Source organism: Rhamphochromis sp. 'chilingali' (genome assembly GCF_963969265.1).
Source record: "Rhamphochromis sp. 'chilingali' genome assembly, chromosome: 2".
NCBI lineage: Eukaryota > Metazoa > Chordata > Actinopteri > Cichliformes > Cichlidae > Rhamphochromis > Rhamphochromis sp. 'chilingali'.
In genome coordinates this window covers 56,688,161-56,760,249 of record NC_137930.1, presented here as the reverse complement: position 1 = coordinate 56,760,249, position 72,089 = coordinate 56,688,161, and the positions used below count along the sequence as shown (strand labels likewise).

The following is a 72,089-nucleotide window of genomic DNA, read 5'->3' as shown; positions in this document are numbered from 1 at the left end:
CATCCTACAGTTAATTATAAATAATTAACATGAATTTTTTGATCAATATTTAACTATTGAGGAAACATAAACACAATACTGCTTGTATTTGTCTTAATGAATTAAAGATATAGCCATTTAAACAGGGGATATAGAACAGCCATGTCAGTTGTCAAATGCCGTTATAGGAATATCAGGTAATTAAAGAATCAATTACAGCTTCCTCCATTACATTACGACACTTAGAAATTAGCCATTAAGAATGTGTTAAAGTCTATGCGCTGGCTGTTAAACAGCAAAGCAAAGATTTTATTACATTTCTCATTATGCGAATGATTAGTGAGAAGGCTTTTTAAATATGTAGCTGTGGAAGCATACTTCAGGGGTTACTTTGGACAATGCCATGGTGGATTTGAGCATTTAATTCCTTGAACGGTCTTCTTCAACCATTAAGCCAGTGTGATTTAGTTACGTTTAATGTCGGTAATATATTGCTCGTATGAGCTGAAATGGAGTCACAGGAAGCAGGATCTCATTGTCACAACTCCCTGGTGTAGCAGAGTAGCACACATGCATTAGTCACCCATTCAGAGTGCTCTACAGTGTGGTTGAAGAGTCAGGCTGAAATTTCCACACAGAACAAACCTTTAATAGCAGGGGTTGTTTGTGGCTAACACGTGTCCTTGGCCGTGCCCCAGGAGTGAGGTTTGTGTTTTGCTCACCAATAGGAACAGAAAAGCTTCAACTTGCCTTATGTATATTTTTTTTATTATGCTGCTGCTGCAGTAATATAGTTGCATAACATTGTGAGGCCCACATTAGGACTTGTGCTCTTTTGTTTGGATGTCATCCCAACCTTTTAAAGTGGGAAAAAAAAGTACCTGGCATCTCTCCAGTCTTCTTCTTCTGAGGAGGACTAGTGCTGAGATTCAGAGGGCTACAGAGGGGTGTTACACTCCTACTCTCCTCCATCAGCTTCTTTGTAACAGAAACAACAAGATGGCACATTTAAGCAGTGACTGCACCCTATACTTAGCCAAGGGGCACCTGCTGGACCTGCTCTAATGCATGGTCATAAAAGAGTTTGTGTAATGGCTTTCAAATGCCAACAACATAACAGTAAAGTTAGTCTGCATCAAGCTCATGTGCACTCAAAATGTGGAGTATATATGTACAGTACTGTGCAGAAGTCTTGAGTCACCTCCTCATTTGCTTATGTTTTGGTTCTGAGGAGCAAGACTTAAATTTTAAAAGCGGCTTTGAGCAATAGCTCTCTCTATCTGTCAAAGTTTTTCTTTGTACATTTTCTTCTTTTCAACTCATTTTCAGTCCAGTCCTTGTACCTGATCATTTTTAGTGGAATGTATTTTTTAACCACTTAACATTGATCTATGAATCATTGAAGCATGAAAACGTCACCTAACTAAAGGGATGAACCTGTGTTGAGTCTTCCCACAACAGACAATTTAGCAAAGAACCCATTTTAAATTCAATCTTGGGCATTTTTACCAGCAACCTGTCACAAAACTTTTTTTTTCTCATTTTTTAGTTGACTCTGATGGGCATAAAATAGTATTTTTGCACCATCAAGATGATTTCCAAAGAGTGATTAGGTGAGTGTCTTTAAAACAACTGAGGACAAAAGAAGAAGTAACAGGCTCAAAAAATTAAAAAAAAAACCTATATACAGTAGATAACCAGTATCTGAAAGTCATTTACTAAACAAACAGGGAATAAAACAAGCAAATTTAGCTGACAAAAGACTTGAGAAATGCATCTGGCCCCTCAGTTAATCCATCTACTGTTCACTGAAGTCTCATCAGAAATGGTCTCAATATGGTTGACAAAAAGCCAATATTAGGAAATGGAAACAGGGGGAAAAGGCTGAGTTATGCCAAATTACACAAGAACTAGACTGAAGCCAGTGGCAGCAGTTCTTATGGAGATGCAGTTTTAGTTCAAAACATCCACATGTGTGGAGGAAGTCAGGAGAGAGGTACAACAGTGAGCATTTACAGTCAATTGTAAAACACGGTGGAGGCTCTGTCATGGTTTGTGGTTGCATTTCAGTCAGGGGTCCAGAGCTATACTTAGCCAAGAGGTACCTACTGGACCAGTAATGTTGAGTTCCAGAGTCTGGACCTCAACATTATCGAAGCACTGTGGGATCATCTAGACAGAGAACTGAATGAAAGGCAGCCAACATTCAAAGAAGAGCTTTGAATCTCATTCAAGAAGTCTGGACAGCTAAATATAAAGAAATTAGGGAGGACTCCAAACTTTTGCATGGTACTGTAGTATATGTATACATGCAAAGCTGAAGTCATTCTTGTAGCGTCATAGACAAAAATTTATCAGTGGAGTGAAAATAAGCCCGAGTTACAGCAACAAAATGCTTCTGATTCGTGTTAGCAGTTTACACGAGGCAGGAAATTGTCAAGACAGCTAGAGCGCAAATCTTAAAGAGGACAAGGTTAGATAAGGCAAGCAAGAGGAGGGGTGACGAAAGTGTGGACGCTACGAAAACTACATAATAATAATAGATTGCATTTATATAGCGCTTTACAATTCCACTATTCATTCACACACTGGTGGAGGCCAGCTACAGTTGTAGCCACAGCTGCCCTGGGGCAGACTGACAGAAGCGAGGCTGCCATATCGCATCATCGGCCCCTCAGGTCATTATCAGTAGGCGGTAGGTGAAGTGTCTTGCCCAAGGACACAACAACCGAGACTGTCCAAGCCGGGGCTCGAACCGGCAACCTTCTGGTTACAAAACGAACTGCCAACTCTTTGAGCCACGATCACCCATACATGTGGAAGGAGCATGAGGAACCTGAGGGACTGAGGGCCTGACTTGCTGCCGCTGTGTCCAGAGATTACAGCACTCTATGCTTATTCTGGCATACACGTGACACTCTTGCAGTCTCCTGTCCTCAGCTTTCTCTCTCACTCACACATACCTCCTATCGTTCTGTATACAGTTTGTGAATCTTGTTCCAGCCCCCTCACTGCCATTTCTGACACTTTCACACCCCTGTTGTAATTCCTTCAGTGATCTTCCAGCCAGACTTCATCTCAAAGCCCATTTCCTCATCCTGTTTACCCCACAATAGCACACATGCTCAGTAGCATCCTTGTTCCATGTGAAGTTTAACATTGTAGTGCCACACAAACAGTGATGTTTGGCATGTTTCAATTTGTTAACTGCAAATGCAAAAATGCAGAAGTTTGTGAATCTTCTTAAAAATAGACTGCACATGGCTTATTACCAGAAGCGATGATGTAAGCTGCAGTGTGCCACTGTTTTTTTTTTCCTGTTAACACATTATGTGCTTCAGAAAGCAGTAACACTCAAGAAATATACTCAAGAGTGTGCTGAATGAGCCAGATGGCAATTTTTAGCTGCCAGTTGCAGCAGATAGCGAACAGGGTGACATTTTTCTTTAGACTAAATCTCCATGCCCGTGACTCAGTGTTTACTTTAAAAAGTTCTTATGACCCCCAGAACCTTAATTTATCCACATAAGAGTTTGCACTGTATCCATTTGTCAGTCTTTCCTGTCTTCTGTGCCCATACAATGGATTTTAGCTGAAGACTACAGTCTACAGATAATTATTTCTAAATTAAGAGACGCAGTGATGCATTATAACAGAACACAAAAACAGTCGTTGCAGGTAAAGCACAGGTTAAATCAGATCAAATCAGGCATCTGCATTAGTAATGACAGATAGAGAGAGGCAGCGTACACAAGCACATAAGCACAGTCTAAATTTTACAGCTTATAAATTTTTCATCTTGTTATTTGATGCACATAAAATCTCAACTCAGTGCTACTGGATACTAGTATGTATATATTAAAGTGTTTTGTAAGTGTGTATGTTAGATCGTTTTACATTTCACATAAGAAAGTTATTGCTGTGCATCATTTTTAGTGTCCCAGTATTGTTTATGCCGGCTCACTGTGACACCATTATGACTTACTGAGCTATTTGTGTTTTTCCTGCTATTGTATTTAACAATAATAACAACAGCTCAGAACTAGTATAAAAGTAAGCGCTGACATTGTAGCGCTGAGATTAGGACTAGTCACACCAAATCTTGTGCTTTTATTTTATGGGGTGTCTGTAGCCCATTAGGTAGAGCAGATCATCTATTAATCGGAAGGCTAGTAGTTTAATCCTTGGCTGCTCCCATCTGCATGCCAAAGTATTGTTGTGCAAGATACTGAGTCTTAAATTGCTTTCCCATGAGTTTAGCAGAGTGGGAATGTTAGATAGAAAGCACTCGGGCAAAGAAAAATTGCTTGGATGAATGAGGCATGTGATCAAGTAGAAATGCACTATAAAAGAATCAGTCCATTTTAACCCAACACTTAATAAACACCAATTTTCTGACACCGTAGTTGACAGATTTGTGGGAGATAATAAACCCCTTGGTCCCTTTACATTGCAGCTCTTTACTCAGTACACATGTATAGAAGTGCACACAACTTTGAACTACAGTTTGATCTCTGCAACACAATCTATTTTATTCTATGCGAATGTACAGATGCAAAACTATTGTGCTGTTGCAGTGAATATCGTTGAGGTGTCCCTACTGCAGTGGGTGTTACCAGAACCAGATTTTGCCATGAGGACACACAGACTCACAAGTAAAATATTGCCAGCCACGTTATTGGAGTTGCTAAACGTTTGAATTTCCCATAATTCCATGGGCATATCAAAGAGAAGAATGGGCAGTTATCTGGGCGGAACAATTAAACAGCGCTTACTTGATACGGACACGAAAATATAACCCCATCAGACCAGTTTTCATGAAAATGCAAATATTGGGCAGATGTTGGGTGTCATATTTATTTACAGCCAGACCTGCCATCTGCAGGATGCTTTTCGGTGGATAGAAATGATGGCAGTAAACAAAAGAAAACAACTGAAGAAAAGCTGAGATGGCTTTTGCTCTCATTTTATTAGTCATTGTTAATTTGATCAAATTGTTTTACCAGGGAAATCTAGTCTCCAGTTACATTGCACATATTATACACGCGCTCCTTATTTTACCTTGACTTTTCTTTTAAAGAGTTCCCACTAGTGGCATACTCAAATGAAATCTAGCATGCCTGAAGAATAATATGAACCTCAGTTTCACTCTACTGTAGTTTAAAATAATTGAAACCTTAAACATTTTCAAGAGACAATCAAGTAAATATCAAATGCATTTTGAAGGTAATTCAGAAGATGACCTCACTACTACAGGTGACCTAACTACTAGGCTTGGTGTTGTCAATATGTTATCAGGCTGTTACGTGCAGTGCATCACATGCCCAAAATGTTCCTCCCGTGGTCTGGCTTGTGGACTGGGTGTGGAAGAATGGAAAATTCCAGGTTTTCTGGAGTGGAGCATTTGCATGTGTGTTTACTCCTCCATTTCTCCAGAGACATTAACTAGGTCAAGCGCAAATGAATCTGCCAACAGCCTAAAGAGTAGTGGTGACAGGGAGGAGGGAGGCAGTGGTGAGGTGTTGTGTGGACTTTGGGCAGAAAGCTCATTGTCAGGATAAAACACCGTTACAGTTACTAATTTTAGCCTGAGCCCTCTCCTGGTCCATTACCTTTCAAAGGGCGAAATCCACTCAGTATTGTTTGCTCAGCAGATCTCAGTTTAACAGTTTGATGGCCACGCGGGTAATTATGTATAGCCACAAACTAAGCCAGTCAGGGATATTCAGCATTACAACAATTTATCCTGCAATTAATCTTCTTTCCTCTAGGTCTCTGGGATTTTGAATGATATATTTTCGTTTCCCTGAAAGCACTAAATTTCCCCTGTTATAGTTGTTAAATGAGCCTCTGCTTATGATTTCAAACTGTGTTGGGCGGCCAGAGTTAAGCCCATCCTCTCTGTGGTATTTTCATATAGTCAGTGAAACGTGATGCAGTTAGACTGTGTGTTATTTTTCCAGATACACCTTCTCAACTTCCCCTGTGATAAATATCTTTATGCGCACTCCTCTGATTATGCTTCCCTTTTGCAAAGATCAACACCTGGAAACAGCGAAGCGCATTTACAAAGGGCAACAGCACTATGGCATGCATAATGAACATACTGTACGGACCTGGAAGGGAAAGTCATATATTTATCCAATGAGGATAAATAACAATCAATGGAGCGTTTCTCTCAGATGCATTTGTACGGCGGTAAAGGGATTTGAATGGAGGGGAAGTGGCGCCAAAACACAGCTAAGCACAGTGAGTCTGATAACTGATCCTCAGGAGGAAAAGGTTCAGCATTAGTATAATTCAAGGATTTGCTTTTCCACAAGGTCAGTGGGTTCAGAGAGTCACAGATGGCTGAGCCTGGTAGTTGGTATTTCTGAGCAAAGAGAAACAGCAACCGGGGGATGGGCTTTCAGCGGGTCACCGAGTTTGTGTACATTTCTGCATACTGGTGAATGTATGTGAAGCCATCTCACAAGTTATTTTAGAGCTACCAATTAGCGAAGTAGCTTGTATTTATGAATGGAAATGTGGATGAAAACCTTCTCATTTCCACTGATGTGATCTCAAAAACAGATGTACGACAGCGTGGAGGTTTATAGCAACAGAGACGAGTAATGAGCTTCAGCACCTCAGAGGGAAACCTATTAAAAGCCCTGCCAGCAATCAGCAGCTCTACCTGCAATGACGGCGCTGCGTATCTTAACAACGACTCTCTCAGAGCAGATCCGGAAACACTTGTGAAATAACACGGCTGTGCAGTGGCTGGTCCTTAACACATGATGACCTTTCATTGTTCCTGGTCTCAGTGGAGCTTTGCTGCTCATCTCTTAAGAAAACATTAATTCTGGTCTGAGCTGCAGGTGGACTGACTGGCATTTCGTCCTTCTGCTCTTTATAAACTCTGTCTGCATGGCCTCCTATAAAACGTTGGGTCGTTTTTAATCACTGAGTCAATACGACCTATTTTATAATCTTTGAAAAAAAAGGCACTCAAAATATTAATATATTTTGCATAAATGGACTTGGACCTCTTTTCTAACATGTTATGGTGAAGCCTCTATTGCCTATGAAACTATTGATTCCCCTCTGCTTCTGCAGGAAGGTAATGACGAGAAAAGAAAACTGAGCTATTCATACACTCATACACCTGACTTGACGGGTGGCATTGGCTTTTGAGCAGAATGCAACTGGAAACCTGTGTTCTTGTCTGACCTGTCAGAGTTCATTTTCTAAAATGTTCACAGCCAAAATGTCACAGCTCATTGAGAGAGTCACAAAAATTAGGTCAGAGGTCCCAGGATTCCCTATGAAAAGCATCACACTGTTTAACCATGCAGAAGACAGGCTGGTAGCAGCAGTGTGTGTCGCATCTGTTTTTATACATGCCAGATTATTAGCTTTTAATGCATTATTTAGCAAAGCAAGATTATCCTCTACAGAGATTATAGACAGTAACTGGCTTCTTAAAGAGATTTAAAATTGTTTTTATTTAAAATGGGTACATGATACAGTTTTTTACAGATTGCTCTGATTAGCTGATTTGAAAGAAAATTGAAATATTCTTACTGCTCTGTCTGTTTTAATTTTAATCTCAACTTTCAGTTTATTCCCACTTACTAAAGGTCAGTCGGACCACTCACATTTGAAATTCTTTATTACTAAAGTAGAATAGAGTTAGAGTTTGGTGTATAGACTCTGAGCTCATCACATTACATATGGAAGGTGGGGAGTGATGTGCAAACATCATCATGGTGGTGGGAAGACCAAAGATCAGCCAGCAATGCTGGGCAGCAGCAATGAGCTGTCAAAGGGAGAAATGGGAGAATAACGCAGACCACTAAAGAGAAGGGGGAGTGCAGGGTGTTAGGTGGGGAGTGTTTTGGCATATAATGTGAGGAGAGTGAGCATGAAAGTGCAGCTTGCCTGAACAAGCTTGCAGGCTGTGCTCCATTAGTTTAAATGAACTCTACCTTGACCAGCTCCAGAAATAGCAGTCCCATTTCAATGCATTAGTGATAAAAACATTTAAATCCACAGAAAACGTCATTCGGCATATCAAAAAAAGGGTTTGTACAATTTGTACTCCGTCTGCGATGGAATATCCTGAAAGTGAATAGAAGTTTTCTTGCAGTCTTATCCAAAGCTTTTTGTCCAATAAAGTTTTCTCATGAAAGCGGTTTGGATGTTAATGATCTGACAGACAGGTTTATGGCACTCTCATGTTCCATCGCATAGTTTTGGTCAGATCACCCAGAAGAACAGACGATATTGAGGACATGCTCACAGATGAATTCATGCCACAGGCTGCAGCTAGTGTGTATCAGAATATTTTTTATTCTTCAGGTGGAGGTAATTGACCTTGGCTACTAAACCCAAGGAACTGCGAGCTCAAGAGGCTGTTGCTGCATTTCTTTTGTTCTCCAAGGTTAGGAAGCCATTATGGCTCTCTGTGTTTTCAATCCTCTCCATCTATGTTTCCCCTGCAATTTTAGAGCTGACATCAAAAGAGTGAACACATTATGAACTCAAGTTGAAAGCCTGCAATTATAAGTAGCTCGCTCATGTGTGCACGCTGTGACTCACATGCAAGCTTCATTCAGCCGCCCACTCCTATTTGCACATGTCATCTGCTGCTCTGTCCTCTAACGTCAGAGGCGGCTGGCTGTCCTCCTACATTCCCAGTAGAGTGCGACCAGTTGGAGAGGCAGCCTGGTCTGAGGATGAAACCTCTATGTAGAGTCTGTGATCGACAGCAGACACAGAGAGCCCTTCATACTGCCTGTCTAATTATCAGGCCACATGGGGGGGGGGGACAAGGAAACAGCATGCGGTGTGCGATATCGGCTCAGTGTACAGCTTCACATCCTGCGCTGCTTTTAATTCTGTCCTGGCCTCACGCCTGGCCAAAGACCATCATCACCATCTTCACTGTCTTCCCCTTTAGTGCTCCAGTTCCTGCCTCACATGTGCTCCGGCCAGAGCTCGTCAGCCTGTGTAGATGCTCTGACAGACAGAAAGAGAAATAGCTCCTCAAATAGACCCATCGTTTGGCTCACTGGGGAGCACTAGCCCCACTTCTGTGTGCTCTTGCCTCCTATTTCTTTTGTGCCTCAGGCCACAACAAGTTAGAAAGGAACCACAGGGAAATCAAATTTGGAATTATTAGATCACACTGAAAGTATCGAGGGACGAAGAAAAATGTGTGCATAAATACATATTGTTATGAAAATGGGTTGATTTCTGGAGCTTTCATCTCTCTGTCAATAACAGGGTGAAATCTGGAGCAGCTTAGTGGGAAATAACACCGCCTGCATTTACCTCACGTCACCTTTTAAAATGGATCTGCAGTAACCTGCAGGTCTCTTGAAAACTGCATAGTTATAACGTAAGAGTAGAAAGTAAATTCAGAGTATCACTTTTTACAGAGAACGAGCAGTCATTGACCTCCTGGATGCTGTGCGTGTGGTGATTAGATTAAGCAGGACCTCCTTTTTTAGTCAGACATTTTACAGTTGGCGCTACGTGTAATGAGAACAAAGGAGAGCTCACGGAAAGAACATCTGGAGACTGAGTGTGCAAAATGCCAGCCCAATGTAGAAACTGAATTTAATTTAGAGTTATTATCCTGTGTTCATCAGTGAAGGTTTGAAATGTAATATCAGAACTGCGCATTCAGTAAAAACTCGCTCCGAGGAAGGAAGATTGAGTTTTCGCAGCAAAGTCTGCCTATAAAACCGGGATAAAATCTTGATGAGGTTTCACAGCGTGTGAAAGTGGGAGGCGAGAGACTGCCAATGACTGAGTCAAACCTCCATCTGTGTTGCGACTCCCGTTTCTTTTGGTTTTTCTCTTTTTCTTTTTTCTCTTGCTGTCATGTTGTGACAGACGCAAAACCTGTCTCTTGCCCGGACTTCACGTGTCCTTGAGCTGGCTTCCTTTTGCAAAGCTGCTCCACTGCATATCCTCTATTTCACTGTATTTCCCTCTCTGCTATCTCATGTACACAACACCTCACAGCGTCAGAGCAGGAGCGGAGTGAAGAAGCTGTTTCTCAGGTAAGAACTGAATGTGAAACTGGAAGCAGAAAGGTACAACATGGTGGAGAGCAATACCTAGAAATATACACACATAGCTACAGTAGCACAGCTACCTAAATAATTTAGAACTGTGGCCTGTGCTGCTGGGTAGACATGAGAGAGCTACCTCAGGACTGAGACCTCAGGCATGGAGTGTTTGAGTTCCTTCAGGAATTGTGGAGAATAAAGTATCCCAGGACAAGAGAGGGGCTTCAAAGCTTTGCTATATTATTAATATGCGCTCTCCATCAGCACAGTGGGGCCTGAGGACAGACTCACACCTACTGCCAGATACAACATAAAGATACATACAACACTCATGCAACTTGCACTAAAATGCCATTCAAAATTAGACTTATGAGGCAGTAAATTTAATTAAACTCTTAACAGGGAATTCAGACATCTCATTCTCACAGATATATTTGTCTCATGTGTCTCTAACCCTGCTAGTACGTCCAAACACCTTTCTACACAAACTGAAACCAACTATAGCGTCCAAAATTGTAAAAAATTTGTCTGACTAAGGAAATGCAAGTTGGTCTTTTAAATAAGAGTAGCAATTACCCAGTGTATACATCATCTATAAGAAATTAAAGTCCTGCACTTGAAACAATAAAAACGTATGGGAGAAATATAGGGAAATTGTTCTTGCCCCATGTTTGACCAGCATTTTAATATTAGTGTTGCAGTTTAAGCTAACTGTATGTGCTACTTTTTAAATTGCTGTGTGAGAAAATGTCCTAATTTAGTAACTGCATATATTTCCTACACAGTGTTTTCCCCAAAATGTGTTGAATTAAACAACACCAGTTCCTAAAAAGCTGGGGAAAAGCAAATAAAAACAGAATTCAGTCATTCTCCAACTCCTATTCAATTTTCAATAGAGCAAGTTAAAGATAAAGTCCGTTTACCACTGTTTGGTGTTTCCGCTTTCTTAACCCTCCTGCCATCCTTTAAAAAACTCACACCCATCACCCTAGGGACCATTCTCAGCCACGCCATAAAAAGACCATATATCCATATTTTATTCCACTTTAAATTAGCCAACCTTGTAAAACTACTTCTCCCTGAAATATTCATGTAAAGTTTTAATTATATTTTCGTTGTTTTAACCCTTCAAATCCCAGTGTTATTACATGAGCGCCCTGTGTTATAAGCCCCAAAAACCAAAAAACGAAACTAAATATTTCCACAAAAAACCAGTTGAAGTAATATGTGATTGTCATTATAAGTAGGCCTTTAGATGGACCAAAGATTGGCACCAACATACATTTTGACCTGCCATTATTTTTTTTGCATTTTTTTTGCAATTTAAAAATTAAAACTTCAAGGCCCTGAGTCTTCATTGACATCCAAGAAAAGAAGAAAAAATAAAATCATATGATGATAATTTGGGGTTGAAAAATAGCGTTTATAATGGAAGTCAATGGGCAGAAAATGGTCCCCAGGGTGATGGGTGTGGGGATTTCTGCTGCTCAGCCATTTTAGGCTGATTTAAGGAATTCACACTGGAATATTAACATTGACAGGTAAAAACTATCCTGTGGCAAGTTTGGTTATATTCCACTGAACACAGTGGAAATGGCAGCCATTTAACACATAGCAGTGGCACAAAAAGGTCCCAAGAAGGCAGGAAGGTTAATAGCAGTCGGTAAACATCTGGGAATTGGGGAGAGCAGTTGCTGGACTTTTAGGAGAGGAATGATGTCCAGGTCTTGTCTCACAAAGGATTTTAGCTGCTCACCAGTCCACGGATGCCTTTTTAAAATTTTTTCCATCTTTTAATGTGACACATGCTCAGCTCTTCGATTATGAAGCCATGCTATTATAACAGCTGCATTATGTGGTTTAAGATTGTCTTACTGAAATATGAAAGGCCTTTCCTATAAAGGATGTTGATGTGGGAGCCTGTGTTGCTCTGAAATGTGTAGTTACCTTTCAGCTTTGATGGTGCCCGTCCAGATGTGTGACCAATTCCTTATAGGCACCGCTGAGTGTTACTAACAAGCTGATTTACACAGCATCTGTGTTGTGTAAATCAGAAAGAATGTCAAAATTCAATCACACAACAGTTTTCCACTTTGTTTCAGTCCATTTTAAATGAGCTTTGGCCCAGAAAAGATGACAGCGTTTCTCCATCATCTTCCTACATTTGTGGATGACTCAGGGAATTGTGTTCACAATGATTTCTGGAAGTGTTCCTGTTTTTAACACTGTGTCTCCTGAGGGCCAAAAGATCATCCAGAAATCATCCAATATTCAGTCTTATGCTTTGCGTACAGAAACTTTCTGAAAATTGTGATAACACTATATTGATGATATTATGTAGACGGTGAGCTACTCAAAGTCTTTGTAATTTTATATTGAAGAACATTTTTCTTAAATTCTGTCACAATTTGTAGTCGTATTTTATTGCAGATTGGTAAGTCTCTGCCATTTTTCCTTCTGAAAAACTCTAAGGTCTTCTTTTATGACCACTGATGTTACTGACTAGTTGTTAATAAACATAATTAGTTGCAAAATGTTCTTCAGCTATTTTTGTGCCCTTCTCAACTTTCTTGAGACGTGTTGCTGCCATCAAATTCAAAATGTTTAATATTTTTGTGAAATCTTTAAACACTATATATTTTCTAGTTTTTCTGTGAATACAACATGAGTTAATTAGATTTGTAAATTTGAACCATTGGATTCTGTTTGTATTCACACCTGCAGACCCTTGGCTAAATGTAACTGATCTAAAACCTATTTACACCTTGTCTCACACAGTAAAAGACTTTATTTCCACTGTCCACATTGCATTACTGATCTCTAAACCAGGGATGGGGAGTTAATTACCCAAGAGGCTGCATGAGAAACTGGGACTGTTGTGAAGGGCTCTACCAATAAGCTGAAATCACTCAATATTAATTTGATATCTTTATGAGCTGATTGGTGTGGCCCTCCTCAACAGTCCCAGTTTCTTATGAAGACAATTAAATATTGCCCATCTTTGCTCTGTAAACTGCATAGAGGAGAGGGGAGGGGAGGGGAGGAGCCAGCTCATACGTTATACCACTGATTCTTATACAAAGACCTTTGGACTGTTTAAATGGCAGTACATATATTGATTTGTGTTGTTGCCTCTAATATAACACAGCAGTCCAGCAGCCAATCGTTGAAATAGCATGCACTGGATTTAAAATGTTTTTTACTATACTGAAAGAGTGAAAAATGCCCAGAGCCCCTTCTTGAGTCAACTCAGGACAAGCGCTCAGTCACCGACTCCCAAACACACAAAGTGGGAAGCTCAGAAACATCAAAAACATGAGTCCTCTCTGGTTTCCTAGTCCACCCCCTCCCAATCCCAAAGTAATCTTGGTGGGTACTGGAAATGCCTCCCATGGCTGACCTTATATGGCAGCCAGGAAACTGCTGATTTGGGGATTTAGGGCTGCCTTTCACCTCAATTGCTACATCCCTCCCCACCCACTATTACGGTCAGCATCCTGTCTCTGTGAGCTCATATTTCACACAGGGTAAAGGCCCACTCTACTAGCTCCACAAAGGCCTTTTCCAAGCATGACTTCTTAAGATAACATCATAGATTCTTCTTTTTTTTCTTTTTTTTTTTCTTTGCCAGCTGTCATCCTGAGTGCTGTTATAGACAGGGAGTGTCCTCTGCTAATGGCAGGATACAAATTGAGATGCTGAGATGAGTTGCACTTTTCCCTATAAAAGAATTTCTGTGTATAGTGTTCATATATGTTCCCAAGAAGGCACAGCCAGAAAGACAAAATAAATGTAAACCCCCAAGAGGCAGCATGGTTTGGAATATTTTGGGTTATTTGTGAAAGTGGATAAAAGGGTGATATAGTTCAAATGTTGAATCTAACAGTATTGGATGGTGTTTAAACACACTTTTAAAAAGCCACTTCTCAAATTTACAGTTACTGTGGAAGGAAACAGGATGAATGGAGTGAAATGTAACTTTGACAGCTAATGTATATTCAGACAAGCTCTTTTCTACGCGTCAGAGAGCACCTTGGGGTTCAGTATCTTGCCCAAGGATACTTTGGCATGCAGACTGAACCCTCCACCTTCTGATTAATAGATAATCTGATCTCTGTCCTGAGCTACAATCACCCCAGTATCATGGATATCATGTATATTCATATGTAAGGTTGTACAGTTGGTTGGCTATTCATAAGCAAAGAAAGAGTTTGTGCAAGATTGGATTATTCAGACACTCTGCTGCCATTGGTGTTTAGGGTGTTAGCCATGTATGACTGAATACTTAGAGTCAGATAAACTAAATGTATATAAAAATGATTCTAGTTCTATGATTCTGACGCCAACGTGCAGTTACTTTAGAAATGAATTCTTTGTAATTGCAGGAGGGGATAGAGCCTCTGATCTCAAACACTAGTTAAATGGAACAGAAGTCTGGGAAAATTAGCCTACTGCTCACATCATCTATAAGCTCAGTGAACGGTTTTCTGAGAAGTTTTTGGCCTCAGTTGCAGGTTTTCCATTGTGTTTGAAGCAGCGTGGGGTTCCTTTTGTAAATAATTTTCCCCATTATAATCAAAAAGGAGGCTAAAGGAATGTATGCTTTATGGTGTACCTCACTTTGTTATTGACACGTCACTGCAGTATGAGGATGCAGCTTTCCAGGGTTCTCAGTCAGATCCAACCCTGACTGAGGTCTGTTGTTTCAGGAAAAACTAAGACGGCAACCGCTGAAATGCTCAGCTCAAGGATGAACCAGTGAGTCACATCACTCACTGGTTACAAAAGATGTCCCTCCATCTTTTATATAACATATATTATGTATCCAAAGCAGACAAACACAAACTAGGCAAAGAAATGCTCGAAAAGAAAAATCCTATTGAAACTTCACAGTTTTCTAGTGTTTCACACAAATGATCTCTTTTGTTGCAATAATGAATCCCATTATGCATTTTCCTATTTATTTCAATATTTCCAATTTTTAAATCATTATATTGCTTTTTTTTCTTTTTTCTTTTTTTAATTATTTGACTTTGGGGCTGCTGGTTGGTTAAATTAACAACTGTCACTTTGAACTTCACTTGTTTGTGAATATATTCAAACTATTCCTTTTACAGGTGGAGAGACCTGCTCGAACTCTTTGCATCATTACATTTTCGAGGTTTGTGAGACTTAGTCAAGCTTCCCATCAGAGGCAAAGCAATTTGAAAAATATACTCGAGTAGAAACTGGACAAGTCACAGCTGGTCCATTTAACACCAGTGCAAACTTTTGCCAAGACCGTCAACAGTTGTTTTTACAATGAAACAACTGATCACAGCAGATGAAAAGCAAGTCGTCTCCTTTCCTAGCCTGCCAAGTGAGTGCAATCCTAAATCACCAAATAAGGGCTAAGTTGAAAAAAAAGTGAATTTCTTTTGCTTAAAAGAACACAATCTCTGTTCAGGATCTTTTCCATTGCTTTAACTTTCCCTTTTTGTCAGTTTTAGAGGTCATTAAGTAAAAGCTGGGGGACTAAAATAAACAGAATAATTTCATGGCAAAAGAGCACGGAGAGCAAACTTTGCAAGAACGTGTTTCTGGAAGCGTGCGCCTCGGTGTTATTCACATGTTGATTTTCAACTGTTGTTTTTAATCTGCTATTGTTACCTCATCTGTCAGGGACCAGCAGCATCATGCTGTATATTTTAAACACAAATTATACTAACAAATTAATTATTGGAATTAAAAATGACCTTTTTCTCTTTTGATGGACATTAAAATGTAAGAGACTGCCTAATGAAACACGAGAAAATGCCACATCATTAACATCACGGTCTTTCATCTCTCCACGTGACGCCACAAGAGCAGCTAATTAAAATGATTAGCTGGGTCCCTCGGCAGAGGATTTTTAATGAAATTTGTTATTCTAATGGAGCAACATTAACAAATTCAATCAATCCCTTGCAATTTGCTTTTTATATGATATTCCGACAGGATCACAGAGTTGAAATCTTGCTGTGCTTTTCGTTCGGTGAGGCCTCAGAGTACACCGATTTCCAGCTCCCTTCTTAAACGTGCAGGTTTTGGCAGGTAAGAACATAAGCCTGCAGAAAGTGAAGCTGACGCCATACTGTTGTTATGAGCTTCCTCTTGGGGGGAAGGAATAAAATGGTAAATAAAATAAAGTTTTTCAAGCACTTAACATACACATTTTGGGCTTGTGCTTTTCATGCTATTTTACCAACAAATATTTTACTTCACACACAGCTGCCTTACATGGATGCATCAGTTATAATAATAGCCCGGTAATATGATTATATAATCATACAGGAGGTCAGTGTGTTGCATAATGAGTATGTTCTGCTGTTAATGTTTGCCTATTTTCATTTGAGTGACATTCATGCCTTATACCTTTGCTGAGATCCTTTTGCAGATGGGCAACCTGTTGAGTGGATTATGTGACCAAAGGCCATTCAGTTCAGTCTTAAAATTGCACAATATTCAGCTTGAGACGCTGGAACGTGAAAGTTGTGTCTGGCTATTCTCATAAAATGGGGATATAATTGCAAAGTGTGGTCTGTTTGAAGATGTAGTTATCCACAACACCCAAATCCACTGTGTTCTCTCCCAGGACTGCTTAAACAAGTGGAGACATATGCTTGTGGGGGTTCACATTTGATCTCGGGGGGATTTATATTTCACCAGCACTCTCATGAACAGTCCTCTCATGAAGCGAGAAGACTACAAATTCAGTGGATACATGGGTTTATACATGAAAAAACACAGAAAGTTGTTGCTCAGTTTAGACTGTAACTTCCTCTAAAGATATCTAAAACAGAAAGCATAAACGGCCTTTTTTGCTAATTACTTTTCCCAGAATCCACAAGTGTGAAGGCTGGACCTGAATACCTTATTCATAGTCCAGATAGACTGAAGCGACTGCATACACTCATATGAAAAAGAAAGCTGTTCACAGGACTTTCTGTGCTTGAGGTCCGGACTTTAACTGGGCTATTCTTTCCTGTCTTTTCTTTTTCAGACATTCTGTTGTAACCTCACCTTTTACTCTGGACCTGGTTTAATTTCGTTCAATAATTTTCGTCATAGTTTTGGTCAATTACTTTTTGTTTCCCAATAACTAAATAAAAACTGATGTAAAAGGACAAAATATGATGAAATGTATTGACATTATGAAAATAATCTGGGAAGATAATTAGGTAGGAGGTAATCTCCTTGTGCAGTCAGGTAGTACACCCACATTTAATGGGAAATGGTGCAGCTAGCCCCATGCTCCCCAAAATGTCAACCCTTTGGAGGAAGAGAAGAGTAGACATATGGAGACATTTCACATTGGACGTCAAGGAAAGTAAGGCCCTTGTTGAACCACATTGAGGAACTCTCACCGGTAACTTCTGTCAGTCTGCCCCAGGACAGCTGTGGCTACAACTGTAGCTTGCCTCCACCAGTGTGTGAATGTGTGTGTGAATGGGTGGATGACTGGGTGTGTAAAGCGCTTTGGGGTCCCTAGGGGGGACTAGTAAAAAGCGCTATACAAATACAGACCATTTACCATTTAATAACAAACATGAAAAATAATAACATGAAAAACTTTCACACTTTTTTTTTGTCAGCTGAATCTAATCAAAGTTTTGTGATAATTAGTGGACTAAAACTAAAGGTATTTAGATGCCTGAATTATGACTTAAACAATATGATTTGAGTTTAAATGTGTCTAAAACTAAATCAAAAGTTGCTACAAAAACTAACACTGCCCTAAACGACTTTGTTATACAGAGGAGTTCAAGGATGACTGCAACCATGTGACCAGGTCCTGTGGCTGCAAAACAACTCCAAATCACCACCCTGCCACCGCTGTGTCTGACAGTTGACATGATGTGTTTGTTGTGTTTGGTTGTCTCCAAACACGGTGCTGGGCATTATGGCTAAACATCTCTCCTTTGGTGTTGTCTGCCCAAAGGAGATTACCCCTGAGGTTTTGTGGTTTACTCAGATACAACATAAGCCATGCTGCCATGTTCTTTTAAGTGAGAAAAGGCTTTCTCCTGGCAACCCTTCCAACCCTAGTTTCCCTGCCATGAACTTTAACATTTAACACACTAACTGAGGCCTGTAGTGTGATTTTGCATCCACATCCACTTTTGGGAAGGAGTGTTAACAAGCACCTGAATGCTCCAGACCAGCAAACTGCCAGAACTTCCGCTTTTATAGATATGCCCACACTTGCTGATGATCAGTTCATCAAGTGGATTTGACTAGCAGCACCTGGCTGCTGCTTATCCTCTTAATTTTTAGGGAAACTGTAAGGGTTTACTTAGTTTTTCACACAGGACTGCAAAGAGTCCTGTGAAAACCTTTTCTTTTTTTCACATGTAAAGGAAAAATCACATTACATCAGCTGTAGCTGCTAAAACACATGGACACGTGTTCAAGTCTTTCTTCATTATCTTCCCTCACAATCATCCAACCATAAAAACACTGCCCCTGGTAGAAACAAGCAGAGCAGTGATGCTTTGATACAGTCGTGTTTTTACATGTCTGACACTCAGTGCTGTTTGTGTGCATGACTGCTGCAGGCAGCCGGATGTGCATTAGGACTTTTTCTCCCTACTTAGCTCCTAACAGTTTCAGCCAGTATTTGATGGTAAATAATACACTTTTTGTTGTCTGGCCTCCAAACAGTGCACCTGTGTTTCAGTCCAGAACGATAATTATAGTTGGCTTGGGGCTTGCTTTGTTGGAAACCAAGATTAAAACAGTACGTGCTAGACTATCCTCTCCCACATGTAGATGAAAATAAAACTTGACTTGTCGATTTTTAGGTACGCACAGTTACAGCTAATGAAGTCTAACAGTTATGCTATGATTTCCACCCCTACCTGGTTTACGTTCAGCTTTTGTTGAACTGGTTTTAGAGATGTTTTGATTTCACTCTGTGGTCATTCTGGAGTTTGTGGTATTACTGACATGTGCTGCATTGTACTTGGAGGAACAGTCTTATTAGTTTCACTCTGTATTTTCCACCTGGTCATCCAAGGTCCCAGCTGCACTGAGTCCAGGATTCTGTGGTCTGAGAGCCACCGTTGTAGTCCAAACCACATGGACCACATTACACTGCTTAATCAGTTTTGCATGGCCAAACAAAAAGAAAATAGGAATAATTAGATAAGGACAAGTAGTGAGTTGTGTGCTTTTCAGATGTTCTTGTCAAACTCATACAAATATACATATACACTCTTTAATTTAGCATAATCCCCCATAATCTGTGTGTCTCATAAATAACATTCATTATTTGCACTCACTCAGCCTTACTTATGACTTATGACTATAGATATAAAACACTACGTGGAAAGTTTTTTCTTCCCCCTCAAAACCGTTGCAGATGTTCCCACAAGTGTTTTTCTTTCACTCTTCTGCCCATTCAGTTAATCCCAAACCAGCCTGATAGGGTTTAAGTTCAGGTCTTTCACCTGTTGGAGCTTACCATCTAGTTCTTTTCTTTCTGTGTTTTGAGTCACAGTCTTTCTGTAACATGAAACTCTCGATTAACCAGTCTGTCTTCCTTTTGTTGCCTGCCTTTTTCTCACCATTTTCTGCTTTCCTACAGTACAGTATTATCGTAATAACGCATCAATTAGTGTAATAACAGTTTGTTACCAAACCATCTAGGTATAGACTGATGGCTTGCAAGAAATCAGAAAATTTGGGGTGCCTGCATCGCCTTTCAAGGCTTAATTTTCAGTACAAAAGCTGTATGTTTAACAAGTTCCTAATCTCCAAAAAAGCCAGTTTTCTGTGAAGTTCACATGATTTTGGATGATGATGTTTAATTGCTTAAGCTTTGGAGGTTTACATCTTATCTTTGTATCATATCAAATTCACTCGACTTGAACTGCTTCAGTTAATTAAAAATTGGAAAACTGGGTGTCGGAAACTAGCGATTAAGGAGTACCCTGCTGCCGCAGTCACCTGTCATAAATCTGTCACATGGTATTTACAGACACGCCTGTTCAGCCTAATTTTGTCACTATTACGTAAGATGACAACTCAGGCTTAAGGCATTTTTCCTTGGGAGAATCCTTCCTCTCTGGATGGAGATCACGACCACACACGTGTTTGAGGGTTTTTTATGTATTTTACTTTTTAATGCTGGAGTGGTTGTAAAAAATGTAATCAAACCATCAAATGCTATTAAAGGAATAGTTTGACATTTAGGGAAAATGACTATTCAATCATTTGGAGATACACAGAGATGATTGATAACACTCCTATGCCTGTGCTGGAAATAAGACAAGGCAAAAGAAGATCTGTCATTCAGTGTGACAGCAGCTACTTTGCTGGAAGAAGAAACTTCCTGAAGTTTCCATTTGTTGCCTGTCAACTAGTCCTGGCCAAGAGACAGGTCACGTGACCCCTTATGCAAACTCAAATTTTGTCATTTTGTCATTATTTGGCACATGGGAACTCTGGACAATGTCAGGAAAACAACTTGGGACATAGCTTGAGATTGCCTCAGACACTACTGTGTTTGGTTTAGCGTGTTTGGCAGGTGAACTATCTGGATAGAGAGAGCAGAGTGCAGAGAGCAGAGCAAAGGCCATGGATACACGGGACTGATACCTGCAGCTGCTCTCACACGGGCACAGACTGACCCAATCGAACGTTGCACAGACTTTGTACAAGCGAGCTGGCAGGTCAAAGATTGTTTTGTGTCTAGTCCAGCTATGTCTATCCATTTGTGTTGTCACATTCTCAAAATCAACAAAAGTTCAGGGCTGCGGTGTGAAAACAGTTTGTGTTTCTGCAGTTGCTAAATGTCTTTTTTTAACCTTTTGATAGAATCGATCTGCTCCCTCCCGTTTCTAGTTTGTGCAGCTCCTGGTGGCATCTTCATCTTTACTACACGTTTTTCCAAAAATGTCAAACTATTTCTTCAAGATTTAAAAGAAATTTATATTTAATGTGTGTCATATAAAAGGTATAACAAAGTAAAATTAAATACAAATCATACAAAACATCACAGTAGAGTCATTACACAGTAAGTTACATGAATGCTCTTTTATGGTCCCAGTTAGTGTGGGTGTGAGCCGCTACCATCAGGAATTCTGCAGGACCTTCTGCAGTGTCCTCCTGATTGGTACCCTCTCCTCAGGCTTGCTGTCGGGGATCAAGTCAGCGCTCCTCTCAGCAGTCAGTTGAAGGGCTGGCTTCATCTCCTTACAGTGCTGCAGCCCTGCCTGAGTGATATTCCTACAAAAATCCACCTTCACCTCCTCCAGATTGTCTCCGTGAGCCACCACGCCCTCCAGGCTGCAGTCAGTAATGCGGACGCAGTTCTCTAGGTGGAGGTAGCGTAGCTTCCTGCAGCACTGCAGCACAGAAATCACATCCCGGTCAGTGATGTGTCCACAGCCAGACATAGTTAGCGACAGCAAGTTGGGGCACCTGTGGTAGAGACATCCGTAAGTCATGTCGCTTAACTGAGGCAGGTTTTCACTTTTCACACAGAGTACAAAACCTGTACTGTGTCATCTTTACTCATAATGCCTTGGGATATATATACTGCGAGATGGACACATGATGTGTTTAATGACAGAGCTGTTAAATACCTAGACCTTCTGTGTACACCGAGTCCCACCGGGCCATGTGTGTTTCCTTTCTTTAAAAAGCTTTTGTGAGTAAGTGAAGAAAAAAAGAGCCGACAACAATTTTAATGAGAAAACCGCTTCTGAAAACAAAATGTCAAGTGTTTCTGTGAAATGCATGCACTGCTGGATTGTCATTCAGTGCACTGCAACCTAGCGGCAGGCCAGAGCTGGTAGACAGGCACCGGGATGGCAAGGGATAGTGAGTGTCATTCATGTTGACAGATGCAGATTACATAAAGACTTACATAATCTTACCACTTCACCACATGTGAGCCCGACATATTCCAGCTGCCTGCGAGTGTTGAGGGCAGTGCCCCAGTAACCTCTGAGCATGCAGTCGATCCATGTGCCCTGCTGCATTGTTGCATGGGCTCAGAGTGAGACTTTAGCAGAGCATGTGATCGGACGCTATTGACATTAACAAAATATTGAGGAAGTCGGGCAGTGCACTAAAAAGAAACAGTTCCATTTAGAGACTCGTTTGTCTTTTTTAATGACATAGGATAGGAAGTGGATAGAAGCAAGAGATAAGAGGAGTAGTATTTTTTTAAACCCATTACATAATCCGCCCTCTCATGGAACTTCCACTGTGCGCAGACTCTTTTGTGTGCTATTCCAATATGTACATACCCACTTATCTGAATCTGTCTTGCACACACACATAGAATATGTGCACTTACATACATACAGGCATTTAGTTGTTGGCGCATTAAAGCACCGCCTCATAGCACCTTGTTTTTTTAAGTGGAAAATAATTTCTTTTTAATGGGTTTCTTTGTTTGTTCCGTCTGTAAGCTAGTTTTCAAATTCATTCCCATAATATTTCATATGTTCGCCAACTGTAGGAACGTAGCAGCTGAATGAAAATGAAAGAAAAGCAAAAACCTTGATCTTCTCAAAGTAGCGAGGGCAAATATAAGTGCTTCCACCTAGCAGTGTGTGCCTAAAATGTTCAGAATTTTTTTTTATGCCTTTAATTTATGTTTGAGACATGATGTAGTTCCCATTGAAAGAAACAGCAGCAAGAGCAGACTGGTCTATGTTGAGCACAAGCAGAACACCACACCACCAACCTGTAATCATGCCTGTAATGAGCCGTTTGGTTTCCTAACGGTTAATTTGTCTGGTCAAATTATCCAGTGAGCTCTAAAAGGAACTGAGACGTAGTGTACATTTACTGTTCGTGTCCTTCAGTCGTTTGAGGGGAAAGGTTTGCGTCAAAAAAAGCCTAAAACATTGCTGGAACCTTCTATTTTCTAGATTTAGTAGTAAATATTTTCCAAAGCAGCTGTCAGATAAATCTCTTAAGCACTTCATAAGCAAAAGTCACGCATGCTCTCGTTATGTAAGAGAAAGCATCAGTTTATCCAAATGGTGCACAGTAAAGATCGGAGTAAAACTACTCAGAAATGTTTAACCAGTCTCATGCCAAAGCTTCTTGTGCCACCCACTGCGCAGCCCACACTATACTGCAAATCAGGCATGTTAATTAATCTTGTATAATTCTAATACTGTGACCTTAAGAAAATTGATTTACTGTAGTTTTCTGGCTCTGCAGAGTATTACACTGAAAGTACACTGCAAAAGAGGCCCAAAGACATGCTATGTTTTATAGTTTTTTCCATGTAGATAAAAAAAGAGACTATAGACACGAGGTTGGCGTCAGAGTTTGCGTGGAGTCTTATCCAGGAAGAGGCAGGCACAGACAGAGCACATGTTCATTCCTCTGACGGCAACAAAGAGCCAATTGTAGGCTCCACCTGCCTGCATAAATCTCCACTATGCAGCTGACTGGGAGGGTCTGGAGCCAAGTCACTCTTTATCACCCCCACAGCCTCTGTGTTCCCTCCCACTTTGTCACGTGCGCTTCCTTTCTTCTGACAATTTGGGAGGGTTTATCAGTATGCAGAGAGTGTGCCTTAAGGACACAGAGATGCAAGCCTCAGACGAAGTGGGTGGTTCTAAACTCTGACTCATCTCACAGCTCTCACATCACAAATCTCAAATTTCACAATACAGGAAGTCCTCACAGGGTTGTACACACGCCACTGAGACTGCCCCTTTCCCCCTTTCCCTTCCTCTTGTCCCGGCCAGCTGTGGTGGCCAAGCTCCCTCACATCGACTGTTATTACTGGCTGCCTTGAAGAAATTATCCAGAGACCTCATTACGCCTCTCCGGGACGATTCCTGCCTGGACCCGGCCACGCACACAAGGCCAAAAGCCAAAACGGCTACTTTTCAGCGACCTAACAAGTCCAACTGTCACGTCATTCATTAAATATATTTTGATATGTGACCACAGTTATGTTAGTTAATAGAATCAGTCTTGTGTCCCACAGATGTGTCATTTTTCTGTCTCCACAGCCAGTTGTGGATATGCCATCTGTTTCTAATGATCATGTTCCATGCTGCCTGCAGCTAAACATGGCAGTTAGACTGAGCGACGTGCCTTTAAATGAAAACCATTTGGTTCCCTGATGTGGGTGTAAATGACCCTGAAAGCAACATCCCCTCCCCCAAATTGTGTGAGCATCCTCAAGACACATAAAGAGAGACGCAATTTGTTCTCGTGCCAGTGTCAAGATGAACACAAGCTGTGCCAATGTCATGTTAATTCTACTCTACTTTTAAGGTGTTTAAAAGTCAGTGCTTGAGGTATTATTACAGGATATTACAGTGTCCTCTCTCAGCTTTTATCAGCTGTCATTCTGATCACACAACACAGCAGGGTAGAGCCACACACAAACACTCACATATAGCAGACATGGGCCAGGAACGTGCTGACCAGGCTTTTGTGTTTACTGCAGATGTTCTTCTGAAACGAGCTCTTCAACCAGTCCTCAATGTTGCACACTTGCAGGACCATGCTGGAGTACCAACTAATAGTTAAGTAACGCAACGAGGGTCCCAGCACAAAGTTGTCCTTCCTGAGCTGACAAGGGGAGCTGAAGTGGAGTAGATTCCAGAGACAGGGGTCCAGGAAGACCTCACGCAGCTGATGACAGGTGAGGGACAAACTCCTCCGACTGTCTTTGTCCAGGAAGGAGAAAAGGTGAAGGAGACACTCACGGTTGAGCTGAATGAGATGCATGGTGTGTTGTCCTGAGACATAGAGATAGGCTTCGTCCCTGGGGCAGTGATAGGCCTGCTGGTAAGCAGCAACAATGAGCCCACAGCCCGTATTGTGTGGCCTAGATACATGATGCCCCCTCAGGCACACCACACAGGCCTGCACATATAAGGCCGTAGAGCACGGGCTATTTTGGGAAGACAACTGCTGTGCAGTCAAAGATGGAAGTGTTTGAGCCATACGCTCCCTTTCCATCTGTCATGGCTCTCAACAGGCAGCAAGTGCTGGATTCAGCCAGATGTTTACACTGTCCTGGCCTAGTTCTCAGATACACACTAAGAGACATAAAAAAAAGAGAAACACCTTCACTGGGTAGTGCAGAAACACCCGTGCAACAACTACGGTTAGGGGTCAAGTTGGAGGGAAAAAAACAAACCTAAAACACCTCAAGAATTATGAAAAAATTCTGTGATACTTTTAAAAACAGAGGTAGTGAAAAATAATGGGATGATTTATCAGTGTCAAATTTTTACATTAAATGATTCTTTGCGAAATGTACCAATGTTTAAAAAAAAGTCTGTATTTAATGTACTTAAAGGGATCTGCATTCCCTGCATTGTGATCGAGACCATCAGAGAGCCACATAACGTGGAAAACGCTTCATGTGAGTGAAAGTCACAAGCCGTACGCAGGACTTTGCCTCAAGGAACAGACAGTACTACAACTCAGAGTGTTTGTTCAGTTGGCTCGCAGAGGACGTACAGAGTTGGCAAAATGCAAAATACCATTCAGCCCATGTCATCACTCCACACTTCCTTGCCAGCTTTTTCTACGTCACTCTTTATCGGCGATCTCTATAAAAAAGCAGGACACTGGGAAATTCCACTGCTGGAAGGCGGATCACATTCTGTACTCTGCGTCACCGTGTCACGACGCCCCTTACAAGATCTCCAACGTTGTTTTTTCCACATTTGGGATATAATCAAAAAATCTGAAACAACAAAACAAGGGGGGCACTTGTATCACTGATGGGGACAGAATAATAAACCGCAACCACCTGTGTGCAGGCGATGAGGAGCAGCTGCTCCTCAGCATACAGGAGTGCCTGTTCCTGCCAGAGTGAGACGGCTCACTGGGTGGCACGTGTGCAGGGGGGAGGGTGACTCTGCGAGTGTGTGTGTGTGTGTGGGGAAGACAACTTAAAGGCTCTCATTTTAGAAGTCCTACTTGGGTCATATCAAAGCCAGTTAATCATTACAAGGCATAATAAGGGTGTTGAGACAGTTGTATACTGGAAATACACATGAAATATATTTTAGTATGCATGTGTCTACTGTACACACACACACACACAAAAGGAAAAAACTGTTCCTAACATACGCGTCAATAAATAGTTTGATGATGTTTAATTTGCATAAAGTACATGAACCTGTTTAGAAAATAGATTTGCAGTATAAGCTTAAAAATAGAGGCTAGTGTAGAAACATTAGTGATGCAGTTCTTTAATTCCTCCAGAGCTGCTCGCTAGGTTAATATCCCTACTCCTGACTAATGAACAGATTTCTATACATGTTTTCCTTCAATATTCACTCCTGCAAAATCTTAACTTGGAACTTCACTTTATTAGTTTTGGTCTTACCATCTTTCCTTGTGACAGTGCAGCAACCACCACCTAACGTGAACCGTGGCGTCTTGTTTGCCTTTTACTGCAGCGGGTCGGCCGGTTGCCGTCGATGATAAAAACAGCCCAACACAAACATCTTAATAAAATGTTCTCCATTGTATTCTGTCATGTTCATGTTGCCTGGTACACATTTGAAGAGAATTTCACTTCAGGTCCCCGTGTATGGCCATTTCAAATCAACATAAAATGTTACATGATACTCCAGCATCAGTACAGGCAAACTTTTTGAGAATGATCACTTCTTTTTACATTGGTTCTGGTCAAGAAGTTAAAACAACTTTCTAAAGCCCTAATGAGCACCAGTCAGTCAAATGCATTGCATTCTAAATCTTAAAATATCCTCTAATGACTGGAAAACAGAACTACTGGGCTCTTAAGGTGAAAAATATGACATGTGAAACTTTAAAAACAATAGAAATGCCAAATATTACACAGTGTTCTTGACAATGAATCTCTTCAGTCTAGGCTAAACATTGGACCAACTGAGGTTTTCCAAGGCTAAAGCTTCAATACGTTAAACTTTAAACGATCACCTTTGGAATCTATTGGATATGGAGAAGTCTACCTCGGTATGAGGGCACATCATCGAGAGAAAACATGCAAAAAGTCTACTAAACAAATTAAGCAGCAAGTTAAAACATGACGCTTTCAAACAAATCATAACACAAGAGTGAAAATGTGAATGTTATGTGAAAATTATAATCAAGCACGGTGACAAATGTGATTGAGGTGAAGTCGAAACAAAAGTCACGAGCTGGTCTGAGGCAGTGAAATCTCAAAGAATTATTTATTGTGCAACAGTTTGTAGAGCTTGGTGAGATTCTTCTGTTGCAGCCTTGTCTGAGGTATCTGCATCTGCTGCAGCTTTCACTGATACTGTGTCACCCTCAGCCAGTGTAGCCATGTCTTTGTTCACATCTACCTCCTCTTTCTCGCCCGCGACGTCCTCGTGTGACGATGCTGCGTCCGCAAAATCCAGATCTGTAGCTACCGTATCGGCTACGACTGTGTCCTGAGAAACTATTTCTGGAGAAACACTGTCCACAGCTGCAGCGTCCACAGCAGGCTTATTCGTGGCTGTGCTGTTTGATGCGCTTGTGTCAGAGGGCACCTGACCAGTCCTCTCTACGTAGAAGAGGATGTAGGCTTTGGCCTTCCTCACTGTATCCTCATTGGTCAGAGTCACTGTGCTGTCGTTGAAGTGGTACCAGTGACCCTCATGGCTGCCGTACGCTGTATAATGCCCCGACCCAACCCTGTGAACACAAACACACGTCATATTCTGCTGCCTGCTTTCATGCAAGAGTTCATCTATCGTTGCTGAAGCAATAGGGGAGAATTCAGCTCGACAATATATCAGCAGTGCAACACTGCCACCTAGAGGCCAAAGACAAAAGCACTTTGATTCTGTTTGAATCTAAATGTGTTTTCAAGGACTTGCAGCCTAATGCCTTTTAGCGGCTACATAAATTTTTAAACTGCAGCTTTCACAAAGCGGATGTGATCCGGCTATACAGTAATTCAAAGCTGGCAGATAATAATGCACAGATCCATAGCCCAGTCTTGAATGCATGTTAGGATTCAGTTCCTTATTCTTCTACAACACAAAAAATACACTTGTACAAAAAAAAAAAAACAAAAAACAAAATATGGATCAAGCTGGCCCTTTTATCCAGAGGAAATAATTAGTCATCAAGTTAAATCAGTTATTAATTATAGCTTTGATTCATGACCTCTAAACATGGATGCTTCTTGACTAAGAAAGCTGTGTAATTACCGCATTTTACGCCATCGAACAAATCAGGAAAGCCAGACTCAACAATGTTAAACTACTCACCCAGATCCATGATGCACCACGACAGCAACAAGGTCATACAGGCAGCTCCCTGGTAATGACTTCTCTGGCTGCAAAAACAACAGAGCAAAAGGAAAATGCTGTGGAAATGCCCTTAACACCTGGAAGTGGATACAAGCCACAAACTGGCAGACAGATAATAATCAAAACAGTTTACACTCCTTCAGTTATGAGTAGAGATGTACGCGATTAATGGACTACGTGTTTAAACGCTGCTGCACTATCTAGTCCAGGGGTGGGCAATCTCAGTCCATGAGGGCTGGCGTCCCTGCAGGTTTTAGATCTCACCTTGGGTCAACACACCTGAATCACATGATTAGTTCGTTACCAGGCCTCTGGAGAACTTCAGGACATGTTGAGGAGCTAATTTAGCCATTTAAATCAGCTGTGTTGGTTCGAGGACACATCTAAAACCTGCAGGGACACCGGCCCTCGTGGACTGAGATTGCCCACCCCTGATCTAGTCAGTACCAGAATTACGAGTCAGTTAAGCCTGTTTTTCTTATTTTATTCATGTACAATAGCAGTTACTGGTTGAGCTGGGATACAGGGACACTGACCACTTCCAGTTCACCACACTTTCGATGGCAGTTGAACAGATTAAAGCAAGTAACAACCATGGTAACAAGGCTGTTTTGCAGTATTTTGATGTTTTAAAAAACAAACAAACAAAAAATAAAACAAAGCAGTTGTATATCAGCTTCGCCGGAATAAACTGGATTAGAGCCAAGCAGCCGAGGCCAGGTGTGACCACATTCTTCATGTGGAAGCTCCCAGAAAAGAAGGTCACTGCTGCTAGCACTGCTGAACTCACAGAGCCAAAACAATCTCACTCAGTGTGTGTTTGCAATGGTTTAAATTCTGTTCACTTTTTAATGTTTTCCGAGGACTTTTCTGTCGTTTTGACTAGACCAGTTTTTCCTGTTATTTAGCAAATTAGCTGCCAACATCCCGAGCTCTCACTCATTGCTTGTATTTGTGTACATGTGTTGTTTGACCTTCTGTGTGAAGAACAATGTACAAGACTATTTTTATCTGTTGACAGAGCAAAAGGAGCAGATCTGCAACTGAGCTCTTGGACTGAAAAAAAAAAGTCACACAAACATTAAAGATTTATGTTTGCTAATAATTTTAAAGTACAAACCCAATTCCAAAATAATGTAAAAACAAAAAAGAAAAAAAAAAAGTTTTACTACTGTTTACGTTCAACTCCATCTTGGATTGCTAACTCAGGGTTGGTGGGCTCTACCGACTTTCCTAATGAGAAATAAAAGCTGAGTGGGCATTCCACATCAAATTCCATATGGGAACTCAAAAATCCTGAATTCTGGCTTATTCACGAATGCCCCATTAAAAGAACAGCCGGAGAAGCAATTAGCAACTTATCCAGTTAATTGGCAACAGATGATTGGGCAAAAAAAGAGCATCTTAGAGTGACAGAATTTCTCAGAAGTAGACAGAGGTTCACCAATCCACAAAAAATGGCATCTAAAAAAATGTGTAACAACTCTTTATCTGCAGTACATAATAATGAAAGGATTCACAGAATTTGGAGACAAAGGGACAAAGCTTAAAATCCATATTGGATGTGGTGATCTTCACTCAGTCAGCAATGCATTAAAAACAGACATGATTCTGTCATGGAAAACTCCATCATACAGAGAAGCAGCCATATGTGACTTTGATCAAGAAACCTTGCAGTTTTCTCTCAGCCAAAGCTCATTTAAAAGACAGACAAATCAGACAAATCGAAATTTGAAATCCTTTTTGACAGTATGGGAGTGCACGAGTGACTGGAACTTGAAATAGGCCTTGGAAAGACACCATCAACACTGAAAGGCACATATGGGTTTTAGAGCATCCAGATGACATCTTTTTCAAGGTTGGCCTTGCATATTTCAGCAAAAAAATGCTAAACTTTATATGTAACCCTGTCTCTGCTCCTTTGAGATGTGTTGCTGTATATAAAATATATAAAATTCGCTTATATATTGCTTAAAAATGTACATTTTCTCAGTTTAAACACTGGATGTGTTTTCTATGTTCAATTATGAATCAAATATGGATTTATGAGACATTGGCATTTTACAGTGTCCCAACTACTTAGGAATTGTGGTTGTATGTTAGGAGAAGCTCTCGTATTATAACAAAAAACTGACATACTTATTGCACAGCGGTCAGAAAAGCGATTTGCTGTAGAATAGCACCCCCTGAAGCTCTGGAGCATTCAGACAAACAAGATTAATACTTGTCACAAGTACTCTGAATTCCAGACCTTACATAAAGATCTAATCAAAAGCAGTTTATGCCCAGTATAAAACTGTTTGCACTCTGAAATGAAATGAAATAGACACTCCATGTCCCCGAATCAGACATAGGTGTGAATCAGCCATCACAGCATCTTGCAAAGTTGTGAACACAAGCACGGACCTCCTACGTAACCAGCTGGAGATCTATCAGAAAGTCACAAATGCAGGTGGTAACCACTGATCCAATAATGAAAAATGCATTTGCTACAGATGGTAGTTTAACAACCCAGGTCTGTGCACTACTGTTAATAATTTAGCATATTTCTTTAATACTTTATTATCAATCAGAGCACTCGTGTACATTTTAGGACACCAGCCTCATCAACCAATCACAATCAGTGTCACTGCCAACAACCACAATGTGTTTTTACCATTGTGTTGATATAAATTCTTATTTAGATAAATGTGTGTTACTTTTTTCAAATGTATTTTTTTTTAAGTAACAAAACTATAATGCTTCATTACAAAAAATTCAAACTAGCATAAGTAAACTACGTTCCTGTTGTGATCTTTCCTACCACACTGACTTGGATACCAACAATTTCCACAATGGTAATTTCTGTGAACTTGTTTTTCTGTCGTAAGAGCAGAAAAATGGAAAAAGATGATCATCACTGGCTGTACAAGTGTTTACTGATACAGCACTGTGAGTTTTTAGGAGCCAGCAAAATTGTAGCAAATTTCTGCAAACATTTACTGCAGTTTTTATGAATTTTAGCTGGTGTGTTTTCTCACCAACCTACTCTGGCCTTTGTATTATCTGCCATTAAAAGCATATCTTACGGTCTCCTGATTAAACTGCAGATCAGCATTTGATCTGACTCTTAAATGTAGCTGTTGTGGAAAAACAAAGAAAATAAAAAGGCTGTGAGTGTTGGGCTCACCTCAAGTAAGTAGCCTCTCATGTCCAGACCTTTCAGTGGAAATTCTACATAGGTATCCACCTTGTTTCTCAAAAAGGCAGTCCAGTGGAACCGTTTTAGGTGCAGGCACAAAACCTATGAGTAGAAACAAAAGTGCAATTTATTTAAGAAGTAAAAGCAAACATATGTTTTTATAGTTTAATAGTAGATACAGTGAAGTGTATATTAAAATATATATATATATAAAAAAACCTTTGGCAGCTTCTGGATCCAAAACTTCTTGGTTGATTTCTGTCTCTTTTTACACTTATGGCAGTAATACAGCTCTGTGTCATCGAGTTCTTCCAGGTCGGTGAAGCTATGTAAGCAGTCTAAAAGAAAAACAAAAACAAATACACACAAAAAAATTGAAAAGCTCTGAAGAATTTTAGTGTCACAAACTTTGAAACTAGGCCTATAAAAGATCATTTTTGACTACAAGAAACTTACCACGTAGAGTGCATGTTGGCACTGGCTCTTGGTCCTTATTTCTCTTTTGTCTGAACTGACTGGGAATGTCCAAAGACAGATCTGAGTAAAAAACACACAAGGGGAAAAACATGACGTGTCACGCACCATCAGGCTATATCAAGTTTAACTCTATAACTCTATAATAAATGGCTTTTCATTAATTTATTTGCTTTATGATGTAGAGCAACAATAAAAAGATTTGCTACAGAAACCCAAATTTATTTTTGTGTTATCTTGCCAAACACTGACACATGAACTTTGCTGTATGGGACAACAAAAGCCGCTCAGTGTGTGGTTTCGTTTATGTCTTACCAAGAAATGGATCAAACTTTCGAGATTCTGTCCCACAAATTAGGCAGTTGACTTCATTCTGAAGTATACCACCAAAAATGGATGTCACAACACTGGCGGTCCCATTTCTGTAAAGAATAAAAAAAACAAAACATGCAGTAGCTTTTACATTCAAGTTATAGTGACTTACTGCTAAATATGGTCATGCCGATAGTATATTGTTACAACTAGTCTGTGTTAACTGGAAAAAAGTAGGAAATATTAACTATATGCAAAAAAATTCAGGATCCCGCTGAGACAACAAAAGCAAAATCAGTGTATGGTTAGAAGGACTCACGTGCAGCATTTGCCATCTGTACTAGAGAGTCTGACTCCATCCTGAGGTGAGACTGGATGAGACGCCCCGTTACGGCTGTACTGTAGCTCCCTGTGGAGGTGGTCCAGTAAGTAACGCATGAATTCATGGGCATCCTGCTGCTGATAACCTCTGCACACACAAACACAGCTTTAAATTGCATTCATGCAATGACTCACAATGGTTTATTGCAGTTTTTTGAAACACAATGCACCTTTGTTAGTAGTGTGACTAAAAACGGTAACACTTCGGAACAACAACAGAATTGAAACGGAAACAGTTTCCTGCTCTGCATTAGCAGCTTAACTTATAGAAAACAGTTTTTACAATGTGGGTGTACCTGAAACTTGGCATGATTTTCCATATGGCATAAAACAAGGAGTCTGGACTGAAGGCGGTCTGGTTCCCTTGCCATAGGGAACAGAGAGTTTTCCTGAATTCCTCCACCAAAGATCTGTTCAACATAAAGAAACTTTATTTTAGACTTAACCGAAATAATTTTCTGGATTTTTAAATTATACCTGATTTTTTCTTCTTCATTTGCCTACCCATCTTTTCCTTTTCAGCAATAACATTAGAACTGGATGCCTTACAGAACCACTCACAACTAACAATGTTGCCAATTTTACTTGCTGAAATTAACGTTAATTATTGCCCATAAATCGTCCCTCCTTCAGAAGAGGACCTTACACACTGTTGTCCCCTTGGCTGCGGGTGTGGTACATCCTTCTTCCTGCCGTCTTACCACTGCGTAGAGCCACAGCAGGCAACTCCTTGAAATAGCAGCTGAACTGCTCGATGTTGCTGTCAAAGAAACAAATTTTGCCATCAGTCGTCTCAAACGTAACATCAGCAGACAGGTCACGAATTAAAGGAAAGAGCAGGAGAGTGTCAAAATAAAATGCTGGACGATTAAACGCTGGGAGAACAGGTTCAAAGCACCTTCGCATTCTAAAAGTCTCTAAACCTTTAGTTGAAATAGCAATGTCCCAGTATGCCCCATGAACTGAAGCAGTGTTATCCTGAAAATATGGAAATGCTTCTAGTAAAAATACCCCAGTATAACACACCTACCAGATCACCTCACTATAGGGATCGAGGATCCAAGTTCCAAATACACTATATGCACAAACGTACTGGGTGAGAACATCTGCAGGAGCTTCTGTATCTATTTGCAGATACAGTATAACAGGCTTTTGACAATTTTGCCCGTTCATCCAGAAGAGCCTTTGTGAGGTTAGACACTAATGTTTAACAAGAGGGCCTGGCTTGCAATCTAAACTCTAATTCATCCCAAAGTTATTCAATAGGGTTGAGGTCGGGCTCTGCGAGACAGTCGAGCTCCCTTCTCTAAAGGTTCCCACACAGTTGGATACATTTTTCACAAATGTTGGTAAAGGAAGAGTGCATGGATAGGTGCTTGATTTTATACAGTGGGGCAAAAAAGTATTTAGTCAGCCACCGATTGTGCAAGTTCCCCCACTTAAAATGATGACAGAGGTCAGTAATTTGCACCAATTACTGCAGGTGGGGGAACTTGCACAATCGGTGGCTGACTAAATACTTTTTTGCCCCACTGTACAGCTATGTTAAAGGGCCTGAATTCACTGATTAAGAGGTGTGGCTCAAAGTTACATATAATATACGTACATGCTTTCAAACAAAGTTAACTTCATATTTGAAGGGATGATGCTGGAACCTAACATACATCCAACCTTTGGACTTTTAAAGCAAGAGTAAGTGTGGAAAACCTGAAAAAAACATGCTGTGGTCCACACAAGGTTTTAACCTTTGTTTTCATGTTTGTTGGCAACCATGAATGAAAAAAAACTACAGCTGAAACTGTCTTAATACATCTAATTATTTATTCACTGACTTTAAAGAGGCAGCAGAAGTTGCCAGGTGATGACAACCTGACAAAATAAAATTCAAAGCAACAAATTTGCTTATTCGTGACATTTTTTAGATGTTCAAATTACTAATCAATATATTGAAAATGAAAAAAAGAAAAAAGATATTTTGCAAGAATACTAGCTTCGTTGTCTGTAAATGTGGAACCCCACTGCTCTAATCCTTTAGCATTGTGACTAAATGTGTATTATCAGGGAAACCTGGCCTTTGACTGTGTCTTGTTTCCAAGCAGCCTCTGTAATCCCCCTAACTGTGCCCCAGACTATATTAATAAAGGATGACTGCTCGTGGGGCCCTGGCTCTACAGGGGCAGAGCCACTGAATTGTGCCACAGACTCGGTTCATCACCCACATACCTCGTCCTCAGTGCACTTACCTGAGGGACTGCAGAATGGCATTCATGAAGCATGTGTTTCCAAGGTTGCGCAGGCCTGTAGCACATAGAGCCACGCCATCCTGAGGGAGACGAGTATATGTGCATGTTTAAAGCCATATGGAAAAATTCTGCTGTAAGCTAACATTTAAAGTCAGTTGGCGTACAGCTCTATAAAGACGCTGTGACTCATTTAATTGAAGCCCTGCACCACAGTGTAAAAAATAGTCTTGCAAAAGTTTTAAGAGTGGTGCAGTCTTTTGTGCTGGGAGTGTGATTCTAAAGTAGCTGCTATCTTTACTTCTTTTTTCAAGGCAGCAAACATTTGCCTTGAACTATTACTTACACTGTCTTTTAACAGCTTGCCATCTCCTGCTGGGCTGTCCTGAAGTTTCCTTTTCCTCTGTCGCTCACCCATTAGTGCTGAACTGTAAGCAGAAAAGATTACTTGCGTCACCTGGATAAAGCAGATTACTTTGGTGCATGTCTTAACTTGCCTAGCATACTCTTAGAGTAGGGCTGCAGGTATCAATTATTTTAGTAATCAAGTAATCTATCGATACTGAAATATTTTTAAGTTGAACTGTTTTACAAAATTTCTAATGAAAAAACAAACTAAACTCTCTGATTGTTCAAACATGCCATACTGAATTACATTTTTAACTAAACATTTTGTTTAATGCAGAACTATAGAAATAATCTCAAGTAGAGTCAAAGGTCAAACTTGAATAAAACAAGATGTATATGCAAACTTGTCCAAAATAAAGACAATGTTGGATAATACCTCCCACCCACTGCATGACATGCTGGTCAGTCACAGGAGCACCAGAGTACCAAAAAGCACCACTGAATGACACAGGAAATCATTCCTGCCTGTGGCCATCTCCCTGTACAACTCATCCACTTAACACACTGTATACTGCAATAGCTACACCCTTTTTGCACATGCTCTCCTCTTATTCAGCTATTTATCAATAGTGACTTATATGCATACAAGTCATGTATATATTGTGTCTATTTCTTACTTAGTGTATTGTCTTTGTTACCGTTTATACTGGAGCACTGTAACCAAAATAATTTCCCCTAGAGATCAATAAAGTATTCTGATTCTAAAACTAAACTAAGGCATAAAAACTTACCTTTACTGTATTCTTGGAAGGCTCTTCCTATGTTGATGTTTTAGTGTTGTCGAAACAGACGTTTTGTAGACATTAATTAATACTGATAATAATTCAGTGTCCAGCTTAACAACCACCAAGACAATGACTCAGAATGTACTGGCCCATGTACATTTTTCATTGTATTGTTTAAAAAAAGCTATTTAATTAATACAATATTTTATATTACTTCAATTTCAATCTGAACAGTGTTACAAAAGCCTTGAAATTATTATAGTTTACTACACTCCATCCCCCCTTTAGACTCATCCCTGTTTGCTGCAGGTTTCACTTCAATGTAAAAACAGCCTTCAGTAAGCTGTATAATTTAAACATGGTGTTAGACTAAGTTAACAGTTCGTCTGCAGATTTTAATACAACTTCTGGAGGTTTACTGCAGATTTTTGCGCGGTGTAAAACAAATGGCGGTGGATGGAGCAGCTACAAAGTTTGTCTGAGTTTGTTGATCAGGTGCTTTGATGACGACCTCCTGCTAGCTGTTTCCCAGTAAGGATTTTATTGGTGATCACTGTTCCTATGATCACTGTTCCTGTGTTTTCTTTCACTCAGTCAGAGCTCAGCGTGGCTCCACCTCTGTATACAAACTCCAGCTACGCGTTTAATTATGTCGGCATCATCATCACTGCTGCTGTTGTGTTTTTGTTCAAAACTGGGAGCTGTGTGGGCTTAATGTTGTCAAACTTTTTATTCACATGCTGGTCCTTAATATGTTTGAATTTCTGTTTTTCGTGACAAATGCAGGTGAAAAACTCGTATTTATATCATTTAACACAATGGTGTGTGTGTGTGTTAAATGAACCATTGAAGCAAAGAATTTGCATTGACAATTTTTTATAATCGAACTACTCGATGAATCATTGCAGCCCTACTCTTGAGATATCAAAAAAAGTTGTCCTTTTTAAACAGTAAAAGGCAACCATGACAGTAAAATGAGGAACATATTGTTTAATACTTACTTTTCTAAACTCTGAAGATGTTCCCGCAACTTCTGCACTTGCCCAAGTTTGGTGTCGTTCACAACAAATTCATCACATCTGTAACTATTAAATACACATTAACAACAAAATATTATTATTACAAATATACTAATATTTTTACGTCTTTCTCCGGTAGCATAGAAATGTGGAAGAAATTATTACAATCGATACAGATTTTAATAAAGTTGGATCATTTTATTTTTTTAAATGACAACACAATCCTCTGACTGGTAAGAGATGAGTCAGACTGTAGTCAGAGAGAACACTTACCAAAACACACTGTAGCTGCTGCAGTCCATGCAAACAGAATGATGGATTTTCTCTTTTTCATGTTTCTCACCCTTCCTTTGACTAACACAAAGGACTTGATTCTCTTCAAAGTGTTTCTTTGCATGCCCATTGACATATCTATGAGGAAAGAGACAGCTTTATAAACACACATCTGGAATTTCCTTGAAATGACTCAATAGTTATGCTCAAAAATGTATTTATTTTTAGTTAAAAGGTTTTACGCAATTACACAAGGGGAATGTTTTAAAATCAGAAGTGTTTTTTCCCGTCCCAGAAGTTTAACAAGTGTCTGTTGTGTTATAAAGCTTACAAATGTGAATTGAATTCTGGAAACACATTTTTTGTTTAAAAAAAAAAAAGGTTTGGCAGAATATTTTTTTACGTTTTATTAAACAGAATAAGCACAGGCTAGGGCCAGTAGGATCGATCATATTAAAATCACAACTGAGGGTTTTTCACAGTCATCTCAGTGACCACCGGCTGCAGTCTACACCGCTTTATTTAGTGTGTCCTTAAGTGACTGAATGATTGAAGTTGTTTGTCCCAAAGTCAATAGCTTCCTTAATAAAATTACTAAGAGGGCGGTTTAGCGGACAAAACAAAACCAAAACTCACCGTCCACAATGAACCATCAGACAGGTAAGGCAAATCCATGGACTTTTATTAGACCTGCAAACTGAACATAAAAGATGACTCCGTTTAATGAACTCGCATATGTAAATGAATAATTCTCTCAACAGCCATAAAGATATGGCGAATTGTGATTTGCCCTTGCGATATCTGCTGTTGACTCGTGGCTAGTGCTTACCTAGCAGACAGAAATATGGCAGTCTGCTCACAAGTTGGCATCCAAAAATACTGCGCACCGAGCTACGCTTATGTACAACGAAATTAATTTTACTGAAGTAAAATGAAAGACAGAAAAACGCTCCTCTTACCGTTGCAACACCAGGAGGACGGAGTACCGTTAGGGAACCTGGAAGAATCAAAGGCACCGCTTATGTTTGAGCTCAGATGAGGGCACTCCATCAGCTCACGATTGTGAGTGAACCGACTTTATAACCAGCACTAACACACCAACGGTACCGGGACCCGGGAAGCTAACAATAGTTAGCCAATTAACCTAAAACTAGCTAGCTAACGTTAGCAGATCTACTACTTCTGGTGGCGAACGCACGTTTTCCTGCTTTTGCTTACGCCGACGCGTTATGCAGCTATTGTATAGCTTCCATAATTTCACATTAAAACTGTTTACATAAATAAAAAGAGCCGCTGCTTCCACCCGCACATACTGTAAGATGAAATCGTAACCTTATCCTTGGTGTTAAGAGGTACCAGATAACTGCTGGCGCTTTCCACAAACAAATGGAAATAACTTGAGGAAGTGACGTACTGTCTGCCGGCACACACACACAGACAAAGATTAAAAACTTAACCAGAGAATTTTTCCCACCACTTCCGTTTTCGTCCCCCCCTTTTAACTGCTGCTTAAAGCTGGCCAAAGCCACGTTGTAAATCGACCTTACTCTGGGACAGCAGCTCTTTCTGTCATGTTTACTGATATTTTGCTGCTCCAGTTTTTAACAAAACAGCAGCTATTTTCATTTTGAAATTGCATGTAAACGCATAAGTAGCTTATAACACTAGTAAAGGTTATGTTCTTAGTAGTTACACAAATATTAACATCAATTTTTGCCACGTCCTCTATAACGTTTTGTTTTGTTATGTTTTTCGTCGCAGGTCATTAGTAAGTTTCCCTTGTTTAAACCTCGGTCGCCAACACGCATGCGAGCTTATGATGACGTCTATTTTCGTGTTTCGGCATCGTGTGCTGTCCTGTAGGTGACAAAGGGGACTTTAACGTTTAAAAACTTTAACAGTGTCACCACGTAACTCTGCAATTAATCGCTGGGATTTGAGTTGTAGTAAATCTGAGGATAGAGATTGTTTGCCAAATTATTAGGGAAATGTAATAATTTGTTTCTTGGGCCTCACGACCACTTTACATCAATTTTGTAAAACGCGACGATACAAGATTATCAATATTTAAGATTTTTTTTTATGTGGATATCATTCTGGTCAACTGGGATGTTGATGAAAAATTACTATTATTCAATCATACCTAAAAAATTACTTAATGATTTTGTTACCATTTAATAACCGAGTAAACGTGGACAGATGCTACTTCTACCTGTAAAGCTTCATGGTCTGTTAAAATTACATATCACTGATTAAGTAACCTATGAAAAAAGTGAACTTTTACCATTAACAACTAACAGATGAACCTATTACACAGTGTCTTTAAATGTAGAAAGTAGTCAGTAACTAGGGCCTTAATCCACTGACCACATTAGCTGAAACTGCAACATGTGCCTTTTGAATATTGGAGAATAGTTTCTAATATAATCTACACATAGCTAAAATTTATTTAGCATATTTAGGACTATGCTCCACATGAATACATTATAAAGTGAAATAACAAAGAAAAACTAGATCTTGACACTGGTCCCCTTTGCAGAAGGTGTCAAGTAATAAGCAGTAATGCAGGGTTAATCTTTCTTCACCTTTAAAGGTCCCAACGCATTCACCCCATTATTAAAAGTTATCATGCACTCACTTCTAGATTATTAGTTACACATTTCTAGTACCAGGTTGGACCCCGTTTTGGCTTCAGTGCTTCCTTAATCCCTTTTTGGCATAGATTGAACATTCATCACAGATTCTGGTCCATTGACAGATCCATGCTTTGGGGTTGTTTACCCCAAATTCTGACTCTGCCCTCCAAATTTTACAGCAGAAGTTTCATCAAACAAAGCAACATTTTTCCAACTTTTCTGTTGTCCCAGTTTTTTAATGAAGTCTCTCTTTCCCACCTTTAGCTGTCAGCAGTGGCACTTGATGTCGTCTGCAGCCGTAGTACATCTGCTTCAATGTTCGACATTCAGAGATGCGCTTGTAGATATCTCAGTTGTAACGACTAAGATCTGAGTTACTGTTGCTTTCCTATCTGCTCGAAGCAGCCTGACCATTTTCCTCTGACATCAGCAAGGCATTTTCACTCTGAGAACTGCCACTGTATAAATTTTCTTTTTCAGGCCATCCTCTGTAAACCCTAGAGATGGTCTGTGGGAAAATTCCAGTAGATCCGTAGTTTCTGAAATACTCAGAGCAGTCTGTCTTGCACCAACAACCATGCCACATTCAAAGTTGCTTAAATCACATTGTTTCCCCTTTTGACACTTGGTTTGAACTTCAGCAGGACATCTTGACCATGCATGTGATTCTCTTATTAGAGGTTTGCTTTAAGAAGCAGATTTCATTTATTTATTTATAAAGCACATTTAATGACAACACAGAGTTGACCAAAAAAAAAAGAAGTAATAATTAAGCAGTGACATTAACATCAACAACAGGTAAGAAAATTAAAAGAAAATTAGGATAAAAAGAATTGGTAACTCTCATGTAGTATCGAAAGCCAAAGTGAAAAAATATGTTTTAAGATGGGATTTTTAAAAAGTGACAGTTGAGGCCTTTCTAATGTGGAGAGGTAGATCGTTCTACATATTCGGCGCCACAACCACAAGCGCCTGATCCCCTCTATGAACCATCCTAGACTTGTGTAAGGTAAGATGTAAATGATCACTTGATCGAAGGGCTCTAGAGGGCGTACAAAGCTCTAAAAGGTCAGACAAATAGTTTGGTGCGTGGCCATTTAGCGCTTTATAAGTCAAAAGTAAGATTTTACATTTAATTCTAAAAGTCACTGAAAGCCAATGAAGGGAAGCAATCACCGGAGTAATATGTTGGTGTCTCTTCACACGAGTCAAAAGGCGGGCGGTCAGATGAATAGTAATTTTCACCCTTATTCTCACCCTAATAAAGTAGTGGTCTCACATGTTGTTTACTGATTTTTTTTAAAAATGAGCTCCTGCTGCCCACATAGCTTTCTGAAAGTGTGCTGTATTTTTTCTACCGTAGTCATGGAAATGAAGCAAAAGAATGTTGATTATCTACCCTAACCCCTGATTCTGTGAGAGTAGTGTAGCTCTCTCCTAGATGGTAAGAAAACACCAAAGTCCATCTGTACACATTACAGCCTGCATCAGGCCCAGAGCAGATACTGTATGTGTGTACTTGCATAATTCCCACATGGAAGTCAGGAAATACCAATGAATGAAAAAGATTTAAGATTGCAATGTAATATGTGATTACCTCTCTGCAGATTACAAATAGTTCTATCCTGTTTGCCCAAAGCTAATTGTAAAATTAGCCATATGGAGGTGCAGATGACGAGATTGGACAAGGACCCATGTTTTTTTAATTTTAAAGAAAAGTCACTTTCTGCAGCATGGGACATTCTAGCCAATAATGCAGCTGCATATATCCCAGCTGTATTTCTGGAATTAACAATGAAAAAAAATTAACATCCAAATAAAAGAAACAGCATCTTTTATTGAACCAATCAGACAATGTTACAGTTGAATTTGATCACTTTTCAACTTTGCTCCAACTCAAACAGTACAAAAGCACCTTAAGAAGAACACCCTGTAAAGTAAAACAACGCTCAGGATATTTCCAGTCTTTTTGAACATTTATCCCTCCTCACTAACAAAAAATAGAAAAAGACATTAAGATCAATTTCTACCAGCACATTTATTAAAATCAAACATTCCATGTTCTGTGAATACTTTTTATACCCTGAATACAATACAAAATAAAGCAATACTAAATGAAGAATATGAAGATGTGAGAAGATAGGAAGGAATGCGTTTTTTATATTTAGATCATTACTGCCTGTGCAAGAGTTACGAATGCTGAGTAAGAAAACATAATCACAGAGAGTGCGTAAGACATCATTGTACAAAAAACAGTTCTAAATATACGTGCTGGGCTTCGAATTGGCACGTGCATTCAGACCTCAGACGTTTTTTCATCAAATCCCCAGGTGTCGATGCAGTTTTGGAAACAGTGAAATATTATGAGCTCAAACTACTAACAGCCTTTCAAGCAACAAACGAATGTGAACTTGTTTCCTGTCTCCTGCCTATGTTTGAATGCTTGTGTAAAACACTGCCTGGGTTCTAATGACCCCAAATTATTGATGCAAGTCTTTCAGGGTTTTTTTTTTTTGATTATTTAACTATTGCTACTATTACAACAATCTATTTTCTATTCATTTAACAATGACTAATTCTATTGATCAAAGCTTAAAAAATAATTAAGAGATAGAAATGAAATAAAACACAATATTTCAATAATGTAATGACTGTTATAAGGAAATCAAAACTAGTGGACGGATTATTGCCCAAAACCAAGCTGGTAAAATCTAAATGTTGCTCTTTGAAGTTTTCTATGACATTTCAATGTCTCTCTCTGCCTGAAGAGGCGCATCAGCCTGGGGCTCTTTACTTTTCCCAGCACCCTTCTTCTTTTTCCTACAGGAAGTAAAACGAGTATTAAAGTAATTGTAGAAAAATTGCCATTACCAGTGGGGAATGATCTTTCTTTTCGTTTAAGGCAAACAAAATTGTTCTTACTTTGACTTAAGCGTTAGGAAAACCACCGTTCCGATGATAGCAACAACGATGAGTGCAAGCAAAACTCCACAGATGATCGCTGTTAAAGAGGGTGGCAGTTTAACAATAAGGTTTGTGTAAATGGATATGGTGCTAAGTAAAAAGCTAGTGAGAAGTTGACTCATAATAGTTAAAACAATCTGTTTTTCTCACATTATGTCCTTTAAGGTTAAAGTGTGTCTACTGACCAATTGGAGTGTCTGGCTCATCCTCCTCTGCCTCATTACCATCAACTTCAAACAAAAAACAAACAAAAAACATGTTATCGTACTGCGTGTTTTTTTTAAATTAACACTGACTCATTAATTAATATTCAATAACATATTGATATATTAACATGTAACAGTGACAGTAAAAGAGAGATGTGTGTGCTCACCATGGATGCCAGCACAGGTGGAGTTGCAGCTGATAAAGTCAAAAAATCTGTTTCCATTTCCGAGGCATCCGGTCCAAAGGAATCTTTTGCATTTGTCATAAACAGAGTCATAGTAGTACCTCAGATATTTTCCATTGCATGTACCTTCCACCTTTTTAAAGTGGCAAGCTTTCCTAGCTGTGGGGAGAAAACATCATCGTCACTGATCACTGAGAGTATCCATAACAATGGCTGCTAATTAACTGATTGATTAATTATAACTGTAAGGCAAATCACCCGAGTCATTTACTTATTTTTAGGAAGATGTGCTCTTTCACCACTTGGTGGCGCATTGCAAATACTCAATAGCCCCTGTCCTTCCTACAGCTGCTTAGGACTTAAAGAAATTGCATGTGGACAAAACTGTTAAAAAAGGTTTTTGTGCTGATAATATGCGACACAATGATCATTTTTCTTTTTTCTTCTGTCAGTTTCTCTCTCAGTCAGTTACACTGAAGGAGTTGTCTGGCCTAGGCCAGGGCTAGTTTATGTTCCCAAGTTCTTCAGAAGATGTTTTGTGTGTGTTTGGATTGGATTTTGCATATTAAGTTGTAAGTGGTTAGAAAACGATTTATTCAAAATGATTCTTACCATCCATAGGGTAGACATCTTCTGCATTGACTGAACAGTTTCTCAAGCACTCTCTTTCAGTTTGGAAACGGTTAGCATTTCCTCCTTCACCGTTGTACAGGAAAGGGCTGCACTGATCTTTGCTGACATCATAATACACAGCAAAGTTGAAGCTTGTTCCCTGACCCGCATCAGCAGGTAGTCGACAGAATTCTGTTGGATGAGAAAGAACATAATGTAAGAAACATTTTATATGCAAAAAAAAATTTGAGTGGATGTTTTGGTTTTCAAATAATACACATAATATAGTATACTCTAAAATATAATGTTCAAACAGAAATGTAGCTAATGTTTAACTAACCTCATCAGCAGAGACCAACTCCCTGTTTTTATGATGGCAATAAAAAGTATCATTTATGGCACATTTTCAGCTCTCCCGCCCTTCATAGGTTTCACAGTAAGGAAGTGGTTTCAAACTTTTTATAAACATAGTTAAACTTTAATTCAATTAAATATCCATTAATTTAACCTGCTATTACCTTATGGGTGCTGAAAAGCTGCACCCTTTCCTATTCTATTACTCTGTGGTGCAGTGAGATGAAGTTGTGCGTTAGTGTCGTTTTAGCTCAGCATGTCCATAACGGTCAGGCTCAGACAAACACGATCTCAGTGCTTTGTGCAGTCGTGAAGAATATGTAAATAACATTTACAGTATGGTAAACAGCCAGAGTGAAAACAGTCATTGTTGGCATCAGTTGGAAGTCGCTACATGACTTATGTCTCGTTAGACTTGCAAAATAAATATAAACATTTTTTTTCCTATTGAACTGATTAAAATAGGTCTAAGCAACACTCTATGTGATTCCACACACTGCACCAGTGCGTGGTGCAGTTCATCCACTCATCTCAGAAAAACTGATAACAGAATCGCCATGTTGGGCTGAAAGGACTGAAGGTGAAGCTTATCTATTTGATTCAGTTTTGGTCACCAATCATGTACATATTAAAAAACTAAACAAAAAAAAAACAGCAACACAAGTCTCCAGTCTTTGTGATTTTTCACTAAAGATGAGCTCAGTGAGCTGAAAGCCTGGTTGATAATGAAAAGTAAACCTCACGTATAAAAAAGCGCTCGGCTATTCTTTTTGTTTAGCAAGTTAAAGAAGAAAAAAAAGTTTTATATACCTGGAATGTTGGAATAGCCGATTTGGAAGGCTGAGAACACAATCCCCAACACCAGAAGGCCCGTCATCGTGCTGCTTGCCTTTGTGCTGTCTTTCATGGAGTGAGAGAAGGTTATAAACTACAGTGGGAGTGGGTGGTCATAACTGACCTTTGGACCAGAGTTTCTCTAATGGGGACACCTTTAATCGAAACAAAGGGTAGTCATAGTGCTTTATTACATTTACTGTATAGAAGAAGTTAAAAACAGTTATTGCCACTCCTATTTTGTGTTATTGTGATCGCGTACAACACAGCAGAAACATACACATATACACTCACCGACCCTTTTTCAGGTACAGCTGTTCATGCTTGCTAACAGAAGTATCGCATTGCTGTAACTTCATGGATTTGGATATGAAGATATGGTCAAGATGACCTTCTGAATTTCAAACTGAGCATCCAAAAGTATAAGAAAGGCTCAAAGCTTCAAGAAACCAGTTTTTATATATATTGTTACAACCTGACTCAAAGGCAACATAAATATGGAGACCAACACCAGAGTTTCATAAATAAGAGGTTTTATTTGAAATTACATAATAAATAAATTAGCTAAAATAGCTGCCTGAGCTCTCCAAAGTCAGCCAGAGTCAGTTTATCCAAACCTCACTATGTGCAGTCTATTAGCAATTCATCCCAAGCAACACCGGAAGACCCTGCACTGCCACTGCAACGAGATTAGAGACTGCAGAGGGGTGAAAGCATATCTATAAAAACTGGTTTCTTGAACATTTTTTTTTTATTTGGGTTAAAAAGAAAAATATATTTGTCAATATAACTTGAAACAGCAAACTATAGAGATAGATGGGTCCCTTTTAATCACAAAGTAAAAATGCTGTTTGTGGAGGTAAATAGGTCCCATTTTGTTAAAGAAGAGGTTTAGAGCAGCTGTCCCCAAAACATGGGCCATGGACTGCTACCTGTCTGTGAGTTATTTGGTACTGGGCCGCGAGAGTCGAGGCTCAGGTGTGAAATTTATGGTTTTCAGGGTTTTATCGTTTTTTATTGTTAATTTTCTAAATCATTTTTATCATTAACTTGGTTTCCCTGGGTATTTTCCCATGTGTTATTAATAAATCTTCTTTCTTTTTTTTGGTACTTGTACTGGTTTTATTTTGTTGTAATTATCTGCGACACCTTAAAGGCCGGTCCATGAAAATATTGTTGGACACAAACTAGTCCGTGGCGCAAAAAAGGTTGGGGACCGCTGGTTTAGAGTAGTCACTGTTTCCATATATTATTGTCCATATTTTGTCTTCATTAAGTCATGTTACATATTCAAATACATAAAAGTGTATGGAACTGTGTTTCTTTTGTGGAGGACGAGGAGACCCAATTCGCACAGCTATCTCCAAAGAGTTTGTTGAAGCGCTCACTCACTAAATGAAGGATGAGTTAACTCACGATGAACTGTCATCTTTCAAAAGCGTCGTTTCCTTTTTACTCAGGATCAATAATTGCCTGAGGGAAAAGGGAGATTGAAAAGAGGGATGCTATAGAAGAGTACATCTGTGAGTCTCTGGCAGCAGCCATCATCCATCTGTCCTCTTTCTTTGGTAGGTGCAGGATTTTTCTTTGTGGCAAAAAGGATAAGACTCTTCGACCATGCATTGAGTACCATGGCGTGAATGAAATTACAGTAAAGAATAAATACCCTCTTCCGATCATTAACTCTGCCTTTGAACCATTTCAGGGGGCCACTATTTTCACCAAACTCGATCTCTGCATTTGGAGGGCGACAAATGGAAAACAGCTTTCAACGCTCCTTTAGGCCACACAGTAATCCCTTTTGGACTCACTAACTACCTGCCATTTTTCAAGCTCTAGTAAACGATATACTAGGGAAATTTTGTAAATGTTTTCATCTTTGTTTATCTGGATGATATTAAAATTTTTTCCAAGTCTCCCCAAAAGTTGATTCTGTTCATCTGGACATAGCTTTTTCAGTGGGAGAAATATTTCGTCACTCATCCAAGTGACTTCTTCAGTGAACATTGAAAAGTGAACATTGGCATGCTCGAAGGAGTGACCTTTGTCCTTTAGATGCAGATGGACGGTGTTGGGGACTAACGGAATACATGTACCGCCGTTACGTATTTAAAATACAAAATATGAGTATAATAGATACAAAATATGTATTCCGTTACAGTTACCGTTTAAAAAGGTGGTATTCAGAATACAGTTACTTTGTTGAAATGAATGGATTACACAGCAGTATTTTCCTGTGCCCTCTGTATTTTTAACAAAACACGCATTAAGAGGCTCTAATGCCTGTGTCTCAATCTCGCGGGCCATGTCACCCCTACTTGCATAATGACGTGAAGAAATATTTTTTAAAATTATTCACAAAAATGATTTAATATGAAGGCAATAGGCAGAGTGTTACAGGCATAGCCCTAAAGAATGTAGCGTCATGGGCAGTGTAGTCCGTGGTGCAGGGAGAATGGACTGCCATATCTGTTATGTGTCTGTAAACGCGAGGGAAGGAGAAAAATAGTCGAAAAATACGAGTTGTCACCGAGCAGAAACGGGAGCTGGAAGCATGTAAATACAATAACCACTGCAGCCAGAAAGAGTGCCTGACGAGCCAAGTTGTAAGTAAGCTATTAAGACTCGACCGTGTTCGTGTTTTCCTCCGAAACAATAAGCTCCGTTGGAGCAGCCTTTCAACGCCTCTCTCTGTCCCTCGCTAGCAAAGTTAACCCAGACAACAAAGTAAAGCTAGTTTTCGGCTACAAGCCCAACACGGAACCCGACATATTAGCCAGAGGCCCCTTTACGGATTTATGCCTTTACGGTTTGGAGCCGCAGACCTGTTTCATATATGCGCGGAATAGTTTTCTATACGAGATCACTGCAAAAAGTGCCTTACCTAATGTCCACCCTACTGTTACTTATTTTATATTAAGATTTAAAAATCTAGTTGGTATTCCTATGGTTAATAACCAGCAATAGTACATTTGTGTAGTTGTAAAAAGCATAATAATATATTAAGTAATCCAAAGTATTCAGAATACGTTACTCTCATTGAGTAATGTAACGGAATACGTTACAAAATACATTTTTGGGCATGTATTCTGTAATCTGTAGAGGAATACATTTTAAAAGTAACGTTCACTGCAGATAGTTTGAAAGAGGAGTGAAAGAAGCCATCTATGTCCACCTTGAACGACCATCTTTGAACAGAGGCGGTGGCTTACGACACCAACTGTCTGCCATCTATAATCCAGTTTTGAGATCCCTTCCCAGACGCTTTAACGCCCACTCACATCCTGGGCCTTCTGACCTCAGGAAATCACGTGATAGGGTGGGGCTCGGTTTCACAATGAGGTCACCTGAAACCTTGGCTAATTGTGACCTACACCCGTGGTGACACCTTGGCTCGTGTGATTAGGTAGAGGATCATTAGGGGGTCAATTGTTCCTCTGGAGGGGACACTCCTATAGGGCAAAAATCTGGGACTCTCCACCATTTGACCTTAGAACTGAAGAAGCTTCTCAGACGAGAGGTGGGACGTCTTCAAGCTACTTAAAGTCCAGACGCTTTTCTTTCCAAACTCCTTAGACTATGATGACCTGGATGACTGAGAACCTTCACAGACATACGTAAATACCATTTCCAAGGGATTAAATGTGCAGTAAATACCAATGGTCAAAATGGAAGACAGTCATTATTCACTTGCAAGTCATAATATGAACATGAAGTCAGTAAAAACCAATTATAACCAAAATAACAATTTCAGGAGTTCAGACGCAAGCTTAAACATAACCCTGACAGAAAACAACGAGAAGACATCAAGCTATGTGCTAATAACCTGGCCCGTTATGAAAAGTAAAATGAAAAACTTTTTATGTACCTAGAATGTCTTAATGTCAGATTTTGAAAGCTGAAAAGACAAACCTCCAAAACAGAAGGTGCTTCATCTTGCTCCTTGTCTTTGCGATATCTATCTATCTATCTATCTATCTATCTATCTATCTATCTATCTATCTATCTATCTATCTAAGTGAGAGTGGGTGATCAGTATTGACCTTCTATAGCACAGTGACATCTTCCAAAGGTAATGGCAGAGCTATAGCTTTATTACCTTTATTGTATAAAGTGGGTGTTTATATATGATAATCTTTGATGTAAGGTGTGATGGGGCGTGGTCTGCGGTGCCACTGCAGGAGCGATGGACCCACCTGCATGGCATCTGCAATCATGCCTCGCCGGCTTGAAAATCTGCACTGGGTCCTGAGGGTTGCGTTGTTGTTGATGTGAGTCGGGCTGTGAGCTGGAAGGCTGCAGCCGACTGAGTGTGTTTGTAGCAGCCACCGGAGTTAATAAAAGATGCTGTAAAACATGTTCATAAAAACGTCATCGTGTCTGCTGTGGTATGTTTACCGAAGGCTTTAAAAAGAAGGTCATCCAACTATTTTCCTCTTCTTATGCAATTCAGGGTCGTGGGGGGAGCTAGAGGCTATGCTATCTGTCATAAGGTGAGAGAAAGGCAACACCCTGAGTAGGTCGCCAGTCCATGGCAGGGCTAACGCATAGAGACAAATTCCATTCATTTTTACATTTGCACCTAGAGTCAATTTAGAATGACCAATTAACCTAAAACCCATGCATATCTTTGAAATGGGGGAGGAATTCAGAGTAGCCAGAGAGAGCTGACAGACATGGGGAGAACATGCAAACACCACACAGAAGAGCACAAGACGGGATTCAAATCCAGGACCTTCTTTCTTTGAAGTAACCGCTGCATTAACCAAAAGAAAATCATATCTGGATTATCTTGAAACAGCAATTTATAGAGATAGATATTCTTTAATCAGGAAATAAGAATGGCGCTGGTGATAGCAGACAGGAGGTGGTTGAGAGTAGCCACTGTAAGCGTCATGGCAACCTTTGTGCTGCCCTCTCATTTAAGCCAGATTGCATTTTGATGCTGTCACATTACTCACACCTGTTTAAAGAAAACAAATGCATGATGATGATGAGTATGAATACCCCATATCTAGTATTTGTAATAAATTAGAAAATCTCCTGTCTCAGGTGATGCTGAAAAACTAGTTCATGCATTTATTGCTTCTAGGCTAGACTCCTAAAAACTTTAAAGGCCTTTAGCTGACCTGAAATGCTGCAACAAGACTAAAGGGTGGAAATAGAGAGCACATATTTCTCCTATATTGGCTTCTTTTCATTACTTCCCTGTCAAATCCAGAATCCTTCTCACCACTTACAAGGTCTTAAATAATCAGGCTCCATCTTCTCTTAAAAACCTCACAGTAACATCCCAAAAAGAGTACTGCAGATTTACTTTTGGTTTCTGGGATATTTAAAAGTAGAATGGGAGTTCAGAGCCTTTGGCTTTGAGGCCCTTCTTCTGTGGATCCAGTTTGGATTCAGGAGACAGACATTAAGGGCAGACATTTTAAGATTAGGCCCAAAATTTTATTTTTGGTAGCGCACATAATTAGAACTGGATTGGGTGACCCTGAATCCTCCCGTATTTATGCTGCAGTTGGTATAGGCTGCTGGGGGGGCCTTCCCATAATGCCCTGAGCGTTCCTTCTTCACTCACTATGTGTTTACACATCAATATGCATTCAATCATTAGTTATTATTAATCTCTGGCTCTTTTCCAAAGTGTGCCTTTGTTCTGTCTTGTCTTTAAGTAAAAAAGCACCTTAAAAAGAAGGCTTGGTAATACACGAAGAACAACACTGAGAATATTTCCTGCAGTGGATAATAAACAGTAGATGGCAATTAACATATTTTATGAACCTTTAGGACTGTTAAAAAGGCACTGAATACTGAGAATGCATTTTATGCAGCTAGTACAATACTCAAGCAACATAACATTATATTGTAAGATTTATGAATATCTAGCAAGAAAACAGAGTCAAAAGGCATCACAGTGCAAAAACAGGTTTAAACATATCTGGTGTTTTTTAATTGGCACATGCATTCAGATTTAGTTCAGTTTTCAAGAAAACACTAGCTGATAATGCTGTTATATTTAAATAATTATAAGACCACAATACTAAAAGACCTTCAGGCAATTGTGCACAAGTGAATAAGTATGAGAACCTAAAATTACACTTTTAGGTTCTCATACTAAGAAAACCTAAAAGTTTGCTGTTGTTGTTGAGTGTTTTTCCCTCTTTTCCTGCTTCTGAGTGACAGGTGTCCAGAACTGCTGAAACACAACTCATAACACGTGAAATTACTTTCTGTATCTGACCAACAGTTTAAAAAAGACAAAATTTTAAGTTTGTTATAACACAAGGCAAGAAAAAAATTGTCAATATGAAAAGTAGTTATTAAAAAGTGCTCAGAAAAACAATAGAATAAAAAAATCATTACTTTACATTTGTAATGTTGATTAAGTAAAATGTAAAATTGGGGATCACGTAAGACTTTTAGATACACGAGGAAGAAAAATCAAAAGTTGAACATTGAATCAGTGACCACCATGATATTATTTGATGGAGTCAAATGTTGTCCTGAATTATCCAGTCAAGTAAGGGCCTAAAGAAAAGAAAACAAAAGTTATATATAAAAAATAAATAAAAATTATTATATAAAAATAAAAATTATATAAAAAACTGCTTAAAAGTGGAAAATCAAAACTCCACATAGTATAGCAATTTAAAAAAGACCTGTTTAATGATTAAAGACATTAAAGACAAAAGGTTGTTTCACCCCTCAGAATCTTCAAAAGCTGTTAAACAGTACATATATTTATGTTGGCAACCAGGTTGGACTAAAGCAAACGTATCCTACATTGTCTCTTTTTAAATAAGAGTGTGATCTACTGACCAGTCGGAGTATCCACCTCATCCTCCTCAAGACCATCTAAAATCCAAAACAGTTCATGTCAGTCTTGATGCATGCTCCATCATCTACATAAGGACATCGAAAAAACATTGATTCTGTTTATTTGGACGTAGCATTTTCAAAATGTTTCTCCCACTGAAAACGTTACTTCCAGATGAACAGAATCAACTTTTTGGGAGTTCAGGTCAGTATGTATAAACACATATCACTGTGTTGTTTTGGACAGAATTATCACTGACTAATTCGTTTTTACAACATGTAATGATTTATTGATATATGAACATGTGTTAATATCCGAAACTGTATAGAAAAAAAGAGAGCACATCGTGCTTACACTTGACACCTGAGCAGGTGGAGTTGCAGCTGTTGTAGTCGTGAAATCTGTTTCCATTTCCAACGCATCCGGTCCAAATGAATTCTTTGCATTTTTTATCACTGGAATCATAGTAGTACTTCACACAGTTGCCATTGCATCCACCTTCAGCTCTTTTTAGGAGGCAAGCTTTAGATGCTGTTCAGAGAAAATAATAATGATAATAATAATGGATTGGATTTATACAGCGCTTTACAATGCCACTATTCATTCACTCTCACATTCACACACTGGTGGAGGCAGCTACGGTTGTAGCCACAGCTGCCCTGGGGCAGACTGACAGAAGCGAGGCTGCCATATCGCACCATCAGCCCCTCTGGCCAACACCAGTAGGCGGTAGGGTATAGTGTCTTGCCCAAGGACACAACGACCAGGACGGAGAGCCCGGGGATCGAACCGGCGACCTTCCGGTTACAGATACGCTTCCCAACCCCCTGAGTGCTCGTCGTCATCATCATCATCATCCTCAAAATAGGCATAACATTTGTTTTGGTTGTTTTAGCATTTTTAATTGTCATTATATTAAAGGTTTTTATCAGAGGTAAATTTTAAACACAAATATTTTAAATACTAACACAACATGTTTGAAGGCATTCGACTTTCAGACATGTAGACATCTTAAGCCTCAGTAAACATTTACCAAAGCCTCAGGCATGCTGCCAGTAGATTTTACCAAACTTACAAATACTAAAAATTGATTCTCTGAGAACTTGAGAAGTTCATTTTTAGAACTTGGTGACATCTGACTGGTGCTTAGTGTGAACACTTTGTTCCTACAGCCTCTTGTGAAGTAATTATATGTAGAAATGGTTCATAGAAAAGTCTGAAAATCTTAACAAACCACAAATGTTCCTCTCTCTCTATATAAGATTCTGCCTTGTCAGACAATTCATCCTCCGAAGACCTCAGATAATAAAGAAGTAGGACAATGACATATTTTTCATCTTGTCACATCTGCTTTTGGTGGTCATTAAAGATACATGACATATATTTACCATCTGAAGGTTATCAGTTAAACACAATAAATTATGCAGTTATTCTTTTGTCCTTATAAATCTTACCATCCATAGGGTAGATATTCTCTGCATTATGTGAACAGTTTCTCATGCACTCTGCTTCATTTTCAAAGCGGTTTGCATTTCCTCCTTCACCTTTATATATGTTTGATTTTTTTATAAAAAGTTTCTAAATTGCACATTTAAGAGGATTGGTCCTCAGTGTTAAGTAACAAAGAATGAGTGAATTAATCATCTATTTTAAATATTTATTATTACCAAAGTCTAGAGAAAACACATGTAACTGTCCTGTATTTTGGATAGAAGTATCACTGACTAATGGTTTTAGAACATGTAATGAGTTATTGATATATGAACATGTGTAAATATCTGAAACTATGTGTAGACTCAACAGAGCACACTGTTCTTACCTTTGACACCTGAACAGGTGGAGTTGCAGCTGTTGTAGTCGTGAAATCTGTTTCCATTTCCAACGCATCCGGTCCAAATTAATTCTTTGCATTTTTCCTCCCTGGAATCATAGTAGTACTTCACACAGTTGCCATTGCATCCACCTTCCGTTCGTTTTAGGAGGCGAGCTTTAGACGCTCTTCAGAGAAAATTTTGTTATCATTATCAAAATAGGTATGACTGTTGTTTTTAATCTTTTGGTTTTCCATTTTGTTAACAGATTTCACCAAACTGACAAAGTCAAAGGACATTTTATCTATATTTCTTACATTTTACATAGTTTTATAAGTAAATAAAATTGTTAGTGTTTTCTCTCTTTTTTTCTTTCGTTGGTTAGTTCCTATACAGGCATTACCCAAAGTGGGGGGAAAAGAGCAAAACCACAAACCAAAACCACTGTAAGCCTACTAAGACCATTACACTGAGTTATAATATTACCAACAACCAAAGAGAAATCAGTGTACTGCTCACCTGTCAATCACGAAAAGAGAAGAAGAAAGACCTTTTTAGATACATATACTGATTGTCCATTAAAATAAATATTCTAGATACAAACAACCTTTATTTGTCACATACACAATCATACAGAGGACGATATGTAGTGAAATGCTTGTGTCCAAGCTGAGGACGTAGCTGTGCCATTCCAGGGCTTGGTTTTAGCATGGGCGGTCTAGCTAGGACCCTTACTGAATACTGGGTGGGAATCGAACTTGCAACTCCTGCTCCGGTGTGTAGTTTTATCACTATACTATCCAGATGCTGATACACTTCACTATAGAAGAAATTGTCAGAATTTAAATTCTAGCAGTTTCACTAGCAATCTTAATTTGCACTGTCACAGGACTACACACAAAGATATACACTGACATATTTGTGGAAAAAGTCTCTGACCCCTTGGGCTATTATGGCTAAAGAAGATTGACATCTCTGTGACTGATGATGGATTCAAAGATGCTTAATCCCAAGTGTACCATGCAAAATCATCACCGTTTTGTATAAAATTTGAGTTCATGTTAACTGTAGAGTAAAGCATAATAATCTTGCAGGTTATCTACAATGTTTCCCTGCATGTTTGAGCAGTTTGGGACAATTTGTCTGCAGTGCCAAGAAAGTTAGAAATGTTTTGAGAAGTATGCTGAAGGAATTGTAAAATCGTAATTAGTAGTCCTGCTGCTCTTTGAGCACTTGGTGGCATATGGCTATTGCACAATGTGAACACTTTGTACATGGTGTACATGACATTATATTTTGCATCTTACCATCTAAGGGTTATCAGTCAAACATAATAAATTATTCAGTTATTCTTTTGTCCTCTTACCATCCATTGGGTAGATATTCTCTGCATTGGGTGAACAGTTTCTCATGCACTCTGCTTCATTGTTGGCATTTCCTCCTTCACCTTTATATATGAAAGGACTGCACTGATCTTTGGTGGAATCATAATACCAGCGAAGTTGAAACTTGAGCCATGACCTTCATTAGGAGTTAAATGACATTTATCTGATGGAATAGAAAATATAAGACAGTCACTGCACAATACACTGTGTTTCACTTAAAATCAGTGGATGCATTGCAGAAAACAGACTAAAAGAAAATCTATCAGACTAATACATACTGATAGATTGCAGGTAAGAAATCCAAAATTATTTTTATTTTAAATGGTGGATTTCATTTCCAGTAACTTGTAACTAATCATCTGTTGTCCACATTAATCATTAAGAAAGTCAGAAAATCTGGAGAAAACACGTATAGGTGTCCCGTGCTTTGGATAGAATTAGCACTGACCTATTAAACATACAGTGATTTATTGACATATGAATACAGTATCTGGAAGTGTGTGTAGAAGAAAGAGAGCCCACTGTCCTCACCTTGGACAACAGCACAGGTGAAATTGCAGCTGTTGTAGTCAAAAAATCTGTTTCCATTTCCGAGGCATCCTGTCCAACTGAATCTTTTGCATTTTTTATCAGTGGAATCATAGTAGTATCTCAAATATTTGCCATTACATTCACCTTCAGCCTTTTCTAAGGTGCAACCTTTAGATGCTGTGTAGAGAAAACATCACCATAATTATCATCATCATCATAGTAATTAAAATAGTCAAAGCAGTTGTTTTAATGTTTCCAGTTATTTTATCTACTAAAAATCTCAGGTGAGTTTGAATCTCAGTAACATTGACCTGAAAATTAGATTAGTTTTGTTATCATTAGCTTCTGTAATTTTAGCCTTTTTAATATAATTGATTGAATGGTTTTTGTCAGAGCCAAGATTTAAGAAATTCACCACAGATATGAAGTTTTCTCATTTCCTTATTGTTAAAAACTTAGTAGTAACTTAGCTAGTGATCTCTCCACCTGGGTCAAAAATAGGTCTTAGTTACTGTTCCTCCAAGTGAAGTGTAACCAGGGCACACTTGGGGAATCTGTAACAGACTGTATTCTTTTGGTATTTTGTTATTTTTAGTGAAATGTTATCGCTCTATAAAAAACATCTAATTCACAAACATGACCTGCAGACCAGCGCCCTATTTCAGGAAGCCGGTTTAGAAAACTCAGAGTGAAAAACGATACTCAGGGTTGAGTAACCCTGAACTGTCCAACTCGGAATATTCGGTTTCAGAAAGGCTGATAACAATTAGTTCAATCAACGCGGAGTTGCTTTAACCCCAAGTTAAGCGCGAGCACGAGGATACATAAAGCCCTGATTAGTGGACCACAGATTAAGCGAGTCACCATGGAGACGGAGGGAAAGAAGGCGCGGTCAATGTATTTTACAGCGCTTGAGGCCGAAATTCCGATGGCAGCATATGCGCATATGCCGATAACATGCAAATTTTGCAGAAAAAAAGTAACACAGCCTCAGCTGCAAAACAAAGGGAACATGCATGGCAAAACATAGCCGACAGAGTCAATGCGTGAGTTTTAATTTAAACACTGATCTAGGGATTTCCACCCATTTAACACGTTATTTTATTATATTTTATTTTATTTTTTATTTTATACATTTTATTTTGTGATGTGAGCGCAGGTGCAACCCAACAGGCCCCAAACGTTCCTGGCAGCAAGTAAAAATGAAATATAAAAATATAGTCCAAACAGGTAAGGTGTAATTGTATTATGAGCCATAGTGCTTGGTCTGTTTGTCCTATGTAAATCAATTGCAGTTAGAGGCTACATTAATTTTCTTTCTGTAAGCACTTATTGAAATTATCTGAGCACATTACAAGTACATATTTGCTTACTCTGTATGCTCAAATGTGACCCGTTATAGCCAACAGAAAAAAAGCGGAGGCCCGAAAAACAGGTGGGGGTCCTCCACCACCACCACTCACAGAGGCTGAGCAGTTGGCTTCCACATTTGTGATAATGTTGGCAGCATCACATATGATCTTCACAGTGCAGAGAACACAAATTAGCATCCATTACTATAATGAAATAATTTGTTAGTTTGAAATGCTACAGGGAACTATGTACCTGTACATTAATGCTGTGGAAAGACTTCCTGTTCACATAGTCTCCTTCATTTACTGAAGGAGCAATGATTGGAATGTGAGTGCCATCTGTACAGCCAATCACGCCTGGGAACCGTGAGAATAAATGTAAAATTTAAGTAGTAGTTCAAGTATCACCACATCATGAATTAAGTTTCGTTCATCCTGATACCTGCAATTTTGTGGCATCCCTCTTTGATAAATCTTGTGGGTCTATGACCGGGGAACACCACAAACGAGTACAGGAGACGTTTCAGTGCAACTGTAACATTCCTGACTGCCCGACAGACGGTAGCCTTGGAAACGTGCTCAGCGTCACCAATATTATACAGAAAGCTCCCGTTTGCAAAAAACCGAAGTGCAATACAAATAATATGTACAGAACTGAGAGAATGTCCACGATGTGTCACATGAGCAATATTAGGCCTGAGGATGTTATTCAAATAAATTATAGATTGTGCTGAAAAACGGTAACGTTCACACAGAAAATCATCAGGAAATGATAAAATGTCCAAACGCGCTCTAATCACTCTCTCCCGGCGGAGAGCTCTGCGGAGAATTTGGGCTTCACGATCTACTGGCTCTTCAAGGAAGGGCACGCCATGTCTGACACTTCCTACAGTCAGGTTTCCGACAAAGAGGCGGAAAACGTCAGGGTTAGTTGAAGTAAACCTGCTAGGGGGCAGGTTAGCTTCACGGAGTGTGTCGTCATAGTAACTCACTCAGAATTAATCTAAACTCGCTTTGTGAAACCGAAAACCCAGAGTTTTCGTTAACTCAGCGTATACTTACTCAGAGTTTGAACTAAACCGGCTTTCTGAAATAGGGCCCTGAAGTCTACAGTTTTCCTGGTCGCCATGTGAACAATGTCACGATTTTAACACTGATAAAAGTAGTAACACAGAAGGCCAAAGCAAGACAAAATGAACCTTAAGTAAAGATGTCAGGACAGAAACTAGAGCTTCACCTCACAAACACAAAAAAGCTATTGTGGTTGGGCATGAAAATCAATAGATCCTCTTAGTGGATGGGGAACATCGGGTTTCACAGGCTGTGACCTCAGGTCTGTTATGTAAATATGGACAAGTATGGTATCCACAGAAACACTGGAATCTCAGCTAAAAGCTCATACAAACCATTTCTATGACCAGCGGACACAGCTAAAACAAAAAAGAAATAAACGAGCAGGTAAACAAATTCTGCAATCCCTCATTCACCTCACGCCACATAAGCAGACAAGTAACAGCTCTACTGAAAACCGACATCTGACAGCTTCATCACGCTCTGACCAAAATTCAGCAAAACCAGCAGAAAAACAGTAAAAACAGTAGTATGTAGCATGAATCTTTATCTTACATGTGTGGTCTTGCTTCAAAACTTTGTACATCACTGTTACTGAATAACTCCATCTCCCACAATGCCTCAGAGCAACCCCCCCCCCCCCCCCCCCCCCCCCCCCCCCCCCCCGCCACACACACAAACTGTTTCATCATCTGATTTAATATTTACACCTCTGCTGAAGTCTCACAAGTGCTAGCTTTATTGTGATACCAAGATTGTTCACAAAGAGTTTGTAATTACAGAGAAATACTATATTCATTTTGGGGCATGTCATTTATGAGCAGGAACATCAGAAATTAAACTTGGCGTCTATTTAAAGCCATGTAATGAACATTTGGATGAACAAAAGTTGTTCAGTAAAAAGGGAAGTTAAGTTTTCTAAGAGCATATACTGATATTCCATTAAAATAAATAAACTAAATGCATTTCACTGTAGTAACGAAGAAATTGCCAGAATGGCCCTAATTTGCACTGCCACAGACAGAGAGAGGCACACTGACACATCTCTTTGATGGGAAGGTATGTTGGAGAAGATGTTCTTTTAGTGCAAATCATAACTATCTTGCAGGTTATCTGCATTATTTCCCAGCATGTTTGAGCTGTTTGGGGCAATTTGTCTGCAGTGCCAAAAAGTGTAACAGTCGTGCTCTATAAACAGTTGATAGCATTAGTGCTTTGATCCTACAGTCTTTTGTGCGAGGTAAATACATGCTAAAATGATCCAAGAAAAAGGTCAACCTTCACATCTCAAGAAAGTCTCTCTCTCTCTCTCCCTCTCTTTCTTTCTCGACGTGAGATTTATCTTATTAGTCAATTCATGCTCCAAAGTCCTTAGAAAACAAGGAAGTAGGAGAAATCTTTAGTTTACATCCACTCTTGGCACTCTTTGAAGATTACATTACATTTTGCATTTTAAGATCTTAAGGTCAGACGTTAAACATTGAAAATTATTCAGTTGTTCTTTTGTCCTTATAAATCTTACCATCAATAGGGTAGATATTCTCTGCATTGGGTGATGCACTCTCTTTCATTTTCAAAACGGTTAGCATTTCCTCCTTCACCGTTGTATAGGAAAGGAGTGCACTGATCTTTGTTAACATCATAATGAACTGCTAAAGTGAAGCTTGTTCCCTGGCCCACATCAGGAGGTAATAGACAGAAATCTGTTGAAAAAGAAATAATGTACTGTAAGATTTCTTGTATAGGCGAAATTTGATTTAGGTGTTTTGGTTTTAATCAAGTTCTGCACTTCATAATGATCATACGTAGCGCTGGGCCACAATATGTTGTTTTAGTAGAAAACACAAACACATATTTTTTCACATACATTTTCAGACCTCTTGCTTTTGAATGATTTCAAAAGTTCTTTCATCTAAAAATTCACTGGACATTGTTGGAAAATGATCCTGTTATTACCTCTTGGGTGCTAAAATTAATCTCATCATGCTCACAACTGATGGGCTCGGACAGAAATTATCTCATTAGTTAAACGTTTGGCATTATAGAGGAAGAAATCATCCAGTCAGCTTTGAAAGGCTGTCAGGAGTATATAAATAACATTTCCGGGGGATTAAATGTGCAGTAAACACCATTGGTAAAAGCAGAAGACAGTCATTATTCACTTGTAAGTCACAATATGAACATGAAGTCAGTAAAGACCTAAAATACAATTTTAGGATTTTAGATGTAAGCTTAAACATAACCCTGACAGAGAACGACCAGAGGATCAATAAACTTTGTTTTAAATAGTGCCTTCTTTAAATGAACTGTAAATTACCTCTAATTTAAGACAAAAACATTTTTATGTACCTGGAATGTTTGAATGGCTGATTTTGAAAGCTGAAAGGACAAACCCCCAAAACAGAAGGTGCTTCATCTTGCTGCTTGTCTTCAGGATATCTTTCACAAGTGAGAGAAGGTTGTAAACTGCAGTCTGACCTTTGGAATTTCTCTGCATGGTGACACCTTCCAAACGTAAGGTAGTCCTATGGCTTTATTACCGCTACTGTATTGAGTTTATAGCCAGATATAAATGATCTATAGATCACAAAAAACCTGCATTATGACCACCTGCACTACAGCAGAAATCTACACAGACGGAGTGAGGCATACTCTATGTCTACAAAAGCCAGGAAATTTTTGTAAACCAACTTGCCCTGTCCTAGCGTTACAAGAGAGAGTTACTCTGTCTTATTATTTGGCTGTTATTTCTACAATACTTACATCAGCTTTCCACTCTTAGATTTTTAGCATTAATGTATGATCATGTTTGATGTGAGGCTTTCTGTTAAAAAGAAAGTCATCCATCCATTTTCCTCTGCTTATCCAGTTCAAGGTCGTGGAGTTCAGCAAAGCTGGAGGGTATGCCAGCTGTATGTCATAGGGATGAGAGTTAGGCAACACCCTGACTAGGTCACCAGTCTGTTGCAGGGCTAACACATACAGACAGATACCACTGGCATTCACGTTCACTTCTGGAGTCAATTTAAAATCACAAATTAACCTGAACCCCATGCACAACTTTGGAATGCAGGAGAAAGCCAAAGTACCCAGAGAGAACCTGCACAGAGATGCTTCCATCCATCCATTCGCTTCCGCTTATCCTTTTCAGGGTCGCGGGGGGCGCTGGAGCCTATCCCAGCTGTCATAGGGCGAGAGGCAGGGTACACCCTGGACAGGTCGCCAGTCTGTCGCAGGGCTAACACACAAGGACAGACAACCATTCACACTCACATTCACACCTAGTGGCAATTTGGATTATCCAATTAACCTATCCCCACAAACTGCATGTCTTTGGACGGTGGGAGGAAGCCGGAGTACCCGGAGAGAACCCACGCAAACACGGGGAGAACATGCAAACTCCACACAGAAAGACCCCGGCCTGATGGTGGAATTGAACTCAGGACCTTCTTGCTGTGCGGCAACAGTGCTAACCACCGTTCCACCGTGCTGTGGAAGCACCACACAGAAGGGGCTCAGACTGGATTCAAAACCAGGATCTTATTTCTGTGAGGTAACCACCGCACTAACCAAAAGAAAATTACATTTGTCATATCTTCAAACAGCAAGTTACAGAGACAGATTGATATCCTTTAATCAGGAAATAAAAGTGGCGCTGGCAATGGTAATCAGGTTCCGCTGTGCTGGAGGAGTGGCTGAGAGTAGTCGCTGTAACCATCATCACAACCTCAGGTCATTTAAAGACATGTTTTTTTAAATCTGGGCATGCATTTCTACCCATATTGCATTTTGATGCTGTCCCCTTAGTTACACCTATTCAACGATGATCTCATGTATTTAGATATGTGAGTATGAATGTACCTACCATTTGTAATATTTAAAAAAAACACAGTCCAGTTGAATGGATGTGTGTTTTGTGAGACCCCTTATGTTGGTAAATTGGCTATACAGTTTACAGTTTTTCCCAGAGTTTAAACACAGAAACAACTGTGGCTCAGTTTCTCAGAATGAGTAGTTGCAAAGTTGTTAACTTCTCTGACAAGAAGTTAACTACTTTGCAACAATTCGGCATATCTCTCAAAAGGAAACAGAGCACTCAAGGCCGTATTCTTAAAACGCATTCTTTCCTCCCAAATAACAGACACAGTTGTTTTACACTTTTGGCTTACAGACGATCGAACACTGATGTGATTAAGTGATCAAAACGCTATCAAAAGTGTTCATGTATACTTTGGTTTCATGAAGCCATGTTACATATTTAAATGTATAAAGTGTGTGTGGAAAGGCCTTTTCTTTTGTAGGGTACTACATGTTACACCTATGCAGTGTAAGAACAATGAGAAGCATTGCAAAGAAAGGAGTGGTATCAGATACAAAAAATAACAAAATTAATATTTATTCCTTACTGAGCTGACAAGCTTCAAGGAAATAGGAAAATACTTTTCATAGCCCTATAAACTGATAATCAATGAAAATAAATAAATTGAATACATTTGATTTCACTAGATTTTTGTTCTCTTAGCTCCAAGTTTCACTGACACAGGCAGACACAGTGTCAAATGGATGGCCAAAAATAAACTGTGAGATACATTTTATTGTTGAGAATAGCTTCTGACTTGATGGGCAAGTATGTCTAAAAAAGATTGTCAACACTGACACGTTACTTGATCATGTCTGTCACTTTGAATTCAACAAAACATCGCATTTAAAATGATCAGATTTTTGGATGCAGCTTTAACTTCGGGTTAACTACAGTGCAAACTTTAATTCAGTGCCAGGAAGTTTAGAAATGTGACCATGCAGCTAACAAAAAAATGGTCCCACGGTTCTTTAACCATTTGGTGGCATATGTCTGGTGCTCAGTATGAACAGCCTACAGCCTCTTACATGAAGTAAGTTCACCTAGAAAGGATTCATGAAAAGTAAAGATTAACAATGCATAAACATAGATAGATTTTAGGGTAGTTATAAACCAGTTCCCTTCTATGACTAACACAGTAATCCTTTACAAAGTTGGGTCTCTCTCTTGCTATCAGACCACGTCATCAGCCAGTTCAAGGTCCAAATTAAGTAGGACTCTTTTTAAAAGTGCATCAGTAATATCAGTCATATAACATTACATTTTGCATGTCAACGACCAAAGGTTCATGGTTAAACACAATGCATTGTTCAATTGTCATCCGTTAGGTAGATACAGAAACTGGCTGACATTGCATACTTTACCTTTGTAATATGACTGCACTGATCTTTGCCTGAATAACACAGCGAGGTTTAAGTGTGAGCCATGGCCTTCGCCAGGAGCTAATAGACACATTTTATTTTTTGTATTGTATATAAACTGGTTCTTGGATTTAACTTTAAATCAACAATCACTCGTTTTCTTTAAGTGATAGAGTCATAAACAACAGTGCGACTTTTGGACAAGACAAATTTTAAAAAGACAATGGCAGTGCTGAACATTTATCAGAATCAGAATACTTTATTATTCCTCATTTACAGCGAATACTTTTATTGTATAGGCAAGATATGAATATGTGTACATATATTGCTGACCTACACCCTCAGTATCAGAATCAGAATCCCTAAGGAAATTATGTGGGTTACAGTTGATCCAATACAGTAACAGTAGCAGAAACAGACTAGACTATTTAACAATACTATAAGTTACAGATTTACAGATTTAAAAAATAGAACAAATATATACAAATCACTCAAAAATATATATCAAGGATTGACAGAGGTGATCATAAATAAATATCAAGAATATTGACAGCAACGTTACTGAGTAGAAAACAGCGTGTGCAAAAAGGGTGTAGCTATTGCAGTGTCTACAGTGTATAGTGTGTATAAATGGAGGAGTTGTACAGGGAGATGGTTTCCTGTGTCGTTCAGTGGTGCTTTTTGGTACTCTCAGTCTCTCATTGAACGTGCTGCTGTGGCTAGCCAGCACGTCATGGAGCGGGTGGGAGGTATTATCCAACATTGGCTTTATTTTGGACACCACCTTAAGGGAGTCCAGCTCCATCCCGACAACATTACTGCCCTTGCAGAACAGTTTATTTAGTCTGTTGGCATCTCTATGCACCTGTCATTGATTCAGGTGTGCAGTTTTTTTTATTATTTCCATCACAAAATGATTGTGTCTGCCTGCAGCAGAGTGAGAATCTACACTTTTGGTGAATACAGTGGTTCTTATATACTGTTTTTCTACTCTACTTGTGCGCTCAAAGCACTTTATACAATGTGCGTCATTCACCTAAGTTGAATGCTTCCTATTCACACTCCCACAGATACATCGGAGAACAATTTGGCGTTCAGCATCTTGCCTGAGGATACTTTTTGCATGCAGACTAGAGCAACCAGGAATTGAACCACTAAACCTTAGTGGCTGACCAGCTCTACCTCCTGAACTACAGCCACATTTTGATGGTGTGCGTCAACAACAGCATGCCTAGGGTCACGAGGCCCACTAATGGTGTAGTGAGTAAAGGAAGGCCTAGTGACCTTAAAGCATTTTTGACATATATTGTGTAATTCATTTAGTACAAAATGACATAACAATGGCCAGTGGAACCAGAATTATAAACCTTTTCAGGCAAGGGTTAAAGTGGGATTTGGCAGGTGGAGAACCTTAACCTCTTAAGCCCCAACGCCCCCTGATACGGGGGCAAAAGGCAGGAGATCAGTTAGGCTTGGGGCTTAAGAGGTTAAGTTCTCACCTAATAGGGAAATGAAAGAGAATGTTACATAAACCTTATCTGTTTAAATTCAATCTGATTACTCCTTCCGGAAACAAGTCATGTTAGTCAGCAGCCATAGTGAAATGCACATGGGCACCGACTTTAAAGTATTTTCTTTTATTTTCATTCTAATGGTCAATGAGACATAAAAACGCATGCACAGAAAGTTATAAATGTGTGTGAAAAACAATAACCTAAAAACATTAGCTTACTTGCCCCACAAATAAAAGCCTTCCCCCTAGATTTTGTCTTTCTATCACTACTTTTGCTCTTGCAAAACTCTTAAATTCTTACATTTCCATAGCTGTTTCTCTTATAATGGTGATACTGAGGACCTAAATTAATAATGTCCATGTAAACTCTACCAAAATACTGCAAAACCAGTTTTGCATTTAATGTCCATCATAACCTTTGAATAACATCAAATTCTTATCATGTAATTTGTTAAACACATTACCCAGTATCATAACTTCTGCAAAACATCAAATACAGATCCTCTATTTGATTAAGAAAAATCTAACATGAGCTCGGTCATTACATGTAAGGACAAAATTTCCAGTTTATCGAATGTTGAATGTCACTTGCTAAGCAGGTCTTATCTTTGAAGATTGTTTTTAGTCTTCAGTAGTCTTCAATTTGAGAATATCTTTGACAAGCTCATCTTCCTCTTGAGTCCTCTCTGTCTTACATTTTTCTTCATATATGATAGTGAACTTCTCACATGCTGTTTTTTTTTCTACCTTGCAAATGCAACTACAGTAACTGTGGACATCTGGAAGATGCAATGTGTGGCTAATAGCACACAGAGCAATATGTGTGTTTGATGATATTTGTTGAGCTTTTTCAAGTGTTGCAAATTAGCTGCCACTTCACTTCTGTTGTGCCTGCAGCTCGTGGTGAAGTTAAACCTCATCTTGATATTATTGGGTTAATGAGCTGCCTATCAGATTTAACTGCAGAAACCATTTCCACATGTCAACACCGACAGCTGAAATATTTTCTCATGCAGTGTCTTGAACTGCTCTCCTAAAAGCCAAACCGCTAAACTTATGTAAAGCTGAAGCTTGTGTGTAAAGAAACAGAAAGTTTAATATGCATTTGATAAAACAAACAAACAAAGCAAACAAAGAACATGTCACAGTTCTGTGTCGGATTGACCCAGCATTTTGAGTTTATTATGTTTTGGTTTATCTCTTGAATCATCTTTGTGTTACCTTTGTGATTTGTTGCTTACTATTTGAGTTCCATGTTTCTGTTTACTCGTGGTTAAGGATTTGTGTTCTCATGTTTTGTGTGAGTTTAGTTCTGTGTCCTGTCTGCGTCCTCGTGTAGTGATCTCTTGTTTCCTGTTTTTGTGAAGGTCTGTGTGTCATGTGAATGTGTTCAGTTTTACCTCTTGTCTCGTCTCGTTAATTACTCCCAGCTGTGTCCACCACCTGTGTGTAATCCCCCCTGTGTTTCTCTGTGTGTATTTAAGTCATGTCCTCTGTGATTGTAGTTGCTGGTCCGTCTGTGTATCCACCATGTTTCATCCGTGTGTTCCCTGCCAGCATCATCATGTACCATCGTCTTCCTTCCTTTATGTCCAGGTTTGTGTTCTTGTTCATGCTCAGTAGTTTAGTTGTCCCACTATAGTTTAGTTCTCCGTTTTGCCGTTTGCCTATCTATATTTTGTGTTCAATAAATCACCTTCACACCTTCACAACTGCCTGCGTTTGGATCCTCCTTTACCTTTTCCACACGGCTCTTCTCACTCGCCATGACAGAACATTGCATTTTTAGATACAAAGCATAGTACAATTTCAACCTAAGAATGAGCAGAATGATAATGCAGAAAGCTGCAGGAATGACTTGTGTAATAAAATGTAATACTTAAAGCTTTAAACTTGGAGTATAGCTTTAAAATTTATGTTACAAAGAGATGACTAATTTAAAAAAATAGAGTTGGGAAAATACCAAAAACAAACTTAGTTTAAATATTTTGATCCTGGCATCGTGACTTAAAAACAAAAAAGATCTAAAATGAAGAATCTTAAACAAAGGGCCAGCACTCACAACATATAATGTGACTTTTGGTTTTCAACTGCTCCACCAACACAGATATTGATCGCCATACTGTGAATGCTGACCGTTGTATTATTATTATTTTTTTTTGCCTGTCCCGTTCAGTACGAAGGCCAGGAAAGAGCCCAACGGATTTATTTTTTCAAGTGGAGAAAATATGCCAATGCCATATTGTTCCACTTGATTAGTCTATATTATCATTGTTTATTTATTTTATTTTAGACCCAAGAGAAGTTACTCTTTTCACTGCGGTGGGGGCAAGCAGACCACCACAGGGAGGCCCAGCGTCACAGACCCCAACCAGACTGCCAACTCCTCCCAGCCCCCCAGCCTCTATGGAGTGCAACGAGGGTGTGAAGACCCCATACCTCACTCCGCCCACTCATATGTCGTTTTGCTGCATGCTGTTCTAAAGTGCATTTAAAACATGGGACGAAAACGAAAACAAAATATTCCAGAAACATGCTTTGCCGATCCGATCAGCTGTTCATTACACTTCCTAGTTGGAATAGACGTCAGCGCGAACTATTGCATATCCGCCATTACCTATCCGAAACCGGAAGTGATGTCATTTTCATGGAAAATGTAGTTTTTTATCTTCAGGGCCTTTTTTTTTTTTTTTGCAAATTTGCATTATAATATTTATTTTCGGTTTTCCTGCAGTATATAAAAATTGGTGTATCTCAAAAATAAAACTATGAAGTGGTTTTGTATTTTTTTATATTTACAGTTTTGAGGGATAAACCTCTTAAAAAATTCTCGAAATATATGTAAAAAAAAAAAGACTACAACGATTTTAAATTATTTTTGTAGTTTATTGCACTTTTTGCAATTTATGTAGTTACTATGGACTTATGTCTGTGAAGGTTCTCAGTCATCCAGGTCATCGTAGTCAAAGGAGCTTGCAAAGAAAAGCGTCTGGACTTCTTTAAGTTGCTTGAAGACGTTTCACCTCTCATCCGAGAAGCTTCTTCAGTTCTAAGGTCAAATGGTGGAGAGTCCCAGATATAAACCCAGTGGGAGTAACCCCCCACAGAGGGACAAAAGGACCCCCTGATGATCCTCTAATCGCCTGAGCCAAGGTGTGAAACTGGGCGTGGGTCCCAATCAGCCAGGGTTTCGGGTGTGTTCATTGTGAAACCTGGCCCCACCTTATCATGCGAATTTCTGAGGTCAGATGGCCCAGGATGTGAGTGGGCGTTAAGGCGTCTGGGAAGGGATCTCAAAACTGGATTATAGATGGCAGAGAGTTGGTGTCGTAAACCCCCGCCTCTGTTCAAAGATGGTCGCCCACTGTGAGCGACCATCTTTGAACAGAGGCGGATAAAGATGCAAATAAAGTGCAAGAACATAGTATGTTATTGTTGTTGACGTTGTTATAATGTAGTCTTCATGTTTTCATTTAAAACAGATTGAGAAAAATTAGAAGGAATAGAGTTTGGTGTTGGCCTGGTATTTTGTGAAGCTAACTCTGTGGGAAACGCTATTGTGCATTTTTTACTTACCTTCATTGTTATGGTGCTCACTGAAACATTTTAACACTTAAACCCCCGCGGAGCCATCATTTTGCGTTTTTTTTTTTATTATTACAGCTTCATTAATGTCACAACCAGCCCATCTACGAGTGATTCTTTCAGAACATGATGTCGAGAAACTGGCATTACCATCTGGAATCCCTGGAACAGTTGAGGAACTTCATTCAGTTGTTCAAGATACATTTAGGATTTCTGGGGATTTCTGTTTGCATTACAAGGATGCTGATTTTGGTAATGAGTTTTTCTCCTTTAAGGATAAGGACACTATCAAGGTGATCTATATCCAGGAACCTCCTACAGTAACTCTGACCTTAACAGATGTAGACAGATCCTTTACAAGCCTTGCTGATGATCCTCTTCAATTTTCTGATGATGCCTGCTCATCTGCATTGTCACATGACACATTGCCTGTCTCTTCAGAATTAGAGACAGAAATACCAGTCCAGCGATCAAATGGATGGCCCATAGAATTTCCAATCCCTCGTTTCTCTACCAGTACGGAGATTCTGCTGCAGTCCGGCAATCAAAACTTCAGTTGTTCTGGGACTGTTTTTGGTACTAAAGATCTCATCACACTACTTCCAGACATCCTTGGAAGTTTAGCTGAGGCTATTTTTGAATACACTGCTTATCCATCAAGTGCACAACTAAGTCAAGTAGCAGAGACCTTGACTAAAAAACATCCCTGCCTCAAAGAACCAGGTTCTTTTCATGGATGTTATGGATGGATTCAGCGCCTCAAATATAAAATGAACAACTTCAGATCCAATCTTCGAGGTACTGGCTTGCCCGGAAATTGTGGTGAACTCACTCAAGAGGAAACCAGCACATGAGCAGGCTCCTGCTAAAAATTTTAAAAAGCCTAAAAAGGCGAAAGTAAATTACCTACCTCCACATCCTCAAGGGGAAACAAGTGGAAGTTTGGAGAAGGAAAGAGTGGACCTCTTGTGTGAAGTGATGAAAAGGGATAATTGCCAGGTGATTGCAGGGAAAATGGGTAAGACGTTCTCTCTTCGCAGGCAAGAAATCGTATATGAGGCACCCGCTATCAGGAACTTCATGGAGCGTTGGCCTGCATTATTTGATGCGACACAGGTAACAAAAAATTTTCTTACATTTCATACATAATACACTCATATCACTCCCCATATGTTCTATATTTGATTTTCTGATTACAATCTTAATCCTAATGCACAAAGTAAAAAAATAAATAAATAAACATACTCATACACAAATGTTTTTGAATGCAACAGTAAATAAGCAGAAACATGACTCCAACATTACAGAATAAAATTAAAAACAATTAAATGATGAATGTGGTGGATTATCAGTTTAAAGCAAGTTGATCTTAAATGCTTTAAAAACAACAGGTTTCTTTTAAAGATAATTTTGGTGAAGTCTGCAGTTTCCTATAACAGAGTATTTAACTGGTCCAGGTTTTCACAAGTGACTCATTCAGCTTAGGTGTTGGGCATGGCAAAAGGCTCCTTGAACAATTCAACTAATGATTGTAGCGTTTCACTTAATCATTTCAGCTAATCCAATATGTCAAAGCTAATAATTATGTATATGTTCGATTTCAGTTTATTGTTTTCCTTAGTTTTACATTCTAAATTGATGACCAAACCTGGCATACTGTTGTTTAGTTTTCTTAAAAACAAACTAGAATGCTGTCTTTAGGCCTACACAAGTGAACCTCACATTAAGCAAGTAAATCCCATGTTAGAAATCGATTTAGGTAGAGCAGGTCAAACTGGTCATAGAAAATGTTGTTCATGTTGTGTGGTTAAAAAAAATCAAAACAAAAAGCGGGCTGTGTTTTTATTGATTTGTCTTATGATACCATAATTTTGTCTCATGCTTATTGATACATCCTATTTGGGTCAGTGTGTGTGTGTGTGTGTGTGTGTGTTTGTTTGTGTGCACTGATCTTCTGAATTATTACGATTCAGCAAGGATAAAAGTCTAATCTATAATCAACTAACCTATTTTTTAAATGTGCTTTACAAGGACACAGAAGAATTTGAGGCCAACCTAGAAAGGCAGGTGATGAAAATTGCCATCATCGGTGACCGGTATACCCCTGGATCTGACCACAAGACTGCAACCATTGTGGTAGAAGGAACAAAAATCCTGGAGGGCCCGGATATCCCAAGTTGCTGTGCGTTACTCATGGGCATAATATATGCTCTCAATCTGAGCTATTGCAAGGAACTGAAATATGCTTTCGAAGTCTTTCAGAAGCTGTTGCTTGATCTTGATGGACTGAGAGCCAGTGCAAAAGTAACAAGTCTCAAGAACAGTATGTTCTAAAGATGTCACTTGTTTTGAGCACTAAGAAATTTTATTCAGATTGTGTTACTTTGTATTTGGAAGTCCACTGGGAAAAAATGATAGTGTTGATAAAAAATAGAAGACACTAATTTTTTTCTATCTAGTTATTTTTGATATTATATTCAAGAAATGTGTCTTGACAGTTGTTGTACTACCCTGTCCTTAAAACTTATCCTGCATTTAATCCTCAAAGAGATGTGCTGATGAATGAACCAGCATTATGTTAAACATGTTGACTCTGTTTCAAAAATTGTTAACCATTTTGAGTCCTGTATGTGTAAAATTAATCTTAAATGTGTTTACTGCATGAAAGTTTGAACACTGAAAGTTAACATTTACTGAACACTTAGTACAAATGTTTTCTAAGTGGATTTCTGGTTTATTTTCACTGTTTAACTATAAGGTGTTGAATTGCCTAAAGTAAAATATAAATTGTACAAACTGTACAAACAATAAAAAAAGTTAATTGCTTAAAAATGTTGAATTCATTCAATTCTTAAAAGCTAGTACAATAATAAAAACAAGAAAAAGCTAAAATTATGATGATAATGAAGAAAATCAGCTACTTAATATTTTAAATGATTAACTTAAAAAAATATTTTCGTAACTACTATCATTAATTACATAACACTTAAAAAACAGTTTTGAATAATATGGAAAAAGATACGGTGGCCCCTAGAGACAAAGCACGTACAAACTCCAAAACACTTGCAAAATCCAAAACACTTGCAAACTAAAAACCACATGCAAAGTCCAAAACACGTACAAACTCCAAAACACTTGCAAGATCCAAAACACTTGCAAAATCCAAAAAACACATGCAAACTCCAAAACACGTACAAACTCCAAAACACTTGCAAAATCCAAAACACTTGCAAACTAAAAACCACATGCAAACTCCAAAACACGTACACACTCCAAAACACTTGCAAAATCCAAAACACGTACAAACTAAAAAACACTTGCAAACTCCAAAACACGTACAAACTCCAAAACACTTGCAAAATCCAAAACACGTACAAACTCCAAAACACTTGCAAAATCCAAAACACGTACACACTCCAAAACACTTGCAAAATCCAAAACACTTGCAAACTAAAAAACACTTGCAAACTCCAAAACACGTACAAACTCCAAAACACTTGCAAAATCCAAAACACTTGCAAACTAAAAAACTCATGCGAACTCCAAAACACGTACAAACTAAAAAACACTTGCAAAATCCAAAACACGTACAAACTCCAAAACACTTGCAAAATCCAAAACACTTGCAAACTCAAAAACACATGCAAAGTCCAAAACACGTACAAACTCCAAA

The 72,089-nt window shown here is 39.2% G+C and overlaps 4 protein-coding genes across 5 annotated transcripts; all 4 read right to left on the bottom strand.

Moving 5' to 3' along the window:
* Window positions 1–20,158: 20,158 nt before the first annotated feature.
* fbxl22 (F-box and leucine-rich repeat protein 22) lies at window positions 20,159–25,016 on the bottom strand (the record flags this gene model as incomplete). The annotated part of the gene is made up of 2 exons (XM_080874520.1): window positions 20,159–21,488; window positions 24,445–25,016. 2 exons carry the CDS (start codon window positions 25,014–25,016, stop codon window positions 21,140–21,142), a joined length of 921 nt encoding a protein of 306 aa, XP_080730646.1. The 3' UTR covers window positions 20,159–21,139.
* A 1,510-nt stretch (window positions 25,017–26,526) lies between these two features.
* Window positions 26,527–38,744, bottom strand: usp3 (ubiquitin specific peptidase 3). Of its 2 annotated transcripts, none has more exons than XM_080868799.1 (15): window positions 38,297–38,744; window positions 37,974–38,034; window positions 37,338–37,475; window positions 37,047–37,130; window positions 35,259–35,340; window positions 34,916–34,995; window positions 33,319–33,432; window positions 32,969–33,082; window positions 32,611–32,700; window positions 32,295–32,401; window positions 31,962–32,042; window positions 31,725–31,843; window positions 31,494–31,607; window positions 28,283–28,350; window positions 26,527–27,701 (listed from the first exon to the last, which is right to left on the bottom strand). In XM_080868799.1, exons 1-15 carry the CDS (start codon window positions 38,385–38,387, stop codon window positions 27,233–27,235), a joined length of 1,812 nt encoding a protein of 603 aa, XP_080724925.1. In that variant the 5' UTR covers window positions 38,388–38,744; the 3' UTR covers window positions 26,527–27,232. The 2 variants fall into 2 exon arrangements, with proteins under 2 accessions (XP_080724925.1, XP_080724924.1); XM_080868798.1 differs by having other exon boundaries at window positions 32,611–32,760; window positions 38,297–38,743.
* A 3,088-nt stretch (window positions 38,745–41,832) lies between these two features.
* Window positions 41,833–45,193, bottom strand: LOC308391666 (thrombin inhibitor hemalin). The gene is made up of 6 exons (XM_080874324.1): window positions 45,105–45,193; window positions 43,941–44,132; window positions 43,311–43,487; window positions 43,123–43,167; window positions 42,896–42,974; window positions 41,833–42,793 (listed from the first exon to the last, which is right to left on the bottom strand). Exons 1-6 carry the CDS (start codon window positions 45,169–45,171, stop codon window positions 42,709–42,711), a joined length of 645 nt encoding a protein of 214 aa, XP_080730450.1. The 5' UTR covers window positions 45,172–45,193; the 3' UTR covers window positions 41,833–42,708.
* A 6,749-nt stretch (window positions 45,194–51,942) lies between these two features.
* Window positions 51,943–59,669, bottom strand: LOC308384624 (kunitz-type serine protease inhibitor A-like; the record flags this gene model as incomplete). The annotated part of the gene is given in 6 exon segments (XM_080863161.1): window positions 51,943–51,986; window positions 53,768–53,946; window positions 54,272–54,278; window positions 55,126–55,254; window positions 55,257–55,307; window positions 59,621–59,669. Coding segments are annotated over 6 exon segments (459 nt in total).
* Window positions 59,670–72,089: the final 12,420 nt, after the last annotated feature.

What these genes read in the sequence shown, in the direction of transcription:
- LOC308391666 (XM_080874324.1), bottom strand. Translation starts at nt 45,171, where the DNA reads ATGACGGGCCTTCTGGTGTTGGGGATTGTGTTCTCAGCCTTCCAAATC. An exon ending in CGGCTATTCCAACATTCCAG is followed by an intron (nt 44,133 to 45,104) that starts GTATATAAAACT and finishes CTCATCCAACAG; the next exon opens with AATTCTGTCGACTACCTGCT. An exon ending in TGAGCCAGACACTCCAATTG is followed by an intron (nt 42,975 to 43,122) that starts GTCAGTAGACAC and finishes CCTCTTTAACAG; the next exon opens with CGATCATCTGTGGAGTTTTG.
- usp3 (XM_080868798.1), bottom strand. Translation starts at nt 38,387, where the DNA reads ATGGAGTGCCCTCATCTGAGCTCAAACATAAGCGGTGCCTTTGATTCT. An exon ending in GCAAGCTGTTAAAAGACAGT is followed by an intron (nt 34,996 to 35,258) that starts GTAAGTAATAGT and finishes CGTCTCCCTCAG; the next exon opens with GATGGCGTGGCTCTATGTGC. An exon ending in GGATCCAGAAGCTGCCAAAG is followed by an intron (nt 31,608 to 31,724) that starts GTTTTTTTATAT and finishes TTCTACTCATAG; the next exon opens with GTTTTGTGCCTGCACCTAAA.